Source organism: Maylandia zebra, linkage group LG3 (assembly GCF_041146795.1).
Source record: "Maylandia zebra isolate NMK-2024a linkage group LG3, Mzebra_GT3a, whole genome shotgun sequence".
Classification (NCBI taxonomy): domain Eukaryota; kingdom Metazoa; phylum Chordata; class Actinopteri; order Cichliformes; family Cichlidae; genus Maylandia; species Maylandia zebra.
In genome coordinates, this window is record NC_135169.1 from 3,566,523 (window position 1) to 3,627,888 (window position 61,366).

The 61,366-nt window shown below is 41.8% G+C and overlaps 6 protein-coding genes and 1 long non-coding RNA gene across 14 annotated transcripts; 4 read left to right on the top strand and 3 right to left on the bottom strand.

Moving 5' to 3' along the window:
- The first annotated feature begins 1,163 nt into the window (after window positions 1–1,163).
- On the top strand, window positions 1,164–5,094 carry LOC112430824 (uncharacterized). Of its 2 annotated transcripts, XR_013095031.1 has the most exons (3): window positions 1,164–1,228; window positions 2,816–3,082; window positions 4,709–5,094. It is a non-coding gene; the product is annotated as an uncharacterized LOC112430824 (long non-coding RNA). The 2 variants fall into 2 exon arrangements; XR_013095030.1 differs by lacking the exon at window positions 1,164–1,228 and having other exon boundaries at window positions 2,474–3,082.
- Window positions 5,095–9,652: 4,558 nt separating this feature from the next.
- Window positions 9,653–13,235, top strand: LOC143414391 (uncharacterized). 2 transcript variants are annotated; one of them, XR_013095023.1, is made up of 6 exons: window positions 9,653–10,224; window positions 10,464–10,556; window positions 11,606–11,913; window positions 12,059–12,130; window positions 12,470–12,601; window positions 12,699–13,235. XR_013095023.1 is itself a non-coding variant. In XM_076878679.1 (5 exons), exons 1-5 carry the CDS (start codon window positions 10,020–10,022, stop codon window positions 12,875–12,877), a joined length of 681 nt encoding a protein of 226 aa, XP_076734794.1. In that variant the 5' UTR covers window positions 9,653–10,019; the 3' UTR covers window positions 12,878–13,235. The 2 variants fall into 2 exon arrangements, 1 of the variants encoding a protein (XP_076734794.1); XM_076878679.1 differs by lacking the exon at window positions 11,606–11,913.
- A 2,918-nt stretch (window positions 13,236–16,153) lies between these two features.
- Window positions 16,154–18,531, bottom strand: LOC112431085 (nuclear factor 7, ovary-like). Its single transcript, XM_024799634.2, has 2 exons — window positions 18,107–18,531; window positions 16,154–18,005 (listed from the first exon to the last, which is right to left on the bottom strand). Exon 2 carries the CDS (start codon window positions 17,986–17,988, stop codon window positions 16,603–16,605), a length of 1,386 nt encoding a protein of 461 aa, XP_024655402.2. The 5' UTR covers window positions 17,989–18,005; window positions 18,107–18,531; the 3' UTR covers window positions 16,154–16,602.
- A 6,058-nt stretch (window positions 18,532–24,589) lies between these two features.
- LOC143414398 (butyrophilin-like protein 2) lies at window positions 24,590–29,402 on the top strand. 4 transcript variants are annotated; one of them, XR_013095028.1, is made up of 3 exons: window positions 24,590–24,853; window positions 27,067–27,402; window positions 27,634–29,402. XR_013095028.1 is itself a non-coding variant. In XM_076878685.1 (3 exons), the coding sequence occupies exons 1-3, from the start codon at window positions 25,299–25,301 to the stop codon at window positions 27,804–27,806; spliced, it is 570 nt and encodes a 189-aa protein (XP_076734800.1). In that variant the 5' UTR covers window positions 24,883–25,298; the 3' UTR covers window positions 27,807–29,402. The 4 variants fall into 4 exon arrangements, 2 of the variants coding, with proteins under 2 accessions (XP_076734800.1, XP_076734797.1); XM_076878685.1 differs by lacking the exon at window positions 24,590–24,853 and adding an exon at window positions 24,883–25,359; XM_076878682.1 differs by lacking the exon at window positions 24,590–24,853 and adding an exon at window positions 25,381–25,920.
- A 3,398-nt stretch (window positions 29,403–32,800) lies between these two features.
- On the top strand, window positions 32,801–39,921 carry LOC101473815 (uncharacterized). Of its 3 annotated transcripts, none has more exons than XM_076878650.1 (7): window positions 32,801–33,140; window positions 33,854–34,025; window positions 34,767–34,908; window positions 35,050–35,165; window positions 35,432–35,658; window positions 35,877–35,983; window positions 36,292–39,921. In XM_076878650.1, the coding sequence occupies exons 2-7, from the start codon at window positions 33,917–33,919 to the stop codon at window positions 37,559–37,561; spliced, it is 1,971 nt and encodes a 656-aa protein (XP_076734765.1). In that variant the 5' UTR covers window positions 32,801–33,140; window positions 33,854–33,916; the 3' UTR covers window positions 37,562–39,921. The 3 variants fall into 3 exon arrangements, with proteins under 3 accessions (XP_076734765.1, XP_024656708.2, XP_024656713.2); XM_024800940.2 differs by having other exon boundaries at window positions 33,945–34,025; XM_024800945.2 differs by having other exon boundaries at window positions 33,945–34,025; window positions 36,295–39,921.
- A 1,010-nt stretch (window positions 39,922–40,931) lies between these two features.
- LOC112431578 (CD226 antigen-like) lies at window positions 40,932–47,883 on the bottom strand. The gene is made up of 4 exons (XM_076878676.1): window positions 47,612–47,883; window positions 46,779–47,108; window positions 43,981–44,313; window positions 40,932–42,253 (listed from the first exon to the last, which is right to left on the bottom strand). The coding sequence occupies exons 1-4, from the start codon at window positions 47,790–47,792 to the stop codon at window positions 42,222–42,224; spliced, it is 876 nt and encodes a 291-aa protein (XP_076734791.1). The 5' UTR covers window positions 47,793–47,883; the 3' UTR covers window positions 40,932–42,221.
- A 10,818-nt stretch (window positions 47,884–58,701) lies between these two features.
- On the bottom strand, window positions 58,702–60,689 carry LOC112431087 (nuclear factor 7, ovary-like). The gene is made up of 2 exons (XM_024799636.2): window positions 60,661–60,689; window positions 58,702–60,559 (listed from the first exon to the last, which is right to left on the bottom strand). Exon 2 carries the CDS (start codon window positions 60,540–60,542, stop codon window positions 59,151–59,153), a length of 1,392 nt encoding a protein of 463 aa, XP_024655404.2. The 5' UTR covers window positions 60,543–60,559; window positions 60,661–60,689; the 3' UTR covers window positions 58,702–59,150.
- Between the last annotated feature and the right edge of the window lie 677 nt (window positions 60,690–61,366).

Below are 61,366 nucleotides of genomic sequence, written 5' to 3' on the forward strand. Positions count from 1 at the left end.
ATGCATTCTTCCTGTGGGGGATACTTATGACTCCTCTATTGTCCTTTCGTCTCTGCAGAAAACCTTTTTTGGAAAGGGTATTGGATTCAATGATTTTACTGCTGTTGTAACCCCACCTGTTGAGTCACTTCAGCAGTCTTGTTCATGATGCAAATGACAACAACAATGACACAAAGGAAGACCCTCTTCAGAGTGTCAAAGCATGCATAGCACAGTGACACAGCATTAGGTGATGTTCATAGGAAACTGCTGTCAGTCATTCCCCGTCACCACCATAGCTTCTGCTTTCTGTTCACAGAATCATGATGCCATCCTTGACCTTCCTCTCTGCACTGTCGATTGGAGCTTGGAACGCTCCCCTCATCCTTCAGATCTCCATCTGTTGTCCACAATCTCCTCGTGATTACCTCTGGAAAGCCCCGTGGCACAGCTCTCCATCCAGTGCAGCTTTATGGTCATTGCTGTGGTTCCAGAATCTTCTCATGATGACCAGTAGGTCCCCAAACAGCATGACCTTTGACCTCAACCCCTGCCTGGGCTGTCAGCTATGATCCCTACTTCTCGCTGGGTCTCTGAAGGTTTCTCAGGAGATTCCACCCTTGGGATCATTTCTTCCAGCAATGCTCTGCTGCACCTGCATCTCCTCACTAGAGGAAAAACTTCTATTTGGAAAACATGTCAACCATCATCAAACCAAAATTTCCTTTCAGTTCAGTGAACTTCACTTATCAAAAAATATAATTATTTATTAATTATATTATTGGTTTATCACATTTTCACTTTCACTTATTGACCATCAAAGTGTTTATTATCTTTACCCAAATGATTGGAGCAGAACTTAAAATCTATAAGCTGTAAAAACTTTATATTTGAAGACTGAAAGAGACCCAGGAAGTGGTCACAGGACGAGGGTGACAGACTGTCTGAAGCAGTTAGAACAAGACAAGGCTGTTGGACCAGGTGTGCTTGCTTTTGAAACTGTGTCTTAATTCCACCTGTTTCACATACAAGGGTCAGTTCTACAGGCAGGAACGTGGGTGTGCCGTGGGCTCCCCAGTTTCACCCACTGTGGGCAACTTGTATATCGTTAGCTTCATAGCATAAGTGCCTAAGTCATTGACTTAGTCAAATGACTTAGGCACTTATGCTATGAAGCTAACGATATGGAAGACGTGGGAAAGAGGGCTTTGCTATCGTACCCTGAAACACCACCAAGTCATTGGTTCAGGTATGTGGATGACACCTGGGTGAACACACAAACCTCCATCTCTGGTTTCTTTGACTGGAGGGTGTTGAGGATTTGATGATTTCACAACACTGTATGTGATGTCACTGGTGATGTCATCTTCTCCATCTGCTGAAATGAGTTAAAGTAAACACTTTTATGATTTAAGAATCTAAATGGACCAAATTATGATGACAGAATGGAAACAAAATACCACGATGAATAAGAATGAATATGTACAAACCTTCAAGTTTCCTGTGAACACATCGTCTCACCAGCAGAACCAGTAACACCAGTAGAATCACAACATAGACTACATTTAAGTAAATCTTATAAGGCTTACATGATTTACTCATGAAAGTGGCCACTTTCTCATTACTGTCATATATTGTTTTAGTAAGTAATTCAAAGAACTGTTTAGACGGAGCCAAAGTTCAGTAGAGATAGTTGTGATTGGGAAAGCTCAGAGATATTAAAAGAAACACTGAGGCTCCATCCCCACCAGAGATGTGACACGCCTCGTCCCTTCGCTAGAATCTGTAGCGAGGGATTGGTTCACCAGAGACCTCGCTCCTGGCTGCTGCCCAGCACACATTGCACCCTGAAGATTCTTGTTTGTTTGCAAAGAAAATTGATATCACTCTCTCTGTCCAAATGCTGTACGTCCACGATTTTAGCTACTTTGTTAGGCTACTTTACTTTTCTAAGGCTTAAGTAAATTCAGGAATGATCCCCAACAATGTCAGAGTAAGAATCTGCTTAGATACCATATTACTAAGATTTTCAGGGCCGAGTACAATAACCTCAGTTTTATCTGAATTAAGAAGCAGAAAGTTAGCGGCCATCCAGGTCTTTATGTCTTTAAGACATGTGTGTTATCTAGCTAACATGTAGTGAGTCGTTTAATCTTTAAATGACATTTGTAGAATTTGCCCACTTCCTCTCACCCACCAGTGAAAGGAGAGGAAAGGGAGAGAATCCTGTGCATACACAGAAATGAACAGCTGGCAGAATTCAATTCAATTCAATTTTATTTATATAGCGCCAAATCATAACAAAAGTTGCCTCAAGGCGCTTCATAGATACAGAGAAAAACCCAACAATCATATGGCTCCCTATGAGCAAGCACTTTGGCGACAGTGGGAAGGAAAAACTCCCTTTTAACAGGAAGAAACCTCCGGCAGAACCAGGCTCAGGGCAGAAAGTGGACCCTCGAACAAATGCTCATCCTCTGAAAAGGTCTGCAAATGTTTTCACTGTCAGTAGCAGTAGTTTCCACTGAACCAAATAATCCTAAAAATGTTTTTAAACCTTAAACCTATGAAGGCTGCAGGCCACAACGTGCTGGTCAAGCAACAAAGTTGTTCTTCATATTACTAAAATGTTGGAGCTTGTGCCTCTTCAGATGTTTGCTCTTCTTACTTGCAAATAGCCGAGGGGAAATGCCCGAAACCTCAGTCCTGATTCCACAGCTTTATTACATCAGCCTGGTAGAAAATAATTTTTCACTATCAAATCAGGCCACCAGGGGGCGGAGCGGTCCCAGAAGTTCAGTCGTGAGTGATATCTAACCTCTCTTCTTCCTCACAGCTCGTCTGATCGTGAGTCCCAACAGCTCTGATGTCTCTGAGGGAGATGTTGTGACTGTAATCTGTGAGGAGGACCAAAGCTTTTCTGATTGGACTGTGAGGAGAAACACAAGCAAACTGCAGAGGGCTGAGTGTGGAGATGGGCGGGGACAACAGCAACGTGATCAATCATGTTCCATCAGTGCGTTGGTGCCTCACGACACCGGAGTTTACTGGTGTGAGTCCAGTAATGGTGCCATCAGTAACCTGGTTAATATCACAGTCACTGGTAAGCTGATCACTCTCACTTTACTTCTTATTGCATCCACAAATTGAGCTGAACATGCAGGTACATAGATTCTGTGCTGTTCTTCACTGATCACCTGCCTGACTGACAGAGTAATGAAGGACTTCCCTCCCTCGGTGCTTCTTAATGTGTGAGGATATTCTCCATTACTGAGTTAAGACTTCCTTATTTAGATCTAAGCTCTGGATTATCTTGCACGTCTCGTGGCTCCCAAATGTCTCTTAAGTTATTATCATCTGTAGCCTCATACTTTAGCTTTACTTGGCAAATGTGAATGCTTTGTGTGCTGACAAACCCTTTTGCATGTAGTGTTTTTATGAAAAGCCTTATAATTGCCTAATTTTGTGTTTTTGTTCTGTTACAAAAGCAGGCATTCTTACTGTTGTTTAATATTTTACTCAAACCTTTAAGTTTAATTCAACACAAAAAGCCCCACTGTAAACAAATCCACAGAACAGAACCAAACTCAGCAGCCAAACAGTTTGTCCTCAGTGCAGGTCGACATTCAGAAAAACCAGCTGCCTCAGCTTGGATGGGCTGATGTGGTTTCTCCTTAGTATCTGCCCAGTTTTTGAGAAGACCCTCCAAAGGAACAGATGTTGCCACAATGCACAGTCTCCCCTCCATCACCTTCAACAGGTAGGGAAAGGCTGTGGCCTTGGCCTCCCACCAGCTCTGTGGGCCTTCTCCTTGTTGGATGAGGGGCTCCTCAAGATAACATTTCATCTCCATCATAACATCAGCTGTAGTATTTCTCTTTGCAGCATCTCCTGCAGCTCTTTCATCAAAGAGGCTCCACACAGCAGACGTCTGTGGCTCCTCCTTCACTTGGCCCTGTAATGGTGGAGCTGGGTGGGAGTGCACTTTGCTGCTGCAGTTATTCTCTGAAGTGCCTCATCAACAGCTCTGTTGTCACTGAATGCAAGCTTTTTAAATCTACCATCCAGTGATGCAGCTTCTGAGTGGACGGTGTTGAACTCCACACACAGAAATTTTTGCACTCACTGCTAATTTTGTTTTACAGTGAAGCCACTCTGCTCTGCTAGTCCCAATATCTTTCACCTGCAGCAGATGCTGCTTCGTTTGCAGCTGTCAGTCATATTTCTGTGTTTTTGTGTCGCACTCTCCTCCACACTGCTGTCTGTCATCTCACAGGTATGATGTGCGGAGCGATGCTGAACTTCCAATCCCAGCGTTTCATGTTGCAGGATCAATTCCCATATGAAAATATCAATATCTAATTTGATTACATTTGTTTTTCATCATAAATATGACAGACAAAAGTAAATTCAGCAATTAGCGGGATGGTCTGCAATACCCTGTTAACAGGAACTACACTCACCACCTCTCATTCATGTGCGTGTTACGGCTCTGCAAGAGTGTGAGCCAATGAGAAACCAGAGGCACAAAACTTTAGACCACAAAACACACAATCTGATGTTGGTTTGTAAAGATGTTGCTGATGAGACTTTGTAGAAAGCAGCTGGTCTGAGTGATGTGATCAGAGTGCAGCAGATAATGTCTGACAGCAGTTTGAAGAGCAAATGGATTCTGTTCTGTTCTTCATCATCACCTACCTGACACCTCACAGCTGTTTCTCACCTGCAGGTCACACAGGAGGATCTGTTGGACTGAAGGTCAGCCTGTCAGTTCCTGCTGTGCTTCTTGTTGCTGCTGTTTTCTTCATGTAGAGAAAACAAAAACAACAAAGAATCAGGATCCAGCCTCATGTTGAGCTGCAGCAAAATAAAATGTCTGAATCTTTTTAAATCAGCACTCTTAGTCTCCCGCTGGTGGTTTCAGCGTTGTCAGTGAACCTGGGGAACATGAGATGATGCTGGTAACAGAAATCAAAGGTAGTGAACAGCAGACAGGGATCAGCTGCAGGTTTAATACACGTCCTGAATTTGGTTTAGTTTGAAGTTTCTGTAAAATAAAACCAAACGTTGTGATTTGTCTCTTTATGAATAAAGTTGAATTGAATTTCTCTCTGAGCTCCTGCTTCTGTTGTCTGTCAGTGATTTTATCAGTTGGACATCAAGTAAAACTTTGGATAAAATGAAAACTGTTCACACAGTGTCTGTAAATCCACGGGTGAAAATAACACATGTAACATTCATACAAGTCCACGAGTGATTGAATGAAATGTGATCATGGAAAAATAAATTCAAAACTATTCAAGACTTTTACCATTAACTGTCGTTCTATTATGAAGTAACAGGAAGGTAATAACACTATAATATAATAATAATAAAGAAAATTAAAAAATATGGTATAACAGAGCTCACTGCCTCACACTGTCGATAGCAGCATTTCTTTTTAACCTTATTTCATTTAAGGCTCAGACGATCATCTGTTTCCACTTAAAGTAGTCTAGCTCTGATATCACTTTAGCCTCTGGATGGAGGATTTGCTATGTTAACTTATAGATAATAAACTCAACGTATTACAGACCAAAACCAAACACGTCCGTAGTATAAGACTGGATTTAACTCCCTTCACACCTGTCTCGACACAACAGTCAGGTCAGTCCCTTCCCTTTTAAGAAATCCACCTTAAATGTATTTTAAATGTAAGTGATGCAAAATGAATTTAATATTTTATCTTTAGTTTGTCAGGTAGCATCAGGTCAGATGGATGATGTTGGGTGAGATGGAGCAGACAGAGATGTCATCACAGCTGAGAGGAAGCAAAAGCCTCAACATCCAGGCTTAAAAGTGATGTAGGGAGCTAAAGCTAAAGCTCTGCTTTCTTTGTGTGCCTGTGCTAACAGCAACTAATGAGAAATGTGATGACAATTGTCCAGCTTTGTCCTTTTATATTCTACCAAATGTGAAGTGAACCTGTGGTTATACAGTAACGATAAGAGCATCTTTATTAGTCCCACATGTGGGAAATTTGTTTTGTTACAGCAGGAAGTGGACAGTGCAGTTACATAGCAAACATGAGAGAACCCTGGAATAGAATAAGAAACTGTACACAACTGTACCCAATAGAATAGAATAGAATGATAGGATAAAAATAGAATACACATGCTATATACAACTGAGTACAAATACAACGTTGTCAGAAAAAGAGTGTTACACTTAGTCCTATTGCACATGTGTGTGTTTGATCAGCTGCAAAGTCTTTGTGGTGGAGTCTGACAGCAGAGGGGAGGAAATCTCTCCGTCCCACATCGTGGGTGCTGCAGCCACTGAAGGAGCTGCTCTGAAGCGCTATAAAGGTTTGTGATGATCAATACAGGTTTACAGCTCAGATCATACTGAGTTCATTATGACTGATTTAAATATGTGATAGAAGAATAATAAATCGAGTAAATTGTGATTGACAAACAGTTTTAAAGAGAAAGTTTGTTAGTTTAAATTGTGTGAAAGGTCAGAGATGGAGAGAACACCAGGCTGGGGCTGAATATCAGTGTATTACATGCAAATCTGATTGGATGACAGGACAGAGCATAAACTGAAGCTGGCATGGATGTTCTGGGTCTCCTGCCTCTGTGAGATCAGCAGGTCAAAGATTCAATAGCAAAACTTGGTTGTTCCAGCAGCGACGCCGAGGGCAGTGAGCTCTAAAAGCCTCCCAGATGAAAACGTGCCCGATCGAGAGGTGATCTGCTGCTGATGGGTGACGAACCTACTCAGGTCTCCAGCTCTTATCAGAGGAGGCAGTGAAGACACCTGAACTTCAAGGCAGTCAGGCTGGGCGAGTCTGTGATTACATACTTTTATCTAAGTACAATCTGAGTATTTTACCTGTAAGTAATCTTACAGTATTATGTTATATTGTGAGCCCTTCTTACAGATCTTCCTAGGTTGAAAATTAAACAGTACTAAATGTAACAAGTAGACAGCAGCACTAAAGTCATCAGTTTAATGGACACAGAGGAAGCTTTTCAAAGGCTTAAGAAGAATAACATGATGCTAGAACATCACATTTTATAATATGACAGTAAAAATAACTCACAGAGATCATCTTCTATGTTTTCCTCCATAAGGGCGGCGAGCCTGGGTCCAGCTATTTGAGTGGTGCCTTGTTTTGGTGAAGCTTTTGAATTGCTTGGCCTTTGAGGCCTGCATGGAGCTCAGGCTGACACTAAGCACAGGAAAGGCCCACAGTGGGTGCACACACAGGATACAGATCTGTCAGGTCATGATCAACAACCACTGACCAAAGCCCACTGATCTCTGACCTCCCAGCCCATTCTTCCTTCAGTGGGCTGCTTTCAGTCATTATGCAAATGTTCTGTTTATAAGATTGAGGAAACCTGCAGTCAAACAACATATAAAAACATAAGATGGAAACAAACAGAGTGAAACAGAGTTTGTTTCCTTCCTGGTTTCCTGGTTTTCGTATGTTTGTCACACTTAAATGTTTCAGATCAAACACATTAAAATATTAAACAAAGAAAACACAAACTGAAGTTTGTAAATGAAGATGTTTGTTATTAAGGGAACAAATCCAAAGCTACATCATCCTGATCTGAAACATTTAATAAGTGTGACAAACATACAAAGAACAGGAAATCAGTTTGAGCAGCTGTAATCAAACTGTCAACCTTCACACGTTTTACTAAAACCTTTAATTCTCCACTAACATCACTTTGTATCCACGGTCACTCTAATGGACCCTAGAAAATAAGATAAAACACATTCAAAGACTATTTTGTGTTGAGAAGAAGTTTCTGGCTCTTATTCTATTTTCTAAAGGAGGCAAACAGCAAACAGGACTCTCCAGCTGCCCCGGAGCAGATTGTAATCATTGCTCTAGACGAGCTTCATCGTGTTGCAGACACACCTTCATGCTCAGGGCAGCCGTTACCTGTGTGCTCTAAGAGAAGCAGGAAGATTTAGGGTCAGATTTACTAACATGTGGAGCAGCAGCAGCCGCATCACAAAGTTTAGTATGTTATGTATTTGTAATTTTGAGTTTTACATCTCTTGGAGAGAGATATCTTTTGCATACTTATAAATGCACCATGTGGTAAGCTGTATACTGTGTCTACTGCTGTATTGACAATAAAGCTCTTGAGTCTTGAATGTGTATCTGTAAGAGTGTCACTGTCAGGAGACGTGTCTGTCATAGTTGCTGCTGGGAGGTTATTACTGGGAGGGAGATGTTATCAGAGTCATCAGAGCTTCATCGGCTCAGAGTCGTTATCGCAGCACCAAAACTTTGTCAGTGAACTGGAATGAGCTGGATCTGAAACAAAGGCAGCTGTTACTGTGTTAGATTCACGTCTGCATGTTGAAACGTCTTATTAAAAGTAAAGATGTGCACATACAGTGGGGAAAAAAAGTATTTAGTCAGCCACTGATTGTGCAAGTTCCCCCACTTAAAATGATGACAGAGGTCAGTAATTTGCACCAGAGGTACACTTCAACTGTGAGAGACAGAATGTGAAAAAAAAAAAAATCCATGAATCCACATGGTAGGATTTGTAAAGAATTTATTCGTAAATTAGGGTGGAAAATAAGTATTTGGTCACCTCAAACATGGAAAATCTCTGGCTCTCACAGACCTGTAACGTCTTCTGTAAGACGCTTTTCTGTCCCCCACTCGTTACCTGTATGAATGGCACCTGTTTGAACTCATCATCTGTATAAAAGACACCTGTCCACAGCCTCAAACAGTCAGACTCCAAACTCCACCATGGCCAAGACCAAAGAGCTTTCGAAGGACACCAGGAAAAGTATTGTAGACCTGCACCAGACTGGGAAGAGTGGAAAAAATAAAAAAATACCATAAACCTGACGCTCTGGCCACCTCTATCGCGTTCGGTGTGAACACAGGCCGTCACAGAGCAGCTGTATTTGTACTGACATTAGATTACACACAGGTGCACTCTATTTAGTCATTAGCACTCATCAGGCAACGTCTATGGGCAACTGACTGCACTCAGACCAAAGGGGGCTGAATAATTACGCACACCCCACTTTGCAGTTATTTGTAAAAAATGTTTGGAATCATGTATGATTTCCGTTCCACTTCTCACGTGTGCACCACTTTGTGTTGGTCTTTCACGTGGAATTCCAATAAAATTGATTCATGTTTGTGGCTGTAATGTGACAAAATGTGGAAAAATTCAAGGGGGCCGAATACTTTTGCTGTATTTATCAACCAAGACTCTTCGGCATGCTCTTGTATTGCTTATAAGATTGTTCACTGCATCTGGAGGAGTGCTTGGAGTGGAAGGGTCAGAGATTAATTCATTCTCTGAAAAGCATTGAACACTAGCTTTCTCACCTAAGTGGTCAGAGAAGAAAGAAACAAAAAAGGACAGCTGTGGTTTTATTGAACTGGAGTGGGAAGGGTGGTCAACCAAGTGTCATGTTACACATGAAGAGTAGAAGTTCATCTTCAAGTTATACCATGTCAGTGACCTTCATGGTTCCTACATTCACATTGGATTTTCTAAAACAACACGTGCTGATTAATTTTATGAACGGCTGATAATCATTGACATTCACTTGTTTATCTCTTTGTAGTCTTGTACCTTGTAAAATTTGTAAAGATTACTTTATGCATTTTGTCGCTTAGAGTATTTTTGCTCTGAGTTATTAGAGGAATTCCATAATCAAAGGCAATTACTTCCTCAGTGCCAAAAACTTCCAGATATGTTCTTTCACAGCTGCTTAAACATCTGTATCTGAGCACACATTTTGATATTTGTCCTCTAAGCTCTGGTCAGTTGGTGGAAACACACATGCTCATGTTTTGCTATCAGTTGACAATCATTGATACTCACTTGTTCTTCTCCTTGTACTGCATCTGAAGTCATAAAGATTACATTAGTCACTGATTCACTAGAATAAGGTTGAATCTAATGCTACAGTGACCTCCCCTCTGTACTGTGTAATATAAAAGTCAGTCAGGTTTGCAGATGACACACAGATACTGTTGAGTTTTCACTGACAGAATGGAGATCACGCTGAAGTTCCCACTGTTGCTTCTGGTCTGCTCTGTTTCCACAAATCAGACAGAGGCAGATGATGAAATTCTTGACCAGCAGATTTCAAACCAACAACCCTGTCCACAGGAAATCCATGCTGTGCTCAGAGAGCTGACTGCCTCAGTGGCTGAACAGAAAGTGGAAATCAGGACCTTAAAACAAGAGAATAAAGGTAGAGTATGATGTCAGGTAGTGAGAAAAATGACAGCATGAGGAAACCTTCATATGAGCCCCTGTTACAGAGATATCAATGTCACTTCATGAATCTATCACTAACGTTTCTCATTAATCTTTTTATTTTTATTATTTATTCATTATTTATTCAATAATCTAACCTACTAAAAATGAAAAGATTCAAATGATGCAGATAAATAAAATTCATATTGACTTATTTATGTTCTTTTCTGTCAGACCATGTCGCAAAACTGAAAGACCTGGAAATGCAGAACGTTGAACTTCAGAGACAGAGGTCTGAAATTGACAAACTTAAACAGCAACAACAAGGTACTGTATGTACACATGTTTCATTGTATAACAGAATATTAGTGATTCATTATTATTTGTTAGAGTTCATTTATTCCAATGTGTGAGATTAATAATTATAGGTTAAAGTATATGAAATCATCAAAATTTGTGCTTTTTATGGGTTCAGTGGGGAAAATGTAATATGTACTAATATGTGCAAAGTATAATTTATCTAAGGGTAGTTTCAACCCAACCATACATCTTCCACTTATCCAAGGCTGGGTCGCAGGGGCGGCAGCTTAAGCACAGAAGCCTAGACATTCCCCTCCCCGGCCCCCACCTGCAGCTCATCCGGGGGAACACCAAGGCATTCCCAGGCTTGAGAAAGCTCTTTTCCACTGTTTTTATCCAGAATCTGATTCTTTTGGTTATTACCCAAAGCTCGTGACCATAGGTGAAGGTGGGGACAAACTGATAGGACAGCCCGTTCTCACTCCCGAGGCATAACATGTCGACGTTTTGTCACGTCCCGCGGCGTTCCTGAGGAACGCGAAAGGAGACCTTCGGCGTTCTTATGGTGCACGGCGGGTTATGGCTGGAATCCAGTGCAATGACGCTCCCGCGGTAACAGACGTTCCAGCCCTGTATTCCAGCCGTAAACCTGACCTTATCCCTAGCCCTGACCATAACCTTATTCCTGACCTCATCCAGGACTATAATGATGTTAAATAACGTGTTTCTAAGCGATTTGAAGAAAAAGAGTGAAAACGTGTAGATGGAGTCCAGACGGTTCTCATATTTCCTCTTTTTTCCGAGGTCGTCATTTAGGAACGTTGTGGGTAGCCGAAAACGTAATATGTTGACGATTTGTCACCTAGCGTAAAATGTTACGCTTTGGGAGTGAGAACGTGTTGCAACGTGTTGGATAGGAAAGAGCTTTACTTTTTCACGCAGCTGTCTCTTCACCATGATGGACCGATACAGAGTCCACATCACTGCAGCCACAGCACCAATCTGTCTGTTGATCTCCCACTCTCCTCACTCTTAAACAAGATCCTGAGATAGTTAAACTCCTCCACTTTGTGCAGGAACACGTCCCTGACACGGAGTGGGTGCTCTACCCTTTTCCACTGAGGACCATGGCTGCATACTGCTCCAGTGGGAGCTGGATGCCAGGACCTGTTGAAGGTCAACATTTTAGACACATGTCAACCAAGACAGCTCAACAACATTCAGACCCTTCAAGAACTCAGGACGAACCTCATGCACCCCAGGGGCCTTGCCACCAAGGAGCTGTGTAACTGCCTCAGTGACCCCGCCCCCGGTGATAGACGAGCCATCCTCCTTGTCCACAGACTCATCTCCCTCAATCCCACATGTCAGTGGGATTAAGGAGGTCCTCGAATTATTTCTTCCACCACCCGACGATATCCTCAGTAGCACTCTGTAGTTAGAACAATAATTAAAACTCCTTACACACACACAGGGTATTTATACATTTTTAGAGAATGTTATTTTTTAAACTGTTTTTTTTTTTTCAGACAATGCAGCAAAGTTGAAGGAAGTGGATAAGCAGAGGACTGCAATTGAAAATCTTAATCAACAGCTACTAGGTAATGTGATGAAGTCAGCATGGCTCTGATTATTTTCATCTTAAAATATCTGTGTATTTTTTTGTGTATTAAGGCTGCAATCCAGTTACCAAGAAGACTGCTACACACTGTGTGGCAAAACATATCTACAACCTTTTCTTTAAATGTATTTATTTCAGCACTCCTCCTCCAAATTGTCTGTGGACAGCTACCACACTGCAGCTGTTCTTAGTTGGTTTTGGCTTCTGTAAGAATGAAATCTATCAAATGCTTTCACTAAAACTTTTTCATTTCGTCTTTTGGGGAGGGGGGGACACCGCAGCAAAAATTTTAAATTCATGACATTTCTCTCTTTCTTAGTCAAACAGGTGGCTTTTTCAGCTTCTTTACTGGCTGAAGGTGGTGGAATTACTGGCCCATTTAACACACACACTACGCTTGTCTTTAAACATCTTGTCACAAACATTGGAAATGCCTACAACCCACACACAGGTAATAAGACTGAATGTCACTTCTCAGCTATGTTGATGTCAGACTGATGTTCACGATGTTCGAACATCTGATTTTCCACTTAACAAATGTCCCACAGGTATTTTCACTGCACCAGTGAGAGGAGCCTACCACTTTGAGTGGTACGTATGTGGACCTGGAGATCCTGTTTATGGTGCAGCTGTTGTGTTGTTTAAGAATGGAGAACGCATTTTTCAGCGTGGGAGCGTCAGGCCTCACATTTCGGAACAGCTTCTAATGGAGCCTCACTGCGTCTAGAGACTGGAGATCAGGTGTTTTTATGTCTCTGGGTTAGTTTTAAAATATATGACAATCATTTTCACCATTCCACCTTCAGTGGTCATCTTCTTTTCACCATGTAAAAAGGGAAACGCTTCCTTAAGTTGTCTTCTATTATCCACCAGCTTCTGATGTTTTAAAATGTGCATTAATTCAATAGGTGGCAATCTAGTTATCTTAAATATCTAAAACCTCATAAATCATTTCTACTTCTAAAAGCAGTTAATAATATTTTTATGTAACGATTTGCAAATCTGTTAGTAAAATAATGATAAATTTGATTTTAAAAAATCAAAGTGACTGATTATTTATTTGTTGTGTGTGTGTTGGAGAGCTGTATTAAAGACTAACACATAACATGTGTAGTTATTATTTTATTGTATTTGCATCAATTGTCAACATCAGGATATTAAAACCTATGAAAGTTGGTTACACACATGTTCCATATCTTAACTGTGTGTAGCAACAACAGATAACACACATGTGTGGGCCTCATCTGAGCTCTGACACATGTAGCTCAGTGACAGCACTGTCTCTCTCTGCCTCTCTGTCTACATGGCTGTGAACAAAAATATAAACACTGAGGCTTCAAAATGCAGCATCTACAACACTGTCACTCTGCCTCCACCAGAATATTTTAATGTAAGAAAACTCCAGACAGCTCTGGAGAAAGTTTCAGAGTAAAAGCCCTGGAGTGTTTTACATGTTATTCTGTTGGATTAAATCTGACGGAGCTGATTCATAAACACTTCACTGCCAGGTATCAGGTGACCTGCAGAGACTGATCCTACAAACACTCAGAAACAGAGTAAACCAAACTGCACCACAGTGATCAGACGAAACCTTCCTGACATGAACACAGCTCCTCAGTAAAAACTGTGAACCAGCAGAGAGACTACACCCAGCACCATACACCACCTCTCTGACACAGTACACCCTCGGGCAGGTGGTGTCCCCATAAACAGTGTGAGAAGCTCTGATTATTTACTATGTTCAAACAAACTGAGTGTCCACAAACGTCTGAGCTCACAGTGAGAGCTGCTGGCACAGTTTGGAGGTGTTCTGCCCCCTGCTGGACACACAGAGCTACAACATGAGGATCAGAGGAGGCTGGTGCTGCTTCACCTTTAGACACAAGAAGGAGGTCAAAAAATGTAGAAACAGAGATTGTTTTTAAACCTGTAAACGGGGAAATCCTGAAGAACCAATCCACAGCCAGAAAAGAAGTCTAACTCTGTGCTGCTCCAATCAGGAATCAGCTCTGTTACTGTGTGAGTGTGTAAAGTCACAGAGTAGCTGGTTTCAAATGTATCTATAAAGTTTATTCACATTTTATTTAGGCTTCAAAAAACAGTCCAAGTTTATTTCTTTGGACTTTGTTCACTTAGCGCCACCTGGAGGACAGTCAGCTCCCTGCAGCAGCTCTGGAGGACTGTTAACTGATGAAGAGCTCGGACTGCACAGCCTGCTTCATCACCGACTTCTTTAAATAAACATGACCACGATCAGTCGCAGCACCTCAGACAAACACTTGTTACACAGCAGCCGCCTTCACACCGACTGAGCTCCATCACAGCTTCAGAGCTCAGCTTACTAAAGTCAAAGTTTATTTCCTCTCAGGTTTCTTACTTTCAGTAAAGTTTCACTGTTAGAGCCCTGACCAGCATCCTGCAGCATCTGGAGCAGCTGTGTGGTGCTGTCATGGCAATAAGGATCCAAATCTGTGGGATGTTTCCAGCAGGGGTTATAACCTGCAGTCAGCAAGGTGTGCCTAATAAAGTGGCCGTGTTTATGTCCCAGTGCAGCAGCATCAGAAAACGGTGGTTTACATCTCTGTTACAGGAAACCTGAAGAGTTAAAACACCAGAGAAGAAAATCTAAACGTTACACAAAGAACATAAAAGAAGTAAACTTCATAAAAACTTCACAAATGATGCTTTAAATGAAAAATAAATCCCTGTAAATAATTCAACAGGTCACATGTTAGAACCACCTTAACTAAACTCTGTAGCCGCTCACTGTGGTTTGTCCCAGCAGCTCTTAGGAAACAAACTGCTAACTCCAGTGTCAGCACACACTGTTAGTAAACTATGCAACACTGAATTCAGGTTTCAGTTGTGTTAAGTTGTGAAGTTGTGATGAAAGTCTTCTTACTGACACAGGTAGGATGGTCAGGCGTCCTCTGTTCCTTCACCGTTCATGAACTGTCACTTATAAAATGCTGCCAAACATCAACTACACTCAATAACTAAACGTGTGCAGGTTAAAGTGATGGACGCCCAGATCTGCACTCCAAATACAAACAGACTAAAGGTGTTTCCTCCAGAAACAAAGACAATATTTACAAAGGTCTCACAGGTAAATTGTGAGCGATCACAGCAGCATCTCATCCTGACTAACAGCTTTTAGATGCAGGGAGAGCGTCGTGGTTCAGAGGTGGTTCAGCAGATGATGAAGGCCTTTCTGTTGCATTGTGTAGTGCTGTGGAGGCCATGATGGTCGACTGGGTCTGCTTCTACTGAACTCACAAACACTTCTGAGGGATTTACACCTGAAGCCTCATTGAATGTGAGTCAGAAACAAACGGCTCAGCTGTGATTAATGGATGTTTCCCTGCATTTCTATTTTCACACAGTTTATTTCTTACAGCAGGAAAACTGAACAGAATGTATGTAAGAGGTCAGAGTGAGGATGACGTCACTTAATACAGGAAATACATGTTTGTCTGTTTTGATGATGAAGGACTTCTTCAGCTCTGTAAACAGCTACACTTGAGAGGACAGAGGTGATTTCATGGATCAATAACAATGTGTTTATCAGCTTTCATCATCGCAGTGCAGACATGACGTCAGATCTATCAGAGTGAAGGCCGTCTCTCTGATGACGTCACAGAGCAGAGTCCTTCTGTCCAATAAAGGATCTCAGATCAGCTGCTGCCATCTTGTGGCCACAGTTGGTTACTGTCTCTGAAAGTTGTCTCATGTTTCCTGTTGTCCTGCTAACAAAGGCTGGAGCTCATCATGCTGAGAGGGCAGCAGCATTTTGTGGCTCTTCACACATGTTCATTATATTCTGATGATCCTGGATGGAGACAAACTACAGATAAGTGTGTTCAGCCCAACTAGTTTATCTCATTACAGCAGTTTGATGTTTCCCTTTGAATCCCCCTGAAGATCCTGACAGTGAAGCACGTACATAATACTCCAGCCTTTCAACTCTGAGCTTATTTAGTTCTATTAATACACTGAAATCTCATTTGTGTCATGAAGAAAGTCTTTAATCAAACAGAATTCAAAGATCAGAAACATTTCATATATGGAGTTAAACATGAATCATTGTTTCAACAACATATTTATTGTTGTCATAAACAGACAAGAAGACAACAACAAACTGCTCCTCCCATTCAACACATGTCAGTCCATATCCCAGCAAACTAAATCATCTCCATTTACACATCAAATAGAAACATGAATCACTTGTAATGATTAGAAACTTGATAGAATTTCAAATCTAGTTTGGGGAGTCATTCAGTGAGAAACAGTGAAATGATTTTCCATGTGAAAAGGTGGACAGCAGAAACAGAAAGAAAGAGTGAAACTAAAAGAGAAACAAAGAGCTTTGGAACAACGAGGCAGCAGGAGGACAGCTGCAGTTTAACAGCTTCAACTCACTGACAGGAAACAACATTAGAAACATCATCATCCTCAACTCATCTGCTGCACTGACACTGACACCTTCAACGGACACACCTTCACTTTACCACCAGTGTGAATGAATGGAAACATCCTGTGAGTGAAAGTGTGTGTGAAGGTGTGTATGTGTGTGTTAGTATCAGGATCAGAGAACGACAGCTTTCCTCTGTTCCAGTCCAGATTCACTCTGATCCTCTGGAGCTTCTTCTCTACTGAGAGAGCAGATTCTGCTGATGGTGAGCGTGCTGAGTATTCACCTTTATAGAACTGTATTATCCATAATCCAGACAGTATGTATCCCTTCCTCTGCACAGACTCTTCTAACACACCCAGTCCCCACCATGTACTGTCTCCAACTTCAACATCCCAGCTGTGAGTCCCTGAGTTAAAGCCCTCAGAGCCCAGGACAGAGCAGGACCAATCAAACCTCTCTGGATTATCAGGAAGCTGCTTCTCTCCTCCTCGTCTCACACTGGTCAGATCTTCAGACAGGATGAGTTCTGGACCAGCAGTGTTTGGGTCCAGAATGAGAGGAGTGTAGGAGACCATGTCCTTCATGTTGTTCCAGATGTTGAAGGTCAGGTTGCCCAGGTGTTTGGCCTGGTCTATCAGAGCTCCTGAGGGCAGCTGTGGATCATCCAGCAGGGGGCAGCGCTGGACTCTTTCCACTGCAGCCTTGTAGTTGTGCAGGAATGAGACGTCTTCAGCTCTCAGCTCCTCCTCTGTGGCTCTGACTGTGTCTGAAAGAGCTGCTATCTCTCTGCTCAGAGCCTCCATCTTCTCCTTCATCATCCCACTCTTCTGCTCCTCTTCCTCCCTCAGTGCAGCCAGCCTGGCCTCCTCTTCCTCTGCTAGAAACTGGTGAAGCTTCTTAAACTGCTCCTTAATCTGCCTCTCTGTGTGTCGGGCCTGGACCTTAATGTGTTCTGCTGTTTGATCAAACTTCACTTGAACTTCTTCACAAACCTTTAACTTCTTCTTTAAGGGCTCCAGAGTTTCCTGAAGTTCCTTCTTGTGTTGTTGTGCAGCTTCATCGATGGGTCTGAATCTGTGATTGGTGTGTTTTTCTGAGGCACAGCAGACGACACACACTGGCTGCTGATGGTCCAGACAGAAGAGTTTGAGTTTCTCAGAGTGCAGACTGCAGAGAGCCTCTGAAGCTCTCTGATCTCTCTCCTGTAAGAACGACTCACACAGGTTCTTTAAAGCCAGATTTAAAGGTGGTTCTTCCCTTGAAGATCTTCTCTTACAAACTGGACACTCGTGTGTTGGTCTCTCTCTCCACCATCTATTCAGACAGTCTTTACAGAAGCTGTGGCTACATGACAGAATAACAGGATCTCTGAAGACCTCCTGACAGACCGGACAGCAGAGATCCTCCTCTGATCTGGAAGCCATTGAGTCTGTGAGTGAAGCTGAAAACAGCAGACAGGAAGTACAGTCAGTCCTGGCTCCCCTCCCTCCTCTACCACCTTCACTGAAACTTCCTTTGAGTCGTGTTTTTGCTCAAACTCACATTCAGTGTGTGGAGCGTCAGCAGCTTGAAGCAGCAGTGTTGGAGTTTTCCACTTTTCTCTCCTGTAGCTGGACTCACTCAGAGGAAGCTGCTAGTTTGGTCTGAGCTCAGTCTGATCGTCTGTGCGTCTCTCTTTACTGAGGACGAAGAACTTCCTGTTTCCTGCTTTGTCACATTTGAGTGACGTGAGGGGAGGAGACAAATGTTGCTGTTTGACTTTTAACTAAGGTGTGTTTCAATCCTGCCTGCAGCTCAAAAGCTGTAAAACAGGTTTTGTCTTTTCACCTCCACAGGTCACAACATGAAACCTGTTGTGAAGTTTATAAAATAAAGTGTCACTCGGTGGTGCAGCTGTTTGTCAGCTTCTATTTTAGACTTTGTTCTGGTTCTTGTTCAGGTTCCCAGCAGTGGGAGTGTAATGCAGTCACACACACACAGGTGGTGTTCAGGTGGATTCACTTAGTTACAGACAGTGGTGTTATTTCCTGTAACTAAGGGTGTGTTTCACTCCAAAGTTCAGACATTAACCTGCCAGAAGTTGTAAAAGTTACTGATAAAGAGCTTTTCTCTCATTTCACATGTTGTCCACAATCTCCTCGTGATTACCTCTGGAAAGCCCCGTGGCACAGCTCTCCATCCAGTGCAGCTTTATGGTCATTGCTGTGGTTCCAGAATCTTCTCATGATGACCAGTAGGTCCCCAAACAGCATGACCTTTGACCTCAACCCCTGCCTGGGCTGTCAGCTATGGTCCCTACTTCTCGCTGGGTCTCTGAAGATTTCTCAGGAGATTCCACCCTTGGGATCATTTCTTCCAGCAATGCTCTGCTGCACCTGCATCTCCTCACTAGAGGAAAAACTTCTATTTGGAAAACATGTCAACCATCATCAAACCAAAATTTCCTTTCAGTTCAGTGAACTTCACTTATCAAAAAATATAATTATTTATTATTTATTAATTATATTATTGGTTTATCACGTTTTCACTTTCACTTATAGGCCATCAAAGTGTTTATTATCTTTACCCAAATAATTGGAGCAGAACTTGTTCCATATTCAGTTTTTCAGCAAAACGTGTTTGAGAAAAGATTCATTCTTATATCTGGAGGAATAAATATATTTCAATAAATATTAACGTTAGCCTGCGACTTTGTTCCAGTTTTGAATTTTGGCCCACTGTGTATTTGAGTTTGACACCCCTGATCCATAGCTGGCGATTTTTTGTTTTTATGGGCCGATGGATTTTTTTTTATTTTTAGGAAGGGTATATATAATGAAAGGTGTTGGATTGGCCAATTGGTCATGATCGACTCTGGGCTGGACCAATTACAGCCGAGGAGGCCGGATGCACCCTCCCCCTTGTTTAGCAATCACGTGATTTTCGCGCATTGCATGCCGGGAACTCGTGGCAAAACAATCCAAGTACCGCATCAAATGCAAACATTTGCAGCACCGCAAAACGTTCATTCTCCGGTTCCAATACCTTCTTGTTTTTTCTTTGCCGCACAAAAAAGTCTCGACGAAAAGACAAAGAAAAGATACGAGGAAAAAATCAAAGGAGTGAAAGGGTCAGACCCTTACGAGCACACAGAGGGACCAAAGACAAATTCAAATTCAAATTTTATTTGTCACGTACACAGTCATACACAGTACGATATGTAGTGAAATGCTTGGACAACTGCTCGTGACCTAAAGAGAACAAAAAAGGAAAAGGCTATGAATAAGATAGGAAATAAATATGAAAAATTAAAAAGGGTAAATTTAACTAGGAAGGAATGAAATATAAATTAAGGTTAAAAATGAAATAACTGTACAACACAAATTAGAATGAAGGGTAAATTTAACTGGGAAGAATAAGATAAAGATAAATATATAAATTAAAGTTGAAAATAAAATAACTGTACAACAAAATACACAATACACAATATAGAACTATATAAGAATGTATGAAGAAATCTAAATATAAATAAATATATACACAATAACAGCAGCTGTACAAGTATTAACTGGAAATGAAGAATATAGTGACCAGTGTTGTGCAAAAACAATGTCCAGAAAGTCCAGTGTGTGTGTAAGAACCATATGTGTGGGTCAGTACTGTGTGGTGGTGTGATTGAGAGACCGTATCGCCTGCGGGAAGAAGCTCCTCCTCAGTCTCTCTGTGTTGGTCTTCAGGGAGCGGAATCGCTTTCCTGACCTCAACAGAGAGAATAGTCTGTTGTTGGGATGGCTGAGGTCCTTCACGATCTTCCTGGCCTTGGTCCAGCACCGCCTGCTGTAGATTGAGTGCAGGTCAGGGAGCTCGGAGCGGATGGTGCGCTCAGCTGACCGCACAACCCTCTGTAGAGCTCGTCTGTCCTGCATGGTGCTGTTCCCGAACCAGGTTAAGATGTTTCCCGCCAGGATGCTCTCTATGGTGCACGAGTAAAAGTTCCTGAGCACCTTGGAGGGCAGTTGGAAGTCTCTCAAGCGTCTGAGGTGGTAGAGACGCTGTCGGGCCTTTTTCACCACGGTGTTGATGTGACAGGACCATGACAGGTCCTGCGTGATGTGAACTCCGAGGTATTTGAAGCTGTCCACTCTCTCCACTGGGCACTCGTTGATGACGGGGGTCTGGTAGTTCCTCTCCTGCTTAGTGCTGAAGTCCACTATCAGCTCCTTTGTCTTACTGACGTTTAGAAGGAGGTTGTTCCTCTGGCACCAGTTCTCCAGATTCCTAATCTCCTTCAGGTAGGCCGTCTCGTTGTTATCAGAGATCAGGCCCACCACGACGGTGTCGTCAGCAAACTTGATGATGGTGGTGGAGCTGGTAGTGGCCACACAGTCATATGTGTACAGAGAGTACAGCAGGGGGCTCAGAACACACCCCTGGGGGGCTCCAGTGCTGAGAGTGGTGGAGGCTGAGACATGTCCGCCCATCCTTACTGCCTGTGGTCTGCCAGTTAGGAAGTTGGAGATCCACTGACACATCGATGAGCTGAGTCCCAGATGCTCCAGCTTGGTGGTGAGTGTGAGTGTGAGCGTGCTGCCCAACTTTCACCACGCTCATATTTATAATCATACGGTTCTTGGAGTGAGTGCATGCACTCATGAAGTTTAGTAACTTCAGGTCACTGCAACAAGCCCAGGTACAGTTTACCGACGGATGGGTGCAGGACCTTGAAATGCACCGTGTAGAAAGTAAAGACCATCGTACGAACAAAGGTAAGTTTACCAGTCTCACAAATCGTCGTCATAAATACACATTCGTTAACCGTTTATTAATATAACCTTTGAGCTCAGCGGTAATTAATTAGTAGTGGAAATAATTTCTGGTACGCGTTACAGAAATGTAGCAGTGACAATAATATTGTATGCTGTAATCGTACTGGACAATTAGTGATACAAAAAACCTGTTTTACCCTGTGAATAAAAGTATATGTTTCTGTCAATGTACCATAATAACAGAAGCGAAACGCAATATTGTGTCAGGACAATTCACTATTTATGCACAATAGACAAAGGAGCAATTTCTGTTCAGCGCCAGACTTGCTTGTAACCTATATCACCAATTATATTAAGAAAAATGACGCATTAACTACAACAAAACTCTGACCTTTGTGGGAATGCTTGGAGCAGACTAACATGTGAGCTGGAGAGTTCAGAGACGTTATATTTGGTATATCCAGACCATCCGTCGGCTCTTACTTCGGAAACATGGCTTAAAAATTTTCACTTCAACGACGTAATCCGATAAAAAAACGATCTCTTTACCCGTCGGCTTCCCGTGGCTGTCATGCGACCGGCTGTTGCAGTCAATAATACAACAGCTTCTTGCCATTTTTGGGTTTCTTTTTATCGCTGTGTAACTGAGTTCAATTGAAAGCCTGCGTGCGCTAGTACCTCTTGCCACAAGTTCCCAGAATCCTTTGCGGTTTTACCCCTGAATGACGTCACATTTTCAATCTTCATCCCGACTTTTTGTCCCAGTCCAGCCTTGCCCTGATCTAACCTCTCCTCTTCCTCACAGCTCTGATGTCTCTGAGGGAGATGTTGTGACTGTAATCTGTGAGGAGGACCAAAGCTTTTCTGATTGGACTGTGAGGAGAAACACAAGCTAACTGCAGAGGGCTGAGTGTGGAGATGGGCGGGGACAACAGCAACGTGATCAATCATGTTCAATCAGTACGCTGGTGCCTCACGACACCGGAGTTTACTGGTGTGAGTCCAGTAATGGTGCCATCAGTAACCTGGTTAATATCACAGTCACTGGTAAGCTGATCACTCTCACTTTACTTCTTATTGCATCCACAAATTGAGCTGAACATGCAGGTACATAGATTCTGTGCTGTTCTTCACTGATCACCTACCTGACTGACAGAGTAATGAAGGACTTCCCTCCCTCGGTGCTTCTTAATGTGTGAGGATATTCTCCATTACTGAGTGAAGACTTCCTTATTTAGATCTAAGCTCTGGATTATCTTGCACGTCTTGTGGCTCCCAAATGTCTCTTAAGTTATTATCCTCTGTAGCCTCATACTTTAGCTTTACTTGGCAAATGTGAATGCTTTGTGTGCTGACAAACCCTTTTGCATGTAGTGTTTTTATGAAAAGCCTTATAATTGCCTAATTTTGTGTTTTTGTTCTGTTACAAAAGCAGGCATTCTTACTGTTGTTTAATATTTTAATCAAACCTTTAAGTTTAATTCAGCACAAAAAGCCCCACTGTAAACAAATCCACAGAACAGAACCAAACTCAGCAGCCAAACAGTTTGTCCTCAGTGCAGGTCGACATTCAGAAAAACCAGCTGCCTCAGCTTGGATGGGCTGATGTGGTTTCTCCTTAGTATCTGCCCAGTTTTTGAGAAGACCCTCCAAAGGAACAGATGTTGCCACAATGCACAGTCTCCCATACACATATACATCAATGGCCTCCTGACCCAGTATGAACCTTCCAGATCCCTCAGGTCATCTGGATCCAGTTTTTATCAGTTCCCAGAGTCAGAACCAGACACAGAGAAGCTGCATTCAGCTTTTATGCTCCTTATATCTGGAACAAACTCCCAGAAAGCCTCAGATCAGCTGAAGCACTCAGTTTATTTAAATCCAGGTTGAAGACTCACCTGTTCTCAGCTGCATTTGAATAAAGCACCAAATCCACACTTTTAAGCTTAAATTTCAAAACTAACATTTTAACTACTGATTTTATCTATTGTTCTGATTTTATCTACAGTTTTTTTAAATCATGCTTTTTATTGTTTTTGTTTTTTAATGTCTCTGTAAAGCACTTTGAATCACCTTGTTGTTGAATTGTGCTATATAAATGAACTTATATAAATAAACTTGCCTCGCCGCTTTCAGCCACATTTACAAAAACGCTCCTCCTGTTCTGATTTTTCTGATAATAATCAGAAAGTGCTGAACTCCTCTGAGCTGTTACAGGAACAGATGTTGGCAGATGTGTCAGTGACAGAGTTACAGTTAGAGAGGTCAGTGAGCAGGATTTCTATCAGGATTCATGTCAGAGTTATTATAATGATGTCTGTTGGTTCACACTCACGGCTGCTTTGGACTGATTCCAGCTCAAAGAGCATCAACATGTTTTCATGTTTCCATCATGATGAGGAGCAGAAACTCTGAGGATTCTCCTGAACTGACTACAGTAAGTCATCCACAGCTTCTGCTTTATATTCTACATATTATTCAGTAAATAATAGATAATTACTGATAATTAGACACTTTCAAAGGGAGAAAAGTAAAAAAAAAAAATCTGTAGTTAAGAAGTACAGATACTCAAGCTGTACAAATACTCCGGTAATAGCTGAAGTACTCATTAAACTTCTTTACAGAAGTAAAATTGAAAACTACAGGCTCTGAAAAGTACTCAGGTCCTACTGTAGTACTCAGTAAAAGGTAGTCTGGGGTTAAAGTGGATGTGGCAGGTAGAGGAACTCTACGACTGAGTGCAGCAGGGATAAAGAAATAAGTCGGAATCATTTGTTTTGTGAGCTCCAGCTGTTTCCAGGCTGTGATCAGCTGATCTACAAGCAGACGTGAGCCATCAGCGCTCGTGTAACACAGTACAGTACAGAGCTGTCAGAATGAATCACCCAAGTTTAGTCTCACACTCTTTATCCAGGTTGTTGGCAATTATTAATCAATCGCCCTTCAGTGTCACACAGTGTCACCACAGCAAAGTGAATGTGCCACACACTCCATGTGTCATCTACTCATCACCATCTGAAACTATAACCTTCATGGGCCAATCACAGAAGACGAGACAGACGAAGTAAAACTAGACACAGGAAGTAGGACTCACTGGTTCTCCATAAAGAACAGAGATTTGCTCTCTGTGGCTCCAACACAACTGACTTTTGACTTTTTATTCATTAGGACAAGTTCATTTCAATTCACTGACAGCTTGTCTCTACACGTCTACCTGTTGCATTGGAAACGGGTTCATTTCCTATAACTGTGACACCTTGTTTTACCTGTTAAACAGGACAGCAGAGTGAAACAAGAGTCAGTTGGTTCAGCTGTTTGGCACAGAGGTCAGTTCAGCCACAGATTTACATTTTTAGCATTTTTTTTCTTTTTTAATCGCTCACTTTAAAAAAAAAAAAGCTCACCTAAAGTAGTTCCTTTTGAACCTACAGAGAAAGCAGATCGATTAAACCAGCCTCACAGTTTTTATCTTCATGTGGATTTTTTTTCCATCCTGATGATCAGAAGAGTGTTTGAGGATTTAACAGATCTGTTAAGAACAACAGTAAGTGTTTGTTGCCTTTTTCTAAAATCATTTTCAGTCTTTTAGGTAAAACGTTTCAGTTTTCTTGGTTAACGTTTGGTTAACATCAACCCACAAAAATATTTGAACAGAAACTCCAAAAGCGAGTGAAACTAAATTTAAAATATAATTTCATTTTCAGTGGATGTTAACCATGAAAAGCCTGAAAGATCATTGGTAGAAAATTCAAATTATATTGGTCGAACATATCAGACTTTCAAAGCATCTTCAAAGTGTTGAGTTTAAACGAGCAGCTGAACAACAGATCAGCTCTAACCCTCAGGGACATTCAGATTTATTTAAACCTTAAATGTAATCTGATGTGTTCAGGTTTAAACTCAGGTTCAGTTATTGAGTGAAAACACCAACAGACTCAGACATTTAGGACAAACTAAGAGTCAGATCAGCAGAAACAGAGAACACGGACATGTCTGCTGTAACTGCGTCGCTCTGCTCCACGCTGATGTTTGTCCTGTTCGTCTCTGCAGGTGAGATTTAACTCTGAGATAAAACAGGAAGTTTTGGCTGCACAGTAAAAATATTTCCCTGAGACTTATTTTCATATTGTTTCAGATTTTCTGTTTGTGACGATGAAACAAGAATCAAACTGCCGTCAGAAACAAAACGTTCTTCTGCTTCAGCGACTGAAACACAAACTGTTCATACATGACGACACATGAGAGGTTCTGATTTTGTTCTGTGGAGATCGTTCAACAACTGAACACTAAAACTTTTCTACTTCGCCTCGTTTGTTGTGACGCACTTATTTCTGCGCATCCTCAGTCCAACCTACCAAACGTCACTCTAACGCCACGTCCTCACGAGACACGGAAGAGTTTGAACCGCAGCTTTAGCTTTATTTAAACCTTAAATTTAATCTGATGTGTTCAGGTTTAAACTCAGGTTCAGTTATTGAGTGAAAACACCAACAGACTCAGACATTTAGAACAAACTAAGAGTCAGATGAGCAGAAACAGAGAACACGGACATGTCTGCTGTAACTGCGTCTCTCTGCTCCACGCTGATGTTTGTCCTGTTCGTCTCTGCAGGTGAGATTTAACTGATAGAAACTAAACTGAGTTTATTTCTGAGATAAAGAGTCTCAGTCTGGTTTACATGCTGATTATATTTCTCTAAGAAGTAGTTTATTACTCATTCAGTGTTGCGATCGACACAAAGCTGGGTGGAGTCTGTGTGTTGGTGCAGTTTGCAGCACAGAGACAAAGAAGTGTAATGTGTGTGTCAGTGTGATGTGTTGTAGTGTCAGGAGTCAGGATGCAGCTACAAAGCTTTTTGTTCAGTGTATACAAACAGCTGTAGCTCCATAAAGGCAGCATGCAGAGACTCACAGTGTCTTATAATGAGAGGCTGCTTTCTCTCACACATGTTGTTCACTTATTATCAGCACATGTTGTTGTTTGTGGAACAGAGTTATTGTAGTTTTTTCTCATTAGTTTGAGTTTTTATTCCATTTGGACTTTTTGTGTTTAGTTCAGTTTAGTTTCCAGATGATTTTCTTCTTTTTCAGGTTTGATTATTTATTGCTTGAAGAGTTTTAATAGTTTTATTCTTTTTTCATTCTTACTGTTTGGAGGTTTGTGTCAGAGGCCAGATTCAGGAGCATCAGTACAGCTGTTACAATAAAAAGCAGTGACTCAGTCTGACAGACATCCAGAGTCTCAATGAACTCGTCCATCAACAACATTTTATCAAACTAACAGATTCTTAAACCAAAGATTTGTTTTTCAGATGATGTTTTTCATCCGTCTCAGTCTTTGCTCATGAACTTTGTCTCCAAACGTCTCAGCCTGAGCTTCCCTCTGATGAACTCGTTCATAATCTCGTCCATTCTGCTCTCAATGAAAATCTGAACATGTTCAGCTCGGCCTCCTGTCTTTGTGTCAGAGTCTCCAAAGCAAACATGACAGCAGCTCACTGCCATCTTCAAACCTTCCCTTTCACTCTTGCTGCTGTCCTTCTGTCACAAATCAGCCCTGATGAAGATGCTCGGGATCAGGTGAGGAGGAGGAGAAGACTCGCTGTGGTGACGCCTGAAGGGACACAAGAAGAAACACAATCAAAGATCATCATCTAATAACAGAAGACAATCTTTTATTGTGTGTTTCTGATTGGCTGCTGTAGAAGTGAACACTTTGACCTTTAACCTCTCTGCTCTGTGCTGTTTCCTCTTTCAGACCAGAAAACCATCACAGCTGAGTCTGGACAGGACGTCACTCTGACATGTCGAGCTGCAAACAACAACATCATTATTTTAGAGTGGAGCAGAGCTGACCTGAGAGATGAATATGTGTTTGTGTTCCGGGACGGTCACTTTGTTCCAGCCAACCAGCATCCATCTTTTAAGAACCGGGTGGATCTGCAGGACAGACAGATGAAGGATGGAGACGTGTCTTTGATTCTGAAGGATGTGAACACTGCTGATAGTGGAACATATGAGTGTCGTGTCTTCATGGAAGAAACACGCTCATGGAAGTTCATCAGCAGCATCCACCTTCATGTTGTTCCTCCAGGTGAGTGAGTAGAGTTGAGTGTGTGTGTGATCAGAGGTGAAGCTGCTTCCTGGTTGTTGATGTTTGTTTCTAAAGATGTTGCTGATGAGACTTTGTAGAAAGCAGCTGGTCTGAGTGATGTGATCAGAGTGCAGTAGATAATGTCTGACAGCAGTTTGAAGAGCAAATGGATTCTGTTCTGTTCTTCACTCATCACCTACCTGACAGCTGACACCTGTTTCTCACCTGCAGGTCTGACAGGAGGACAAGAGAAGGATGAAGACAAAGAGAAGGAGGATGGATCTGTTGGACTGATTGTTGGTCTGTCAGTTCCTGCTCTGCTTCTTGTTGCTGTTGTTGGTTTTTTGATCTACAGAAAACATAAACAACAGCAGAGAGTGGAAACAAACCAGCCTCCTGTTTAAGTGCAGCAGGTTTAAAATGTCTCAGAGGTTTTTCCAGCTTTGAGTCTGCTGCTGCTGTTCAGAGTTCTGGGTGTTGTCAGTGTTTAAAATCCTGCAGAAACAGATGAACTGAGCACAGACAGCAGGCCCACAGCACTGTAGGTTTATTTCAGTTTTATCTTTAATGGCTGCTTCTGTTTTTGCTGACAGCTCATCTCAGTGGACGAGTTTCATCTTTAAAAACAGTCTTTACATTTCATAGTAACTGGAACATCCAGAGGGCTGTGACTACAAATCAACTTCAACACAGTCAGGCTTTCTTTGTGTTAGCTGGCTCAACTAAACCTGAAACTGCAGTCAGAGACAGCAGGTATCACCGTGGTGATTATCACCTTTCTCTGCTTCAGGCTCTGAGCACGCTCAGATGAAAAGGAGCGTTTCATGTACCATGTGACTTTTCTTCTACACAAAATGGTCCCTGTGAGCGCCACCCAGTCCAATCAGAGACGTTACTCACTGATAACTTCACTAATGTCTCCACTACATGAATACAGGTACATTGTAACAGTGTGATGTGCAGTTTAGCTTCACTCAGTGGCTTCAGCAAGTTACAGTTTAACAAGCTGCACATATGAAACATTTCCTCCAGCAGAGAATCGACATCACAGTGAAAACGTGGCTCTAACAGCTGATTTAAAAACAAAACTCTGAACATGAAATGCTCCTGACCAGGTGATCTTTCACCATCAGTTACCATGGTGATTTAGCCTCTTTCTGACACAGAAAGCTCTGACTTTGAGTGTGACACAGCTCACTGAGACATTTTGTTGTGCACGCCTACTTTTAACTCTTCAAACAAATGAAATCAACACTTGAACATTTTTCACTTTGATGGTTTTGTTTCCACTGACTGTAGTTACATCATTTTGAGCTCAGATTACATATTTATGAAGTTTTTCACACCTGAATCTTTCAATCATCAAGATCTGGTTTCAGTTTTCTCTTTATCTTTGTGAGCTGTGTGTGTTGTTTACCCTCAGTATCCATGAACAGTGTTACAGACCTGGGATCAGTGTTTTTGTTTATAAGATCAAATATGACCTCATTATGTGAGTGTGAGCTGTGGACCACAAAACCTCAACAACACTAATCCTTGATCAGCTGTTTCACTAAAATTACATCCAAGTATGAACTCATCCCATCGTTCATGCATCAATTTGTAGCTGACAGATGGTTATGCACATCCCTGGTTGCGTAGGTAACCCTCTAACCTTAGATAACGCTATTGTTGTCACTCAGCAGTATGATTTAATGTAGTTGTTTCAATAGATCTCAAAGATAAGAAAAGTTCACCTCGGTACTCGCTGACTTCACATAAGTGATCAGTTATTGCGTTTAAAAAGTGTAGCTACTCGTCTTTGACCTTGTATGTATGTGTGTTTATGCTCTGATTGTATTTTCCTGCTGCTCACACAGCATTAGAAAAGCCTGAAAACTCAGTGTTCACAGAGTCTGTAAGCACCAAATGTTTGTATGAAGGACAGAGAACAAACAACAAAGGTCAGTGTGAGAGTGTCTCTGTATTTGAACAATAAACTCTTACTTTGGTTTAAATTATTTATTCTTTCATTTGTGTTGTTGGCAGAGAAGCTACATCATGTGAACTTCATCATATTGTCACATGTCATCACAGATTCAAAAGATGTAATATTTGTGTGTTTGTTATTAACAATCGTGCCCCCAGACGCCAAAACAGTGCCAGCAAACTGAAACTGAAAAAAAAACTGTAAGCAAAAAAGAAAAAAAAAAGATGTAAGTGTGAAAACTTTTTTCTTGTCTTAATGTCAATATTTATTTTTCAGTTTCATTTTAAGGTGGCATCGTTTTAACCCCAACAAAACAAAACAAAAATGACAGAAAGTCCATTGAAATCTGAAAAATATTCATTTTCTGTGCATGAACAAAAACTTTACTTTTTACAAGACAGGAAAACTAACAGTAGCTTTAAATTTTTTATAGTGTATCCTCATCCTCAGTATTGGAAACACGTCAAACTGCATTTCCTATAAAATCAAATCAAATCATAATGATCGTGGAAATTTCTTGATCTAAATTCTCTTCTAGATTGAGTGGCAAAAACAAGAAGAGCTGCTGTTTGTGTTTGTGCAAGTGCAAGAAATACATATAGCACGCTCTCCATCCTTCTGCTAATGTTTAATGTACTGAAATTAATTCTAATTAATGAAATTAATGTCTAATTAAATTCAAAGAACTGAAGATAAACAGGCCACAGAAAGCACTTTGTCACCTCTGCTGTGATGCTAACTGTCGTGGTGCCTCAGACCTCGTCGTGTGATCTGACTTTAGTGTTTGATTTTGTCTGTTTTCAGGCTCTAACTTTACAGGAAGAAACTGTAAAATAATCAAATTATTCATCATTGTGAAAACTTCATCATGAAGCATTTGTGATGAGCTACATTCCTCTGAACCTTCAGTTTGGTTATTTATTTATTTTCCATCCTTGTTCTTAATGCTTTCACCATCACAGCACTATGAACTGTGGGTAATCCCTTCAGGTCCACAGAGATGAGGACTCGTGAAAATGTGCATAAGGACTCAAAGTGTCTGCAGAGAGCCGTCATGCACTTGATAATATGACAACAGGACGGCCCTGAGCCCTTAGAGGACGACACAAAGCTGTGACTGTTTATCTGCACGTCTCAAACACGCCTCCATTTCTCTGCAGGCTGAGTGATCTGACTGAGCTCAGCCTCCATTTTCTACAGGGAGACGCTCAGAGAGGCTTTCACTTTCATTTCACAGGAACAGCTTTGCTTCTGTTTTACATGCAGGTGCTGCACAGAACACACCCTGTTCAACCCGTTTGTGTGACTGACTGCAGCTCAGACTAAAGGCTGGATCAGCCTGTTCAACAGCTCAGCAGTTTGTAGTTTGTTTTCATTTTGCCCCGCCTCTGTCAGTGCGCCCCAGGGCCGCTGTGGTTACAATGTATGTACAGTGGGGCAAAAAAGTATTTAGTCAGCCACTGATTGTGCAAGTTCCCCCACCTAAAATGATGACAGAGGTCAGTAATTTGCACCAGAGGTACACTTCAACTGTGAGAGACAGAATGTGAAAAAAAAAATCCATGAATCCACATGGTAGGATTTGTAAAGAATTTATTCGTAAATCAGGGTGGAAAATAAGTATTTGGTCAATAACAAAAATACAACTCAATACTTTGTAACATAACCTTTGTTGGCAATAACAGAGGTCAAACGTTTACTATAGGTCTTTACCAGGTTTGCACACACAGTAGCTGGTATTTTGGCCCATTCCTCCATGCAGATCTTCTCGAGAGCAGTGATGTTTTGGGGCTGTCGCCGAGCAACACGGACTTTCAACTCCCGCCACAGATTTTCTATGGGGTTGAGGTCTGGAGACTGGCTAGGCCACTCCAGGACTTTCAAATGCTTCTTACGGAGCCACTCCTTTGTTGCCCGGGCGGTGTGTTTTGGATCATTGTCATGTTAGAAGACCCAGCCTCGTTTCATCTTCAAAGTTCTCACTGATGGAAGGAGGTTTTGGCTCAAAATCTCACGATACATGGCCCCATTCATTCTGTCCTTAACACGGATCAGTCGTCCTGTCCCCTTGGCAGAAAAACAGCCCCATAGCATGATGTTTCCACCCCCATGCTTCACAGTAGGTATGGTGTTCTTGGGATGCAACTCAGTATTCTTCTTCCTCCAAACACGACGAGTTGAGTTTATACCAAAAAGTTCTACTTTGGTTTCATCTGACCACATGACATTCTCCCAATCCTCTGCTGTATCATCCATGTGCTCTCTGGCAAACTTCAGACATGCACTGGCTTCAGCAGCGGAACACGTCTGGCACTGCGGGATTTGATTCCCTGCCGTTGTAGTGTGTTACTGATGGTGACCTTTGTTACTTTGGTCCCAGCTCTCTGCAGGTCATTCACCAGGTCCCCCCGTGTGGTTCTGGGATCTTTGCTCACCGTTCTCATGATCATTTTGACCCCACGGGATGAGATCTTGCGTGGAGCCCCAGATCGAGGGAGATTATCAGTGGTCTTGTATGTCTTCCATTTTCTGATGATTGCTCCCACAGTTGATTTTTTCACACCAAGCTGCTTGCCTATTGTAGATTCACTCTTCCCAGTCTGGTGCAGGTCTACAATACTTTTCCTGGTGTCCTTCGAAAGCTCTTTGGTCTTGGCCATGGCAGAGTTTGGAGTCTGACTGTTTGAGGCTGTGGACAGGTGTCTTTTATACAGATGATGAGTTCAAACAGGTGCCATTCATACAGGTAACGAGTGGGGGACAGAAAAGCTTCTTACAGAAGACGTTACAGGTCTGTGAGAGCCAGAGATTTTCCTTGTTTGAGGTGACCAAATACTTATTTTCCACCCTGATTTACGAATAAATTCTTTACAAATCCTACCATGTGGATTCATGGATTTTTTTTTTCACATTCTGTCTCTCACAGTTGAAGTGTACCTCTGGTGCAAATTACTGACCTCTGTCATCATTTTAAGTGGGGGAACTTGCACAATCGGTGGCTGACTAAATACTTTTTTGCCCCACTGTATAACATGCTGTGCTTCTGTCGGTGCTGTGCTATTGGACAGAAGTCCCTAATGTAAAGGTCTCCGAGGTCACTGCAGACTGTGCATCATCCAATGCTGAGGGCTAAAAGAGGAGACAGAGCTTTTGAAGCTTGAGATCTATGAATTTGGTGATTTGTTTTAAAAGCAGCTAAAAATATAATCTTTTTAAGCTTGCTTTTGGGTAACTTTTTGTTCTAACATTTAACCATTTTTGTTATGATGTTTGTCCTCAAAGGTGCTACATTAAAAATGCTTTTTACTTACTTTACTATAATGCCATGATTTTCACCAGCATCTTAAATGTACAGCAGACATCAGTCTTACTGATAAAAGTCAGACCAGCAGGGGAACTAAATAACGCCTGATTTTCTTTTCCGGACACAATTTGTAGCTGCACCAGAATCCGCCGGAAACGCACCCTGCGCTGTAGTGTGTCTTCATCAAAACACAGCTGAGAAAACAAACAAACATGTTTTACTGGATGAAGAGCGGCAGCAGCGGCGGCCCCGAGCCGGTCGACAGCGTCGGTAACATGTCTAAGAGCGACATACTGAGAGGAATCGTCACCGAGAAAATGAGCACAGCCGCCCGCGAGATCTTAGCGGTGGTGGAGAGGACTGTAGCCGACTACGAGGAGGAGGCTGCGGGCTTCAGGCGAGAGATCGGCCGTCAGAGGAGACTGCTGGAGCTTCTGCAGCCTAACGTCTCTCTGGAGAAAAGAGGTGAGTGGACAAATAAAGCTGCTCGCAGCCACAAAAAGCTGATTTGTAAATTTAGAATTTGCCGAACTTCGTTTAAAAATCGCTGATTTTACGTTTACAAGCTGTTAAACATACAGATGTGTAATTACAATAAAATGTGAATGCAGGGAAAATAATATTAGCGTTATTTGCAATTCGGCATAAATCTCTCTCAGTTTAAATGTAGAGAAGAGCTGATGATTCATTTTTTTTTGTTTTTTTTCCCTGAACTAGACCTTGAGGTGTATGAAGCCTCTACTTGAGGTAGAACCTTCAGCCTGGAGTGGTTATTCCATACATTTTTTAGTGCCATGACCTCAGACTTTGAGGGACTAATTAGAATTTCTGCTGCTTCAGGCTGTTCCAGTGAGATGGAGGTCGCCAACAGAAAACATCTGAGACCACCCAACTAAACTCTTCTTGAGCGTGCAATCTGATTTACTGCTTTTTATTATCCACGCTCTCATGGCTGTTGTACAGACTCTTAAAAGCATGTAGCAACAGGCCATATAACCCGTAACCACGCCCTTCTTCTCACAAGATATGCCACTGGGCGTAATGTAGTTATCCTTGAGAGCATAAGAATCTGGTCTAATTCTTATCCCAGATTGTCATTCTTTGTTTTGTTTTGTCTTTTTGGAATCTAGAGTTAATGTTTTCTTATTGGTTTACATAATAAAAACAATGATCAACAGGAAGGAGGGTCTTCGGAGCTGCAGTCAAACACCACAGTCACACAAAGCTGATATATTGATCAAATGTTCTTTTTGACCAAAAAACACAAAGTCCTACAGCCTGATGTGGAGAGGCATGAGGTGGAAGTCGTGCCTGAGGACAGAGAGGAGCAACAGCCCAAGCAACAGACAGGTACGTCTGAACAGTCTTACCATTAATTAGTTCAAGGCTTTTATAAAGAATATTGCAAAATGACACAGGCACCCCATAACATGGGTAACCCCATATATAGGTATATATCCAGAATACAACCAGTTGGCAACCAGATGAGTTCCGCTTATTGGCACAGACTGATTAAGATTAATTGCAACATGTTGGCAGTCTGTCCATGTTTGTAAATTGGCCTCGAGTTATTTGCAAACATCACCAATTTGTCACCAGCAGTCGGTCAAAAGTCAGCCTGACTGTTTAGAAACAATTTGCCTCCTACTGTGTGTTAATAAGGAGGTTCAAAGTTTTTATTTTTTATCACCATGGCCTCATCTGGTCAGAATGCAAAGAAAACTGCTATCAATTAGTTGCCGTATATGTCGGTTTACTTTAGTGTAATCAGTAGTAACTTAAAGGAAGACACGCATGGACTGCTAAACTCTGAAAGAAAAAACAAGTCATTTAAGTTAATGACTTTAAGTCATTAACTTAAATAAAGATTTAAACTGAGAACTACAAATCAAACTCACCTAAGCTGCCGCTTGTGTGGGAGTGAAAAGAGGGCATGAAAGTGAGTGCAGTGCTTATATACTGTGCGCCAGGCGAGTTCAATTAATCAAATTATTACTAAAGCAAACTGACTAAACCACATGTATTGTGTCTTTGTCGTTCATATGATTCAAATTAAAAACCATAACAAAAAGTGAATTCTGATGTATCCAGGTGTGAAGGACACTGAGAGCCTGGCCCTGCTTTGGTACGACGACATTGATGACGATGAAGAGGAGCAGGAGTTGGTGCAACCAACAAGTTCCCGACAAAAACGAGAAGATCTAAAGGACCCAGATTATAAAATGCCGTCAAGGTTAGAAAAAACACCACTTTAAGGAACAGCAAACTGTAGAGGTTTGTGATATGGCCAACAATATGTGGATGGTCCCCAAGTTTATTTGCATTTGCTTTATAGTCTTTTATGACACTGACTTAGTTCCTGCATTTTCGCCAGAGTTCCGACTATCAGGAAGAAGCCCGGCAGACCTCGCATCAGTGACATAAAGAACCATATAGATCTCAGAGTCCGCATCCTGGAGGACTCTCACACCAATGTGCTCTCTAAGACGGGTATGAAATGAAATGTTAGTCATTAAGGTTTTGTATTTGTCTGTTATGTGGTACAGTGTTAGCCGTGCTATTAATACCATTTTTTCTTTGTTCCTAATTCAAAGCATTTTCCAGTGCTTACAAAAATATTTAATTACATTATTTATCATCAGAAATAGTCAAAGACTGGCCAACTAATCACTTGAACTAATGAATACTAGGGCAAGGTTTGGTTTTACTGACTGCCTAAGGACTATTGATCTTAAGATGAATTTCTTCTGTTCCAGTATTCAAGAAGTTCCCAGCACACGACCTGAAGTGCCCTCTTGGTCTACAGGAAGCTGACTTCCTGGACCTGTTGAAGTCCACCTTTCCTCAGCTGGCAGATGATGAACCTTTTGACTTGTTCACAACTGACAGAAGCCGGAGGCTCCAGCCCCTGAAAGTGAAGATTGTGACTCCAGAGGAGATCCACATGTTTACTGGAAACTCTGCCCTCTACATCCGCCTGAAGGTAGACGCTGTACCTGTTTGTGCTGCTTTTGCCTCTGACATTGGTAGGATTTTGATAATTTTGCTTCTTTATACCACAATAACAGATTTAAAATGTAACAATCATGATGTGATTTAAATGTACACTTTAAGATTTTACAAAAATGTTAAAGAAATTTTAGCTATTTTACTCTCAGTTAACATAAGTGCTGATAATAATTTGGAAATGAACTCTTACAGACTAGTGAGGAGGGGGAGAAAGAGTTTCCCGCTTCACCAACAAACGATGACTGTCCATCCAGCGATGCTGACATAACAAAAAACAATGAAGCTGAACTCCAGTCAAGGTAAAAATAAAAACGGGTATAAGGATTTGTGTGCTCTTGATTGACCAACGATGTCAAAAACAAGACTCTAGAATGTTGATGTAAATCTAGACGCTGGATTGTGATAATTCAATGAAAAACATGAAATTTAAAAAATTACTGAGGGAACAAATTCTGATCTAACGAATACCAAACCCAAAATTCTGTGGTTCAAGTTCTCTAATGGATAAGTTTGTTGTTTTTAGTTATTGCAAGTAGACGAAACCTATGGCTTTTATTTACAGACGCTCAGTACTTAAAAACTTAACTTTAACCGTTTTGTTCCACAGCAGCTCTGATCAGCATACAGACAGTCCCAGTGTGGACATGCTGGCCAGCAGCACAACATCACAAAAGCAAGACCTGCCAACAGATGAAGAGGCCTGTGAGAGGGAAGTGGACAGCAAAGATGAACACAAAGCCTTGGCTGTAGACAAATGCTTTAAACCTGTTTCTGAGCTCCAGGTGACAAAAAAGATGAAGAAACAAGTGCGCAAAAGTGACATGAAGGAGATAGAGAAGAGTAAAATAGCCTGTAAAGTGTGTGGAGTGTGGTACTTGAACCTGGGCAGCTTGATCAAACACACCTGGAGTCACCTGGAGGAGCCACAGGGTGGTTGTGGAGTTTGTGGAGAGCAGTTTGAATCTGTGGATGAGTTAAAGAGACATATCAGAATTCACCAGAAAACTCACGACTGCTCATATTGTGGGAAATCTTTCTTCTCCATCGTTGGTCTTAACAGCCACATTTCTCTGCACACAGGAGACAGGCCATTCAAATGTAAGATTTGCAGCAAAACCTTTGCTTACATGTCTGGTCTGAATGTTCACCATTGGGTCCATGTGGAAGAGAAACCACACAAATGTGACATTTGCCCAAAATCCTTTGGTTTGAAGGCACAGCTCCAAGCTCACAGCAAGACACACACCAGCAAAGACAGATACGTCTGCAATATCTGTGGAAAGTCTGTCTGTGACCTTCGATCTTTGACCCGCCACAAGTTCACTCACTCTGGAGAGCGGCCGTATGGCTGCCAAATCTGCGGGAAGCGTTTCAAACTTTCCAGCATCCTGAAGTCCCACGAGAAGATCCACATGGCCAGGGAGCGACCTTTTCTCTGCCATGTCTGCTGCAAATCCTTCCTGTCAAACTGCAGCCTGATGACTCACATGAAGACGCACAGCAGCGAGAGGCCGCACGTCTGCGGCGTGTGCAGCAAAGGCTTCGTGTCCAACGGCGAACTCAAGGGTCACATGCGAGTGCACACTGGTGAGGCACCGTACGGCTGTTCTGAGTGCGGCCGTTTCTTCAAACGCAAGACTTACCTGACCAACCACATCAGGAGCCACTTGGGCATCAAACGGTTTGTGTGCGCGATCTGTGGGAAGGCGTGCTCTCGCCAGGAACACCTGAGGGTCCACATGAGGACCCACAACGGAGAGAGACCGTACCAGTGCACCATCTGCGAAAAAGCCTTCACCCAGAGCCACTGTCTGAAAACGCACATGAAGAGCCACCAGGTGGAGGAAAACTCTGTCCCCAGTCCATCCACAACCTAAACGACACTGAAAACAACAACTTTTTTTTTTTTATCATAATATACTTACAGATACAGTTTGTTTTTTTGTTTTTTAATCTGTGAACTTTATATTTCATTTTTTTAAACTGGAAAAAGTGTTGTGGATTTTTTTTTCTTCTTTTTATAACTTTTTGTGCTAAAACACGTGGTTCTTAGATCATCATGTCACTTACAGCAAACATGTAGTCTGGTGATCAACAGTTCTACTAAATCGTTATTTGTTTGGGCATCAAGACCTAAGTTACTGAAGGACTCCGCAGTTGTTTTAAAGGAAAACGCACCTTTGAGTGTTGAAATGCCAGTGTACTCAGAGGCGGGGTTTTGAAAGTAGCCAATCCGAGAGCGTTGTTCATCTCTCTTAATTGCATCTCCAGCAGATGCAGTCCAGCGTTCCCACATCATACATGTAGCTATCTCGAGTGTTTTTCATTTTGTTCTTAAAGTCCTGCATCCCCAGATTTATATATTCAGGGTTTAAACTATAAAATCATTTTGTTTTACCACATCCAAAATTCAAGGTTTTTCAAAATTCACGGGTGCTCTTGGACCATAACCCCCCATCAATTTCAGGGCTCAAATGTACACTTTAGATCAGCATATAATTGTAAAAGTGGGCAGTCAGAATAACAAAAACCAGTAAAAAGCTTTAAAAAAAGCCAAACATCTGCTGCCACCCAGAACTCCTCTGTATTCATACAGCGTCTTTCATCACAGCAGCCCTAACAGCATTACCTGCTGCGGTGCTTGTATCTACTAGGGCAGGAAGTGGTCGCTTCTTGCGACCCTGTTGACTATTTTGAATGAAACGCTTGATTGTTCGATGATCACGCTTCAGAAGCTTTGCAATTTTGAGACTGCTGCATCCCTCTGCAAGATATCTCACTATTTTTGACTTTTCTGAGCCTGTCAAGTCCTTCTTTTGACCCATTTTGCCAAAGGAAAGGACGTTGCCTAATAATTATGCACACCTGATATAGGGTGTTGATGTCATTAGACCACACCCCTTCTCATTACAGAGATGCACATCACCTAATATGCTTAATTGGTAGTAGGCTTTGGAGCCTATACAGCTTGGAGTAAGACAACATGCATGAAGAGGATGATGTGGACAAAATACTCATTTGCCTAATACACTCAACAAAAATATAAACGCAACACTTTTGTTTTTGCTCCCATTCCCCATGGGATGGACGTAGAGACCTAAAATTCATCCCAGATACACAATATAACCATCCCTCCCAAACAGTGGTCACAAATCAGTCCAAATGTGTGGTAGTGGGCACATCTGCCATATTGAGATAATCCATCCCACCTCACAGGTGTGCCACATCAGGATACTGATCTGACATCATGAGTAGTGCACAGGTGTACCTCAGACTGCCCACAACAAAAGGCCACCCTGGAATGTGCAGTTTTGTCTCACAGCAAAATGCCACAGATGCCACAAGCAATGAGGGAGCGTGCAATTGGCATGCTGACAGCAGGAATGTCAACCAGATCTGTCGCCCGTGCATTGAATGTTCATTTCTCAACCATAAGCCGTCTCCACAGGCGTTTCAGAGAATATGGCAGCACATCCAACCGGCCTCACAACCGCAGACCTCGTGTAACCACACCAGCCCAGGACCTCCACATCCAGCAGGTTCACCTCCAAGATCGTCTGAGACCAGCCACCCAGACAGCTGCTGGAACAATTGGTTTACACAACCAAACAATTTCTGCACAAACTGTCAGAAACCGTCTCAGGGACGCTCAACTGCATGCCCGTCGTCCTCATCGGGGTCTTGACCTGACTCCAGCTCGTCGCCGTAACAGACTTGTGTGGGCAAATGCTCACATTCGATGGCGTCTGGCACGTTGGAGAGGTGTGCGCTTCACGGATGAATCATGGTTCACATTGTTCAGGGCAGATGGCAGCCGAGAATGTCCCAGTTCTTGCATGGCCAGCATACTCACCGGACATGTCACCCATTGAGCATGTTCGGGATGTGCTTGACCGGCGTATACGACAGCGTGTACCAGTTCCCACGAATATCCAACAACCTCGCACAGCTATTGAAGTGGAGTGGACCAACATTCCACAGGCCACAATTGACAATCTGATAGACTCTGATAGATAGAGTTGGCACCAGGCAGGGATGCCCACTCTCCCCTTCACTTTTTGCAATTTTTATCGAACCTCTAGCAGCAGCATTTAGACAGGCTACAACAATTAAGGGCATAAAATGTAAGAACATAGAACATAAAATCAGTCTCTATGCGGATGATGTGTTGCTTTTTCTGCAAAACACACAAACCAACCTCTCTGAGGTAATTACTCTAATAAACTGGTTTTCAAGAGTTTCAGATTATTCAATTAACTGGCCAAAATCTACAGTTCTCCCCATTAACTGCTTCTTCCATAATTCTTCCTCTGCCCCACAGCAATCAGGAAATATTAAATATTTAGGTATTAATGTTTCTCCTAAGCTTTCAGACTTAACTAAATTAAATCACATCCCACTTCTAAAGAAAGTAGAAGGCGATCTGACTAGATGGAAATCTTTACCCATATCACTCATGGGAAGGGTCGCCACTATAAAAATGATGATCTTGCCAAAAATAAATTACTTATTTTTGATGATCCCTAACAAACCATCACAAGATTGGTTCAGATCTCTAGATTCATATATTTCCAAATTCCTTTGGAAAGATAAACCCCCGCGTATCAGCTTAAAAACGCTACAAAGAACCAAGGATAGAGGAGGATTAGATCTGCCTAATTTTCACCAATACTTCTTAGCCAACAGGCTTCAGTTCATCTCAGAATGGTCAAAACATACCTTCCTAGATGAGCCCTGGCTAGATGTTGAACAGGCACTATGCAAGGATCTAGAGATTTCAGACCTACCATTTATTAGCTCAAACATCAAAAGACATGAATGTTTTAAAAGTATCAACATCAGCTCCTCTCTGACAGCATGGTGGGAGTTTCTAAAAATAACGGAGTCTTCACTAATCCCATGCAAACGTACTCCTATCTGGAATAACCCTGACATATTACAAAACAATAATATGATTAACTTCCCAGAATGGAGTTGTAAAGGAATTAAATACTTAGAACATATATTAGAGGGAACAGAATTGATCCCATTTGACAGACTAGTTGCACAATATGGGATCAACAAGAAAAAATTTTTAGAATATCAACAAATTAAATCCATTATAAAAAAGAAATTTAACCTCAGTCAAGTTGAATTACAAACACCACCAAGTGCGGCACAATTCACTGATTGTCATTGTCTTTAAAAAACAAACTCTTATAAGGCACACATGAACTGAGAAAAACCCCACAAACACCAAGTGGACGTTTCAAGAAGGCCACAGAGAGAAGTGTACAGAAGTGGAGCAGTTCAGTGATGTAGGTGGAGGCGTCACACCATCAGGCCATGAAAATATGAACCATGATTTGAGCCTGAAACAGTGCAGAAGCTCTAACAGTGGAGAGATGTTTGGAGTTAAAGCTTTGGTCAGACCAGAGATCAGAGCATCAGTTCATCACACTGTCCTCACTGCTGTAATATTAATGCCACACTGTTGTTCTTTCATGTGCTGATGTGATGTACTCATGTTTACATGTTAGTGTTACTGACCATTAAGTTCTGTAGGAACCACACATTCACACACAGCATACACGGATAAATAAAAAACACCCGTTGATGTCTTTGGACTGTGGGAGGAAGTCAGAGACCCAGAATCCACTTCAGGAGATACATGTATGACCTTTGTTCCTCATGCGCTCCATGTGTTACTTTACTAATTCACAGTCTGTTTCTGTGGGCAACAGGATGACTTCACTGCTTCACTGCTGTCTCATTACAAATCCACACAAACATGATGTGTATATTTATAAATTATGAGTGGCAATTTTCCCTAAAATCACAATGTTTCTAACTTGAGCCAAACTGGTGGATCTGAAAATCCATCTAAACAAATGAGTCAAACTTCACCCAAAAGAGCATCAGTGTACAAAAGTTTGCATCATCTATACAACAGTATAAATGTGAAAATATGTTTCATATTTTTGAGTCTTATGGGTCTGTTTATGAAAAGTAATCAGGTCTCAACCCAGCAAAGTTGTTCAGGATGTTTTGCTGGTGTCAAAGGTCAAAGCAGTTTAAATCTGACCTGAACAGTGTGTCATGTTAAAGAAAAGTTGAAGAGGTTGTCAAACTTCTCAGTGCAGGATCAGAGAGAGACGTTAACAGTTTGTACAATCTGTTAAACTGGGTAAGATTGGTTTACAAACTAAAAACAATGTCAGCCAAAGAGATGATTTTTATACAAAGTGTTTTCCAGTGGACTGTACTTAAAGAAGAAAAAGTCACATGAAGCTAATAAACAATCACACCAACATAAAATAGTTAATTTGTCTAACCTGAAGCTCCAACACTCACTGACTCTGAGATCAGAAATTCATGTGTGTTTGTAACACAGTTTGACTTTGTGTCAGTAAATCTCATGAACAAGATGAATAAACTGTAGTTCAGAGTCACTGACAGCACAGACACACACTGTTGGTCCGAGTCTGAACATGATGATCATCAGAGTCGACTGCTGGATGTTCAGGAGAGTTTCTGTCTGTCCTCAGATCGTCCGACTCACAGTTCATCTCTGTCTCCTCCTGGCTGACCTGCAGGTGAGAAACAGCTGTGAGGTGTCCTCTTCTAGTTCAGGAGATTAGATGAAAAAAACATTCATAACATTTATAAAGTGAGAAAATGTTAATGTTGATTTTTCTGCTTTTTATTTAAAAACATGATCTGACCAAAACTGCAGTCTGGAATCTTGCTTTCACCATAAAAAAATCATATTTTTTTTCAAATACACAGGTCTAACAGCTGCTTCGGGGTCAGAGGTCATGTTGGGTTGATCCAGCTGTTCTTTATAATTTGACCTGTTTGGCTGCAGACTGTGAGAGCTCATTAAAACATGTCTGAGACTTTTGGAAGGTCAAATCCTCGAGTCTCTGAAAACGTGTTTGTTTATTATGAGGCTGAAACATCTGAACCTGTGATTCAGTGACAACAGCTCTGTCACACCAAACACTGTGTACACAGTTTACTACTTTTATATACGAAGCACTTCAAACAGTGCAATATATCAATACCATGCAATATATAATACTATATACCAAACATCATACTTACAGTTTGATATAATTGTTCAAAACAACCAAACATCTAAAAAAAACCTGACTTTTTAGGTTTCTACACTAAATAAATATCCAAAAACATTTTGACTGGTTAAAATCACGTTTGCAGAAGATTTGGTGGTTTCCTGGTGTAGAGTTACTAGAGTTAGAATAGAGTTAATATTCCTTCTTTAATAATCCTTTGTTGTGCTCACTGCTTGTTTTATTCCTGTGTTTGATGATCAGAGTCTCTGTAAGTCATGAGTGTCAATGAACGATCAAATGAGAAACTCCAGGAAGTGCTGAGTGGACTGTGCCATGGGGGAAATATGATGTTGTTTATGTTTAATATTTATGCTGTTTAGCTTACATTTGAGTTATTCTGGATTTGATTAATTGACCTGTTAACATACACCAGGTCACCAGTGCATTACTTAAAGCTTTAGCAACATGCTAATTAAACATATGTTCAAGAAATAAAAAATATTAACTTCATCTGATCCAACATTCAGATTATTTTAAATGTGCGAGTCTGTAATCTCAGTGACTAACAGAGAACCTGAGTGTAAATGTGACCAGATGAAGTGTGAGGTTGTGAGAAAGTCTCTGACTGCATTCATAGATGTGTCCTTTCAGCTGCTCGCTCTGATCCAACCTTTGGTCTCTAAGAAGAGGCTTCAGGGAGACGTTTGCTACGTTGGACTGTAGGACCATCAGAAATGTGTGCAGTAACAAAACAGGCAGCACTGAAAGCAGCTCTAAGTGTTTGTGTTGTTCAATGATTTGTGCACAACAACAACAATGGGACCTCTCTCATCCATCAGTCACCATGTGGACATTTTTCTGACACACTTTGAAGCTGATGGACGTTTTGTGTCTGCACTAAGTACGTTTTCACCAGCTATGGCACCGGCAGGATTCACTTTCACAGACTCACAACCACCAGCTCCACCCCTCCCCTCCAGCTGTAGGCTTTAACATTGAGTTTCCCCACACATGTTTACAGACGAGTTAGAGAGCAAGAGAAGAAGAGACATAAATGTCTTTGTTTCTGCTCTAACCAAACAATGCTGCTCTACAACTCTAGACTACCAGCCACAAAGACAACAGCTGGAGAAACATCTGTCTACCTCTGACATCCCGCTCATCCATACAACAAACACACATCAACAACCAGGAAGCAGCTTCACCTCTGATCACACACACACTCAACTCTACTCACTCACCTGGAGGATCAACAACCAGTTTGATGAAGCTGTGTTTGAATGAGCGTGCTTCTACCATGAGGAAACGACACTCGTATGTTCCAGCGTCATTAATCGTCACATCCTTCAGAATCAAAGACACGTCTCCATCCTTCATCTCTTTGTCCTGCAGATCCACCCGGTTCTTAAAAGATGGATGCTGGTCATCTAGAATAATATCACAACCAACTCGGAAAAGAACATTTCCTGACTTCAGGTCAGCTCTCTCCCACTCTAGAGCGAAGATGTTGTTGTTTGGAGCTCGACATGTCAGAGTGACGTCCTGTCCAGACTCAGCTGTGATGGTTTTCTGATCTGAAAGATGAAACAACACAGAGCAGAGAGGTTAAAGGTCAAAGTGCAATTATGATCAGAATGGTTGACTTTAAATATTTTGTTTATTTCCTTTGACATTTGAGTTTTATTTATTTTTTCATTTTATTTTCAGTTACAACAGCATGTTAATAGCAAAACTTTGAACATACAGTAGTTTGCTGTTCAGTTTTTACAATACCCCAAAAGATAACAGAAAGAAAACAAACAAACAAACTAAAGAAACCCCTACAAAACAAAAAACAAACAAACAACAACAACAAAAATAAAATGGATGGATGGTATCTGGTCATGACAATGTGGTCATTTTAAATGTTTCCATGTACATTAGAAAAGGCTGCCATGCCTCAAGAAATTTGGTGGTTGAACCTACCAGTGTATATCTCATCTTTTCTAAATGCAAAAACTTCATGAGCTCTGCAAGCCTCTGTTCATGTGTGGGAGGAGCTTCCTGCTTCCATCTTAAAAGTATAAGGCGCCTTGCAATGAGTGAAGCAAAGAATTTGAATAGTATTTTGGCAAAGTGATGTTTTGAGGTATCACCCCAAAGATTAGAGCAGAGGGATCATAATTAACGTTATATATCTCTGAAAAGGTGTTAAATATACCCATATGGAAAAGAAATAGAAAAAACTTATAAGACTTGCATAAGATGTGGCCTACTTCATACAGTCAATCATATAAGGCTTATATGATTTACTCATGAAAGTGGCCACTTTCTCATTACTTTCTTATATTGTTTTAGTAAATATCCAAAACATACAAGTTTCATTTATATGATTTTCAAGGGATCTTAATCTGTTTTCACTCTTGTATGCTTTTCATAAAAGCTTCACACAAGACCGATACAAACTTTATAAGATTTATATGCATCTTTTCCATATGGGTAGACACCCAATAGTTATGAAGATTGGGGCATGTCCAAAAACTATGAAGGAGTGAACCTGTTTCTGCTTTACATCTGTTACACAGGGGGTCAGCCCATGTCTGGCACATATAGAAGAAGAGTGTACCCTATGGAGAAAACATAGAGCTCATCTGTTAAAGTCATCCCAAGGTCTTTCTCCCACTGAGCTTTAAGGATGGAGAGAGAAGGAGATTGAAGATCTAATAATATAGCATACATTTCTTTAATCGCCCCTCTCTTATGAGTGTTTATATTAATAATTTTATCCAAAGAAGTTTCCTCAGGTACTTCTGGAAATGAAGGAAATCGACTCTTTACAAAGTGGTGAACTTGTAAATAGCGGAAAAAATGTTTGCGAGGAACATTAAACTGCTTCAGGAGCTGCGTGAATGAGAAAAATTCCATCTGCAAAAAGGTCTTTGATATTTCTAAGTCCATTACTTTCCCATATTTTAAAGGCAGAATCCATCATTGAGGGTGGGAACATATGATTTGAGCTGATAGTGTAACCCAAACCTTACATTGCACCCAGATTCTGAGCGAGTCATACAACAAAGGGTTACATTTATAGGTGTACAGTTCTAATGGGAGAGCTGAACTCAACAAAGCTGATAGGCACATTTTGCCACAATTGGATGAGTCAATTTGGAGCCAAGCTGGAGTCTCTGTGGTAAAATTACTGATCCAGCATATTTCGAATATTTGCTGCCCAATAATAAGACTGAAAAATTGGCAAGGCTAATCCACCCATTGGCCTAGTCCTCTGCATGAAATCTTTACGAATTCATGGACTTTTGCCGTTCCAAATAAATGCAGGGATATGCTTATTCAGTGTTATAAAGGCTCTGACATATACAGCAGGAGATCGTCAGCATATACGGATATTTTGTGCTCCTGGTCAGCTCTGAAGATGCCCTTAATGCAACTGTCAGCTGTCAGCTTGGCTTTAATCGCCAATGGTTCAATTGATAACGCAAAAGGAGAGGGGATAAGGGACATCCTTGTCTCGTACCACGGAGAAGTGGGAAATAAGAAGAGAATAACAAATTTGTTCTAACACGTGCCATAGGTGAGGAGTCAAGTAACTGAATCCATGAAATGAAATTAGGGCCAAATCCAAATTTATTTAGAGTATAAAACAGATAATCCCACTCCACCCGTTCGAATGCTTTCTCAGCATTGTGTAATAAGGCAATTTAAGGGGCTGTAGTTGACTGTGATTCACTTTCACAGACTCACCACCAGCTTCACCCCTCCCCTCCCCCTCCAGCTGTAGGCTTTAACATTGAGCTTCCCCACACATGTTTACAGACGAGTTAGAGAGCAAGAGAAGAAGAGACGGATTCATAAATGTCTTTGTTTCTGCTCTAACCAAACAATGCTGCTCTACAACTCTAGACTACCAGCCACAAAGACAACAGCTGGAGAAACATCTGTCTACCTCTGACATCCACCAGCTCATCCATACAACAAACACACATCAACAACCAGGAAGCAGCTTCACCTCTGATCACACACACACTCAACTCTACTCACTCACCTGTAACAATCAGGTTGAGGCTGCTGATGGACTTCCATGAGCGAGTTTCTTCCATGAAGAAACGACACTCGTATGCTCCAGCGTCATGAACTGTCACATCCTTCAGAATCAAAGACACGTCTCCATCCTTCATCTGTCTGTCCTGCAGATCCACCCGGTTCTTAAAAGATGGATGCTGGTGTGTTGAATCAGGGAGACCATCCTGGTACAAAAGCACATAATCATCTCCCAGGTCAAATCTCTCCCACTTTATTACTCTAATGTTGTTGTTTGGAGCTCGACATGTCAGAGTGACGTCCTGTCCAGACTCAGCTGTGATGGTTTTCTGCTCTGAAAGAGGAAACAACACTTTGACATTTGAGTTTTTAGTCATGTTGGATTTAATGAACCTCTGAACATCCAGCAGGTCACCAGTGACCCACTGAGGGGGAATTTTAGCCTCATGCTAAACATGCAAAGTGTCAGAAACTACAAGATGTTAGCTTCCACAGAACAACAACATGTGCTGATAATAAGTGAACATAATGTGTGAGAGAAAGCAGCCTCTCATTATAAGACACTGCGAGTCTCTGCATGCTGCCTTTATGGAGCTACAGCTGTTTGTATACACTGAACAAGAAGCTTTGTAGCTGCATACTGACTCCTGACACTACAACACATCACACTGACACACACATTACACTTCTTTGTCTCTGTCACAGCTGGATTACTGATGTTAAGTGTCCACCCAGCCTGGTGTCTCCTTCACACACAGACAAACTGAATCCAGATGAAAATAATCCTCCTGTACTTCTTGTTATCTCAGAGAGAACCTCAGTTTAGTTCAATCTCACCTGCAGAGACGAAGACAAGGACAAACAGCAAAGTGCAGCAGAGCAGCGCAGTGCCAGCAGCCATCTCTGTGTCAGTATTTGTGCTGATCCGACTCTTAGTTTGTAATAAAGCTGAAAGTCTGCTTTGAAGAACAGATCTGACTTTCAGCAGCTCACTCTTACCCTGTAGTTTGTGGTTCATTTAAGAACCTTGGAATCCTTGGCTGTTTAGTTGAATCAACAGGTATTATCAGGCTGACGTCAGCATGATGTCATAAACACACGATAAAACATCAGAGTTTTAGTACAGCCTCTTGTTCTCTCCTGTAGTCTGAGTGTAGCCATTATAACAGTGAGACGGCACTGCCACCATGAGGTCAAACTGGAGCATTGCAGGTAATAATTCTCATCCTGAACACTGTTGGAACATCAGACCTCCTCACGCTTTGAACTCATTGTGATTCTAAATATTTCTAGTTTCACTTTGACCCCAACCCTAACCCTGAAATGGGCTGTACAGCTTTTATACTTTGACAATGACAAAATATTATTATCTTCTCCCAAATCCAACGTGGCAGTCTGCTGCGAATCCTCCCCGTCCACATCCGACCTCCCCTGGTATCTGCTCCTCCTGGAATCAGAAACACATGGACACAAAAACACATCCTGCCTTGATTATCTAATGTTATCCTTCAGCTTATTCTAAGGCCCAGTTCAGGACGTCATGTTTGGACTTCCTGACCCAGAGACTTATAGAAAACAATTATCAGTGTATGTGTAAAAATCCTCTGCACTCTGCGTGTACCTGCAATATTTCAGATCCAGACAATATCGCTGAATGAATCTGTTAACTCTGAAAACACAGAGTCAACTCATTTATGAGCACATTTGCATTATGTATATATTCATTTAATAAAACAGCTTTATTTAATTTTTTTTAGAAACAATTTATAATTTTGCCTTTCACACCTATTTTCCGTGTGAACAAAAGAACGTTCAGCTGTTATCAGGTTCCTCTCCTGTCTCGGTTGTGGAGTGTATGTAGACGACCCACGAACAGACATAGGCAGAGAGATGGAACTTGAAACCAAAAGCGAGCCTTTATTTGGCTGGTGACAGGAGAACTAAGAAACCTATGAACAACTATGACATACTGTGATAATATGAGGGCACTATGACACACACTATGACTCTGTGACTATGAGGACATGGGGGTGGGAACACAGACGAAGCAACAATGAACAAAGGGAGACAGAAGACTTACATACACATATGAGGTGATGGGGAAGTGGAGGCACCTGGGAAAAAAGCTGACACAAATGGACATAATGACATCACATGGGGAAGAGTAAAACTAAACACATTGGCTGTGTCCAAATCAATGACTGTAGAAAACATGGACGACGCGACAGCGCCTCCTCCCATTGTGCAAAAATGAAGCCAAACAACCTGCCTGCTGCACAGCTGGCTTATGGCACTAAGAGGCACATACCTCCCTCTAGTGGTCACATTAAGTTCAAACATGGAAAAAGTGTTGGCTACCCTTTCTGGAGGGATTATATTCCACTAAAAAACGATCTAATATGCATGTCCACATAATTATGCATTATTATAATTATGATATATTAAAAAACACAAGCTGTATGTAACGTTGGACCCAAGAAATATAAGCTGGAGCGAATTTGACGACAGCCGAACTTTTATTTAATACTGTGCGTTTGTACAGGGACACAGACACTCCCGCTCTCTCTCTGCTGTCATGTCCGCCCTCCTCCTCCGACTGTCACTGCCAACATATAAAGAGACACAATCACTGTCAGATCCCAGCACACCTGTTCACCCCGCCCCTGCACCGCCCCGGGAGCTCACTGCGTCACCCCTCCTCTGCAGCTGGCCAGAGACCACACCCACGCCACACTGTATTTTAAAGAACATACATTAAGAAGCAGATTATATTAGATTTATATTTTAAATAAGACAAAATTTGGATTTTACAGCAGTAAAATTATTGTATCTCTACAGTTTAAACATGTAATAAGCTTTGCCCTGCACAGAGTGGATAGTGAAACAAATGGAATCATCATAAATACATTATTTCATATTTATTACTTCCCCCTCCTCTTTGCTTTATTATTGTAGCTCTAGTAATAAATAATAATGTAAGGATTCTGGATCAGCACCGAGATGCCCAAAGTATATACAGTATTCTGAAGGTCTAAAATGTCACTGTGTGTGTGTGCATGTGTTTGTTTTATGTATATGGATTATTTTTAATTATTACTCATGATATGACATTGTCCAGACAGAATTTTATTGGAATTCCACGTGAAAGACCAACACAAAGTGGTGCACACGTGAGAAGTGGAACGAAAATCATACATGATTCCAAACATTTTTTACAAATAAATAACTGCAAAGTGGGGTGTGCATAATTATTCAGCCCCCTGAGTCAATACTTTGTAGAACCACCTTTTGCTGCAATTACCGCTGCCAGTCTTTTAGGGTCTGTCTCTACCAGCTTTGCACATCTAGAGACTGAGATCCTTGCCCATTCTTCTTTGCAAAACAGCTCCAGCTCAGTCAGATTAGATGGACAGCGTTTGTGATCAGCAGTTTTCAGATCTTGCCACAGATTCTCGATTGGATTTAGATCTGGACTTTGACTGGGCCATTCTAACACATGGATATGTTTTGTTTTAAACCCTTCCATTGTTGCCCTGGCTTTATGTTTAGGGTCGTTGTCCTGCTGGAAGGTGAACCTCCGCCCCAGCCTCAAGTCTTTTGCAGACTCCAAGAGGTTTTCTTCCAAGATTGCCCTGTATTTGGCTCCATCCATCTTCCTATCAACTCTGACCAGCTTCCTGTCCCTGCTGAAGAGAAGCACCCCCAGAGCATGATGCTGCCACCACCATATCTGACAGTGGGGATGGTGTGTTCAGAGTGAGGTGCAGTGTTAGTTTTCCGCCACACATAGCGTTTTGCATTTTGGCCAAAAAGTTACATTTTGGTCTCATCTGACCAGAGCACCTTCTTCCACATGTTTGCTGTGTCCCCCACATGTTTGCTGTGTCCCCCACATGTTTGCTGTGTCCCCCACATGGCTTGTAGCAAACTGCAAACGGGACTTCTTGTGGTTTTTTGTTAACAATGGCTTTCTTCTTGCCACTCTTCCATAAAGGCCAACTTTGTGCAGTGCACGACTAATAGTTGTCCTATGGACAGATTCCCCCACCTGAGCTGTAGATCTCTGCAGCTCGTCCAGAGTCACCATGGGCCTCTTGGCTGCATTTCTGATCAGCGCTCTCCTTGTTCGGCCTGTGAGTTTAGGTGGACGGCCTTGTCTTGGTAGGTTTACAGTTGTGCCGTACTCCTTCCATTTCTGAATGATGGCTTGAACAGTGCTCCGTGGGATGTTCAAGGCTTGGGAAATCTTTTTGTAGCTTACGCCTGCTTTAAATTTCTCAATAACTTTATCCCTGACCTGTCTGGTGTGTTCTTTGGACTTCATGGTGTTGTTGCTCCCAATATTCTCTTAGACAACCTCTGAGGCCGTCACAGAGCAGCTGTATTTGTACTGACATTAGATTATACACAGGTGCACTCTATTTAGTCATTAGCACTCATCAGGCAACGTCTATGGGCAACTGACTGCACTCAGACCAAAGGGGGCTGAATAATTACGCACACCCCACTTTGCAGTTATTTGTAAAAAATGTTTGGAATCATGTATGATTTCCGTTCCACTTCTCACGTGTGCACCACTTTGGGTTGGTCTTTCACGTGGAATTCCAATAAAATTGATTCATGCTTGTGGCTGTAATGTGACAAAATGTGGAAAAATTCAAGGGGGCGAATACTTTTGCTGTATTTAGCAACCAAGACTCTTCAGCATGCTCTTGTATTGCTTATAAGATTGTTCACTGCATCTGGAGGAGTGCTTGGAGTGGAAGGGTCAGAGATTAATTCATTCTCTGAAAAGCATTGAACACTAGCTTTCTCACCTAAGTGGTCAGAGAAGAAAGAAACAAAAAAGGACAGCTGTGGTTTTATTGAACTGGAGTGGGAAGGGTGGTCAACCAAGTGTCATGTTACACATGAAGAGTAGAAGTTCATCTTCAAGTTATACCATGTCAGTGACCTTCATGGTTCCTACATTCACATTGGATTTTCTAAAACAACACGTGCTGATTAATTTTATGAACGGCTGATAATCATTGACATTCACTTGTTTATCTCTTTGTAGTCTTGTACCTTGTAAAAGTTGTAAAGATTACTTTATGCATTTTGTCGCTTAGAGTATTTTTGCTCTGAGTTATTAGAGGAATTCCATAATCAAAGGCAATTACTTCCTCAGTGCCAAAAACTTCCAGATATGTTCTTTCACAGCTGCTTAAACATCTGTATCTGAGCACACATTTTGATATTTGTCCTCTAAGCTCTGGTCAGTTGGTGGAAACACACATGCTCATGTTTTACTATCAGTTGACAATCATTGATACTCACTTGTTCTTCTCCTTGTACTGCATCTGAAGTCATAAAGATTACATTAGTCACTGATTCACTAGAATAAGGTTGAATCTAATGCTACAGTGACCTCCCCTCTGTACTGTGTAATATAAAAGTCAGTCAGGTTTGCAGATGACACACAGATACTGTTGAGTTTTCACTGACAGAATGGAGATCACGCTGTTTTTCCCGCTGTTGCTTCTGGTCTGCTCTGTTTCCACAAATCAGACAGAGGCAGATAATGAAATTCTTGACCAGCAGATTTCAAACCAACAACCCTGTCCACAGGAAATCCATGCTGTGCTCAGAGAGCTGACTGCCTCAGTGGCTGAACAGAAAGTGGAAATCAGGACCTTAAAACAAGAGAATAAAGGTAGAGTATGATGTCAGGTAGTGAGAAAAATGACAGCATGAGGAAACCTTCATATGAGCCCCTGTTACAGAGATATCAATGTCACTTCATGAATCTATCACTAACGTTTCTCATTAATTTTTTTATTTTTATTATTTATTCATTATTTATTCAATAATCTAACCTACTAAAAATGAAAAGATTCAAATGATGCAGATAAATAAAATTCATATTGACTTATTTATGTTCTTTTCTGTCAGACCATGTCGCAAAACTGAAAGACCTGGAAATGCAGAACGTTGAACTTCAGAGACAGAGGTCTGAAATTGACAAACTTAAACAGCAACAAATAATAAATAAATAAATAAACTTTATTTATAAAGCACACTAAAAAAACAAGGGTATACCAAGGTGCTTGACAAAAATAAAATAGGAAAAGGGAGATGGGAGGGAAAAGAGAAAGGACCTGGCACGTATCAATTATAAAAACCATCATAAGATATAAAAGTAGTTCACAAGCATAAAAAATGTACCAGCGCACACAAGTGTTAACTGGGTGGAAAGGCAAGATTAAAGAAATAAGTCTTAAGCCGTGATTTAAACAGTGGCATAGAGTCAGACGCCCGGATAGCGACAGGAAGGTTGTTCCATAAGACCGGGGCAGCTACAGCAAACGCGCGGTCACTGCGAGACTTCAGCCGAGAACGAGGTTGCTCCAGAAGAATTTGGGTAGCAGAGCTAAGTGCTCTGACAGGAGTGTGTAACCTGAGAAGCTCATTGAGGTAGCTCGGCGCAAAGTTATTAATGGTTTTGTAGGTGAAAAGTAATATTTTAAATTGAATACGGTATTTAATTGGAAGCCAGTGCAAGCCAGCAAGAACAGGAGTGATGGAAGAAAACTTCCTGCTACCTGTCAAAAGGCGTGCCGCCGCATTCTGGACAGTCTGCAATCTAACGAGAAGGGTGGAGGAAAGGCCAATGTAAAGAGAGTTGCAGTTCATATCCAGAATCGGATTCTTTTGGTTATTACCCAAAGCTCGTGACCATAGGTGAAGGTGGGGACAAACTGATAGGAAAGAGCTCCTGCCAGCCACACAGCCACCTGCGACAATCACAGACATTTATCTACCGGCTTGACTGGCGGCTGCAAAACATTGCAAGATAATCTTGGTCAGGTATTCTTCCAGTCCACAACTTTACCACGAGTGTTGTTATATCAATTTAATTGTCCCACAAGGGGAAACTTGGGTGTAACAGCAGCAAGAAAACACATATACAAACAAACAGTACACATGACACAGAACAGAAACATACACAATTCTTACATATTTACATGAAGGACAATGGTTACCAAAAATTGAGTACCATACTGTTGTTAAATTAAATAAAATTAAATACAGATAAGAGGCAACCCTGGTTGTAGTGTGAATCGGTTGATAAAACAGTGCACGATACAGCGCTGATGTAAACATCTGTGTTTGTTGGGAGCAGTTCAGATTGTACAGTCTGACAGCTGCAGGGAGGAAGGACCTGCGGAAACGCTCCTTCATGCATCGAGGATGCAGCAGTCTGTCACTGAAGCAGCTCTGCAGTTCAGCAACATCTACATGCATGGGGCGGGAGATAAACTGCTGCTCCAACATACCACACTGTAAAAAATGACAGATGCCACCACAGAGTCATAGAAGGTCTTTAAAAGCGCTCCCAGGGGCCCGTTCTTCGTACCTCGCTAAGTAGGTTAGCCGGATTAGATTGTTGACGATTTCGCGTGATCCTGGATCAGTCGGTTCCCCGAAGCTCATCCGGGACTTGCTGTCATAGCAACAGAGCCGTAAGCGTAAACCTGCTCGGGAGCAGGTTCACTTTATGTAAACAGGATTAGATCGCGGCCACGCAGGTATGTCCGCTTCATTTATACGAAAGCAACAGCGATATTCCACCACTGTTTCACCATAAATAAATATTATCAATGTAACTAAAGACAATGCAGCACCTGATCCATTTATTGATTTCACACAGATACATACAGGTCATTTCCTAAAAAAGGGAAATGTACTATTAACATTCTATTACATGTATGTGATTATTACAGATGTAATTCATATTTCAGAGTAGTAATTGTAAATTACTTCGTGTAATCAAGATGAGAGACCACGGCTATAAAAGCGAAGGTGGATTTGGGAAGTCTGTCGCAGCCATGTCCTGTCCGTATACGCGAGCAGCCCATTGCGGAAGGTGCAAGATTGATAAGGAGAGTCCTCAGAATTCAGCGTATATTGCGGGATAGACAGGATCCTTTAGCTCAGCGCGACAGTGTGCTCATAGAGAGATATCGATTTTCCCGTGAGGGTATTATTTACTTAACCAACTTGTTGACGAGGGGGTGCAGGACCACCACCTGTCTTTTTTTCCTCTGCCCTTTTCTTGGTTGCTGTTATGAACAAACTAACAGAGTATTACAGGCCAGTATTACCTTGCCAAGAGACGCAAAGCAATCTAAGAGATAAATATTACCATTCTGTAGAATACTCCTGTATTCCACTTTTACTTGTTCCCATGTTCTTGTGGGTCCTGTTGTGGCTCTAATGTGAAAGGGGATATAATATAACATAATATAATATAATATAATGCCATATGATATTGGACAATATAGTGTCATATGATAGATCTACCCTACCGCCTACTGGTGTTGGCCAGAGGGGCCGATGGCGCGATATGGCAGCCTGGCTACAACCGTAGCTGCCTCCACCAGTGTGTGAATGTGGGAGTGAATGAATAGTGGTATCGTAAAGCGCTTTGGGTGCCTTGGAAAGCGCTATATAAATCCAATCCATTATTATTATTATTATTAAATTACCTACGAGTTTGATTTGTCAGCAACTTTCTGCCAGCCCTCTCTCCTTGCTTTTGCAGCCTTTGCAGTGTTCTCTTGCGTTTTAATTAAACTCTGAAACTCCTGAAATCCCTCACTCAAGAGTTCTTGCTCTGCTGCCGGAAAATACCGAGCACGCCCCTTCGACATTTTCGCCGACCAATCAGCGGGTTGCCGATCAATGTTTCTACTATCGATGCGTAGCCCCTTTTACGACGCCCAGTGATGTCACATTCCTGCGTCCAGCTGTAGTAATCGTCAACAGCAAGTGTGTTCGGGGAACCGGATTAGCGAGCTCACGGTTAGCGCGATGATTTGATCTTGGATGTGTCATTTGATCTTGGATGTAGTAAGCGACGTACGAAGAACGGGCCCCTGGACTCCAAATGACCTCAGCCACCTCAGCAGGTAGAGTCTGCTCTGACCCTTCCTGTAAAGAGCATCAACCCTGTACTTATACTTTTGTGTTGCTCTCTCATCACATCTTCATTATTCTCATCACTGCTTAAAACAACACACATCTTTTTTTAACTGTCCTTTCTCCAAAACAGAAAGTGGCATTACAGTTGTTTCAGGCTGAGAGACACAAAACACTCTTCGTATTATCATTCATATATCATCCACACAACTATTTTATTTCTTTTTGTCCACTGGGCAGGTGACCTGCAGAATCATGTCTGCCCCAGCTGGATACCTTTTCACACACACCGTGACGTCAGACACACTCACAGTCACTTCATTCGTCAGACTTCTTTTAAGTTTGCAGCAGGCAACGCGACTGAGTATTGTGTCAAGATAAGTAGGAAGACCACGCTATAATGGACAGTTGAAGGAAAAGGTCAAATTTACAGGGAATCTTTTTGTTTTGTTTTTGGACAGAAAGATGAGAGTTTGATGTGTACATGGCTGTGAACAAAAATATAAATGTGGTGGATCATAAATTTGATTAGTTTTGAAGTTGTACATCTCTGTTCCTTACATTTCATGTCATGCCCTTATTAATGTTTTATTTGTTGCTTTGACTGTTTTCGAATAGAATATGCAGTGGGAATATAGAGGGAGATAAGTAGTGAAAGTTTTGCCTGGGTTGATTGTGCGTCGATCCATTGTTAATGCCTCAGGGCTCCAGTAGGTGGGTTCGCGCGCTTCCTCCTTCACTCAATACAGACGAGTGAGAGCTGCGTGTCTGTGCCGCTCTTTCACCTCTCCTCACTATTTCCCCTGTTTAAGGGCACAACATAAACACTGAGGCTTCAAAATGCAGCATCTACAACACTGTCACTCTGCCTCCACCATGGAGACCGTCTCCATGGTGATGAGTACAACTGGCAGCTGAAACTGTTGTGAACTTCTCCATGAGTCATATTTCCTGTTTCAGAGCTGCTGATTGGCTCTTTGGGCCCTTTACCTTCAGGAGGTCATGGACGAAGCACTGAAGTCGTTTATCACGTAAAAAATATTTTTAGTTTATAATAATTTGATAAATAATAAAATATTAATAAAAAACTGGAGGTTTTTTTAGAACTTAGATTTTAAGCTATTTATGCCTTTTTTGCTGCTCTTTTTTAAACTTATTCCCTTTAAACTGTATTTATTCTTTTTAAAATATATTGGTTATTGCACTGTAGAGGCTGCTGAGGAACAGTATTTCGTTTCAGGCTGTGTAACACGAAATGACAATAACCAATAAAGTCTTGAGAGCTGCCATCATTGTTCCAGCAGGAGGCAGTAAAACACCAAACTGCACCTGTTGTGCTGAAAAGGTGTGAGCATGTGCAGCAACCCAGTAAGTTACCTGAATATCTCTCTCTCTCTCTCACACACACACACACACACACACACACACACACACACACACACACAGTACTGATACTAATGACTCGCTCTCAGATCTATTTGGGTTTAATGTCAGGGTATATTTGTGGATGAAAGTTTTGGTAGGACACATGATGTGGACAGTCTGGTAATCCCAGAATATTTTAATGTAAGAAAACTCCAGACAGCTCTGGAGAAAGTTTCAGAGTAAAAGCCCTGGAGTGTTTTACATGTTATTCTGTTGGATTAAATCTGACGGAGCTGATTCATAAACACTTCACTGCCAGGTATCAGGTGACCTGCAGAGACTGATCCTACAAACACTCAGAAACAGAGTAAACCAAACTGCACCACAGTGATCAGACGAAACCTTCCTGACATGAACACAGCTCCTCAGTAAAAACTGAACCAGCAGAGAGACTACACCCAGCACCATACACCACCTCTCTGACACAGTACACCCTCGGGCAGGTGGTGTCCCCATAAACAGTGTGAGAAGCTCTGATTATTTACTATGTTTAAACAAACTGAGTGTCCACAAACGTCTGAGCTCACAGTGAGAGCTGCTGGCACAGTTTGGAGGTGTTCTGCCCCCTGCTGGACACACAGAGCTACAACATGAGGATCAGAGGAGGCTGGTGCTGCTTCACCTTTAGACACAAGAAGGAGGTCAAAAAATGTAAAAACAGAGATTGTTTTTAAACCTGTAAAGGGGGAAATCCTGACGAACCAATCCACAGCCAGAAAAGAAGTCTAACTCTGTGCTGCTCCAATCAGGAATCAGCTCTGTTACTGTGTGAGTGTGTAAAGTCACAGAGTAGCTGGTTTCAAATGTATCTATAAAGTTTATTCACATTTTATTTAGGCTTCAAAAAACAGTCCAAGTTTATTTCTTTGGACTTTGTTCACTTAATGGATGTTTCCCTGCATTTCTATTTTCACACAGTTTATTTCTTACAGCAGGAAAACTGAACAGAATGTATGTAAGAGGTCAGAGTGAGGATGACGTCACTTAATACAGGAAATACATGTTTGTCTGTTTTGATGATGAAGGACTTCTTCAGCTCTGTAAACAGCTACACTTGAGAGGACAGAGGTGATTTCATGGATCAATAACAATGTGTTTATCAGCTTTCATCATCGCAGTGCAGACATGACGTCAGATCTATCAGAGTGAAGGCCGTCTCTCTGATGACGTCACAGAGCAGAGTCCTTCTGTCCAATAAAGGATCTCAGATCAGCTGCTGCCATCTTGTGGCCACAGTTGGTTACTGTCTCTGAAAGTTGTCTCATGTTTCCTGTTGTCCTGCTAACAAAGGCTGGAGCTCATCATGCTGAGAGGGCAGCAGCATTTTGTGGCTCTTCACACATGTTCATTATATTCTGATGATCCTGGATGGAGACAAACTACAGATAAGTGTGTTCAGCCCAACTAGTTTATCTCATTACAGCAGTTTGATGTTTCCCTTTGAATCCCCCTGAAGATCCTGACAGTGAAGCACGTACATAATACTCCAGCCTTTCAACTCTGAGCTTATTTAGTTCTATTAATACACTGAAATCTCATTTGTGTCATGAAGAAAGTCTTTAATCAAACAGAATTCAAAGATCAGAAACATTTCATATATGGAGTTAAACATGAATCATTGTTTCAACAACATATTTATTGTTGTCATAAACAGACAAGAAGACAACAACAAACTGCTCCTCCCATTCAACACATGTCAGTCCATATCCCAGCAAACTAAATCATCTCCATTTACACATCAAATAGAAACATGAATCACTTGTAATGATTAGAAACTTGATAGAATTTCAAATCTAGTTTGGGGAGTCATTCAGTGAGAAACAGTGAAATGATTTTCCATGTGAAAAGGTGGACAGCAGAAACAGAAAGAAAGAGTGAAACTAAAAGAGAAACAAAGAGCTTTGGAACAACGAGGCAGCAGGAGGACAGCTGCAGTTTAACAGCTTCAACTCACTGACAGGAAACAACATTAGAAACATCATCATCCTCAACTCATCTGCTGCACTGACACTGACACCTTCAACGGACACACCTTCACTTTACCAGAGATAGTGCGGATGTATGGAAAAATCCAGTGAGTGAAAGTGTGTGTGAAGGTGTGTATGTGTGTGTTAGTATCAGGATCAGAGAACGACAGCTTTCCTCTGTTCCAGTCCAGATTCACTCTGATCCTCTGGAGCTTCTTCTCTACTGAGAGAATAGTGAGAGGAGCTGATGGTGAGCGTGCTGAGTATTTACCTTTATATAACAATATAGTCCATAATCCAGACAGTATGCTTCCCTTCCTCTGCACAGACTCTGCTGACACACCCAGTCCCCACCGTGTACTGTCTCCAACATCAACATCCCAGCTGTGAGTCCCTGAGTTAAAGCCCTCAGAGCCCAGGACAGAATAGAAACGATCAATCCTCTCTGGATTATCAGGAAGCTGCTGCCTCTCTCCTCCTTCTCTCACACTGGTCAGATCTTCAGACAGGATGAGTTCTGGATGAGCAGTGTTTGGGTCCAGAATGAGAGGAGTGTAGGAGACCATGTCCTTCATGTTGTTCCAGATGTTGAAGGTCAGGTTGCCCAGGTGTTTGGCCTGGTCTATCAGAGCTCCTGAGGGCAGCTGTGGATCATCCAGCAGGGGGCAGCGCTGGACTCTTTCCACTGCAGCCTTGTAGTTGTGCAGGAATGAGACGTCTTCAGCTCTCAGCTCCTCCTCTGTGGCTCTGACTGTGTCTGAAAGAGCTGCTATCTCTCTGCTCAGAGCCTCCATCTTCTCCTTCATCATCCCACTCTTCTGCTCCTCTTCCTCCCTCAGTGCAGCCAGCCTGGCCTCCTCTTCCTCTGCTAGAAACTGGTGAAGCTTCTTAAACTGCTCCTTAATCTGCCTCTCTGTGTGTCGGGCCTGGACCTTAATGTGTTCTGCTGTTTGATCAAACTTCACTTGAACTCGTTTGCAAACCTTTAACTTCTTCTTTAAGGGCTCCAGAGTTTCCTGAAGTTCCTTCTTGTGTTGTTGTGCAGCTTCATCGATGGGTCTGAATCTGTGATTGGTGTGTTTTTCTGAGTCTCTGCAGACGACACACACTGGCTGCTGATGGTCCAGACAGAAGAGTTTGAGTTTCTCAGAGTGCAGACTGCAGAGAGCCTCTGAAGCTCTCTGATCTCTCTCCTGTAAGAACGACTCACACAGGTTCTTTAAAGCTCGGTTTAAAGGTGGATCATAAACTGATATTGCCTTACAAACTGGACACTGGTGTGTTGGTCTCTCTCTCCACCATCTCTTCAGACAGTCTTTACAGAAGCTGTGGCTACATGACAGAAGAACAGGATCTCTGAAGACCTCCTGACAGACCGGACAGCAGAGATCCTCCTCTGATCTGGAAGCCATTGAGTCTGTGAGTGAAGCTGAAAACAGCAGACAGGAAGTACAGTCAGTCCTGGCTCCCCTCCCTCCTCTACCACCTTCACTGAAACTTCCTTTGAGTCGTGTTTTTGCTCAAACTCACATTCAGTGTGTGGAGCGTCAGCAGCTTGAAGCAGCAGTGTTGGAGTTTTCCACTTTTCTCTCCTGTAGCTGGATTCACTCAGAGGAAGCTGCTAGTTTGGTCTGAGCTCAGTCTGATCGTCTGTGCGTCTCTCTTTACTGAGGACGAAGAACTTTCTGTTTCCTGGTTTGTCGCATTTGAGTGACGTGAGGGGAGGAGAAAATGTTGCTGTTTGACTTTTAACTAAGGTGTGTTTCACTCCAAAGTTCAGACATTAACCTGCCAGAAGTTGTAAAAGTTACTAATAAAGAGCTTTTATCTCATTTCACATGTTGTCCACAATCTCCTCGTGATTACCTCTGGAAAGCCCCGTGGCACAGCTCTCCATCCAGTGCAGCTTTATGGTCATTGCTGTTGTTCCAGAATCTTCTCATGATGACCAGTAGGTCCCCAAACAGCATGACCTTTGACCTCAACCCCTGCCTGGGCTGTCAGCTATGGTCCCTACTTCTCGCTGGGTCTCTGAAGGTTTCTCAGGAGATTCCACCCTTGGGATCATTTCTTCCAGCAATGCTCTGCTGCACCTGCATCTCCTCACTAGAGGAAAAACTTCTATTTGGAAAACATGTCAACCATCATCAAACCAAAATTTCCTTTCAGTTCAGTGAACTTCACTTATCAAAAAATATAATTATTTATTAATTATATTATTGGTTTATCACGTTTT

Excerpts from the sequence above, each read along its gene's own strand:
- LOC112431085 (XM_024799634.2), bottom strand. The coding sequence starts at position 17,988 with ATGGCTTCCAGATCAGAGGAGGATCTCTGCTGTCCGGTCTGTCAGGAG.
- LOC143414398 (XM_076878685.1), top strand. The coding sequence starts at position 25,299 with ATGTCTGCTGTAACTGCGTCGCTCTGCTCCACGCTGATGTTTGTCCTG. Across the intron at positions 25,360-27,066 it reads TGTCCTGTTCGTCTCTGCAG|ACCAGAAAACCATCACAGCT; the intron begins GTGAGATTTAAC and ends TTCCTCTTTCAG. Across the intron at positions 27,403-27,633 it reads CCTTCATGTTGTTCCTCCAG|GTCTGACAGGAGGACAAGAG; the intron begins GTGAGTGAGTAG and ends TCTCACCTGCAG.
- LOC112431087 (XM_024799636.2), bottom strand. The coding sequence starts at position 60,542 with ATGGCTTCCAGATCAGAGGAGGATCTCTGCTGTCCGGTCTGTCAGGAG.
- LOC112431578 (XM_076878676.1), bottom strand. The coding sequence starts at position 47,792 with ATGAACCACAAACTACAGGGTAAGAGTGAGCTGCTGAAAGTCAGATCT. Across the intron at positions 47,109-47,611 it reads CCTTGTCTTCGTCTCTGCAG|AGCAGAAAACCATCACAGCT; the intron begins GTGAGATTGAAC and ends TTCCTCTTTCAG. Across the intron at positions 44,314-46,778 it reads CCTCAACCTGATTGTTACAG|ATCAGAAAACCATCACAGCT; the intron begins GTGAGTGAGTAG and ends TTCATCTTTCAG.
- LOC101473815 (XM_024800940.2), top strand. The coding sequence starts at position 32,888 with ATGTTTTACTGGATGAAGAGCGGCAGCAGCGGCGGCCCCGAGCCGGTC. Across the intron at positions 34,026-34,766 it reads ACAGCCCAAGCAACAGACAG|GTGTGAAGGACACTGAGAGC; the intron begins GTACGTCTGAAC and ends TGATGTATCCAG. Across the intron at positions 35,659-35,876 it reads CCCTCTACATCCGCCTGAAG|ACTAGTGAGGAGGGGGAGAA; the intron begins GTAGACGCTGTA and ends GAACTCTTACAG.
- LOC143414391 (XM_076878679.1), top strand. The coding sequence starts at position 10,020 with ATGGAGATCACGCTGAAGTTCCCACTGTTGCTTCTGGTCTGCTCTGTT. Across the intron at positions 10,225-10,463 it reads CTTAAAACAAGAGAATAAAG|ACCATGTCGCAAAACTGAAA; the intron begins GTAGAGTATGAT and ends CTTTTCTGTCAG. Across the intron at positions 12,602-12,698 it reads TGCCTACAACCCACACACAG|GTATTTTCACTGCACCAGTG; the intron begins GTAATAAGACTG and ends AATGTCCCACAG.